The sequence below is a fragment of the Scomber scombrus genome, chromosome 23 (genome assembly GCF_963691925.1).
Source record: "Scomber scombrus chromosome 23, fScoSco1.1, whole genome shotgun sequence".
Taxonomy (NCBI): Eukaryota; Metazoa; Chordata; class Actinopteri; order Scombriformes; family Scombridae; genus Scomber; species Scomber scombrus.
Window position 1 is genome coordinate 7789862 of NC_084992.1, and position 61271 is coordinate 7851132.

The 61271-nt window shown below is 37.3% G+C and overlaps 5 protein-coding genes and 1 long non-coding RNA gene across 7 annotated transcripts in view; 2 read left to right on the forward strand and 4 right to left on the reverse strand.

Annotated features, from left to right (window-relative positions):
• Positions 1–1896, forward strand: part of zgc:92594 (uncharacterized protein LOC436996 homolog) — a 10874-nt gene extending 8978 nt beyond the window's left edge. The window contains exon 8 of the mRNA XM_062445128.1: positions 644–1896. Coding sequence (XP_062301112.1) covers positions 644–951 — 308 coding nt within the window. The 3' untranslated portion in view covers positions 952–1896. The remainder of the gene's footprint in view (positions 1–643) is intronic.
• A 1149-nt stretch (positions 1897–3045) lies between these two features.
• On the forward strand, positions 3046–7627 carry mrpl48 (mitochondrial ribosomal protein L48). Its single transcript, XM_062444704.1, has 8 exons — positions 3046–3185; positions 3955–4010; positions 4178–4209; positions 4948–5036; positions 5397–5572; positions 6469–6571; positions 6723–6812; positions 7335–7627. The coding sequence occupies exons 1-8, from the start codon at positions 3165–3167 to the stop codon at positions 7410–7412; spliced, it is 645 nt and encodes a 214-aa protein (XP_062300688.1). The 5' UTR covers positions 3046–3164; the 3' UTR covers positions 7413–7627.
• A 28525-nt stretch (positions 7628–36152) lies between these two features.
• On the reverse strand, positions 36153–37629 carry LOC134005717 (uncharacterized). The gene is made up of 4 exons (XR_009927885.1): positions 37593–37629; positions 37205–37239; positions 37051–37112; positions 36153–36289 (listed from the first exon to the last, which is right to left on the reverse strand). It is a non-coding gene; the product is annotated as an uncharacterized LOC134005717 (long non-coding RNA).
• A 37-nt stretch (positions 37630–37666) lies between these two features.
• On the reverse strand, positions 37667–40092 carry LOC134006333 (sterile alpha motif domain-containing protein 9-like). Its single transcript, XM_062445418.1, has 2 exons — positions 37931–40092; positions 37667–37718 (listed from the first exon to the last, which is right to left on the reverse strand). Exons 1-2 carry the CDS (start codon positions 40090–40092, stop codon positions 37667–37669), a joined length of 2214 nt encoding a protein of 737 aa, XP_062301402.1.
• Positions 40093–43680: 3588 nt separating this feature from the next.
• Positions 43681–59763, reverse strand: LOC134005714 (NACHT, LRR and PYD domains-containing protein 1 homolog). Of its 2 annotated transcripts, none has more exons than XM_062444703.1 (8): positions 59561–59763; positions 45990–46027; positions 45754–45901; positions 45439–45653; positions 45097–45335; positions 44814–44942; positions 43934–44051; positions 43681–43758 (listed from the first exon to the last, which is right to left on the reverse strand). In XM_062444703.1, exons 3-8 carry the CDS (start codon positions 45759–45761, stop codon positions 43742–43744), a joined length of 726 nt encoding a protein of 241 aa, XP_062300687.1. In that variant the 5' UTR covers positions 45762–45901; positions 45990–46027; positions 59561–59763; the 3' UTR covers positions 43681–43741. The 2 variants fall into 2 exon arrangements, with proteins under 2 accessions (XP_062300687.1, XP_062300686.1); XM_062444702.1 differs by lacking the exon at positions 59561–59763 and adding an exon at positions 46450–46652.
• Positions 46327–48940, reverse strand: LOC134006334 (sterile alpha motif domain-containing protein 9-like). The gene is made up of 2 exons (XM_062445419.1): positions 46450–48940; positions 46327–46346 (listed from the first exon to the last, which is right to left on the reverse strand). The coding sequence occupies exons 1-2, from the start codon at positions 48938–48940 to the stop codon at positions 46327–46329; spliced, it is 2511 nt and encodes an 836-aa protein (XP_062301403.1).
• Positions 59764–61271: the final 1508 nt, after the last annotated feature.

Consider the following 61271-nt stretch of genomic DNA (forward strand, 5'->3'; position numbering starts at 1 on the left):
TACCAACTAGTCGCTAACTGAGCTTTTTTACAATGAGACTGAACCAAATGGTAAATTTAAAGGCCAGAAGACCAGAACAATGAGCTAAAAGATGCAGAGTTGGTGATAAACCTTTGTAGGATCATCACTGCTAGCAATCAATGGCATTTTATTTGTATTGCACTTTTCATACATGGTTAAGTGCTTTACATAGTCCAAAAACTGAGAAAACACTGTCATAACTCTCATGAATCTTTATGGAGGAAACACCAGAGGTAGGATAAAAATGTAAAAGAAAATAATACTCAAATAAAATATAATAGACATACAATAAAATAAAGTCACTATAGAATAAAGTGGGTAAAGCCAGAAATGAGAGGAGGGAGTATTAAAAGGATAAGAGGATAAAAGGAAAATAAAACAATAAAACAACTAAGAGTAAATGTGATGAAGTAAAACCAGACATAAAAGGTGGAAAACAATCATAAAACATATAGTGAACAACAAGTAGTAAAACAGACTAAAACATAAAATAAAAGACAGATTCATGAATGAAATAAAAGTTCAATTGAAAGTCAGATTAAAAATGTTTAGGTCTTAACTTGTTAAATATAAATATTAGTCAATTACAGTCAATTAAATGCTAAAATGTCCCATACATCAGGCCATCTTTCAGATCTCGAGGAGGAAGAGGAGCAGGACGACAACGAGGAAGAGGCCGCGGAGGAAGACGACGATGACGACGACGACCTCGACGACAGCAGCGAGGAAGAAATGAGGAGCGAAGGAGAGGAGGAGGAAGACGAGGAGGAGGAGGAAGGACACGACCGGAGCGAGCTGGCCGACGACCTTTACAGCCCTGGGGAGGAGGAAGAGGAGGAGGAGGAGGAAGAGGTGGAGGAGGAGGAGGAGGATGATGACGATGATGACGAGGATGGAGACGAGGAGGACGATGAAGAGAGAGGGGTTTAATGACAGGATTTGTATGTTTTTTACACCAGTTTAAGCACTTTTTGGATTTGACTGTGGGCGAAGGAACCCATCTTCTTTTTCTTGAATGTCTCATGTACAGAACCGCTGCCACACTTTGCCTCAAACCCTCTTGTGACGACACCGAGGACGACGACGATGCTAAACTAACACGTGCACTGACAATCCGCCGGTGTGTCTCTCTCTCTCTCTCTCTCTCCCTCTCCCTCTCCCTCTCTCTCTCTCCCTCTCTCTCTCTCTCTCTCTCCACTAAAACCTGCGTCGTGTCGCGTACTTGACTTAAACTTGACTTAAGGTGCTTTTACATCGGAGGACTTTTGCTGTAAAACGCATAACGTGAATGTGAATGTACAATTAAAGAAAGAATGTTTGACTGGATGGATTCAAAGACTTAACTTAGAAACAGAAACTTAGAAATCGGCAAACCCTCTTGTTTGTCTCTGATTGCCTGATTTTTTTTTTTCTACAAATTTACTACAAACATTTTACAAAATGTGATGAATTTGCTTGTAAATTTTAGATTTAAAACTACTAGATTTAATCTGGTTTGTTTCACAAAATATGTTCAGACATAGTTTAATTTAGTTTTCCATTACCATACAAAGCCTTTTGACCAGTATCCTTGTGAACAGGCCATATATAAATATATAAATATCTAAATATATAAATATATATTTCCTGAAGGAGATGAACTGAATCAAACACACACACATGGTTCATATAAATCTACTTGAATGAGTCCTGTGTTTTTAAGCTAGAGTTGAACACTGGAAGCCAAAGAGTGAGGATGTGTGTGTGTGATACTTTTTTTTTGCTTTGAGAATAAGTTTGTTTGCTCAGCATGTTTTCCCCTTAGAGTTAAAAAAAGGAAATGCAATGTTCAATAAATACAACAAGTTTACATTAGGCTATGTAAAAAAAAAAAGACTTTTCTTTTTCATTGTTGTGCTTTAAATTTTAACTTTTAATTTAATGCATTGTTTTAAAAAGAAGAAAATGTCTAATGTTCCTATGCACTGTTCATACATTATTCTTAAAGTATAAGTTTCAGGTGATGTTGGATTTTGCACTTTACTACAAAATAAAAATCTATGTTAGGCCTAAAAATATTTGAATGTTCAAGGTTACTCTTTATTTTGATACGAGTGATTTTTGTGAGGGGCCAAACGGAAATAATTAATACATCATAATAATAATAATAAAGCCTGCTGAAATGTGAACGATTGTCTTGTTGTTCTTACAGTCTGTTAAAAAGTGTATTGTCCCCTCTGGGAAATGTGTCTTGGACAAAAACAACACATAGAACATCCACAGATTGCACACACCACACATTGCATATATCCCATATTGCACGTATCCCAGTGGAAAGATAAAAACATAAAAACACCATTGCACAAACCCCCAGCCTCACTTAGCACCATTCATAAGTTGAATTGCGTTTGGCACAAATGAGAATATGAAGCGGTTAAGTTTCCATTAAGGTGGTTTATGCCTTCTGCCCGAGGGAAACAGCTCAAACTCAGCATTAAGAGAAGGTGAGTTGTGTCTGAGAGTATTTTTTTTATTTTTATTAACCTTTATTTTACCTTGAAAGACCATTGAGGAGGAATCCTCATTTACAATGGTGTCGAGATACTCATTTAAAACACAACACAAAACAATATCAGGTATAAGTAAACAAAAGAAAGAAAGAAAAGAAAATATAAGATAAAATAAAACAATTAATAAATACAGTTAAACAGTCAAGATGCGGTGAAGTTAAAAACAATTAATAACCTGTATAACAGGATGAATGATTATGGCAAGAAAAACCCTTATTTCAACTTTGTTTTGGGGTTTTAAGACATACTTTTTTATTAAATTGTCATTATTATTATTATCATTATTATTATTAACCTTTATTTTAACTTAAAAGACCATTGAGGAGAATAGAAAACAAAAGAAAGAAAGAACATAAAATATTAGGAAAAATAAAACAATTAAAAAATACAGTTATTTATTTGGGGTTTTAAGACATACAAAGCGGACCCGGAACCTTTGCACTGACATGTTGAAGCGACGGACGTAAATACAGACGCACCAGTTTCCGGAGCTTGCAGGAATAGCAGCATGTGTGTTTTAGATGTCATTAAATCTGGTTGCATGTAGATAATTCACCAACAATTATAAACACAATACAAATAAGAAGTTGGACCATGAATCCTGTGTTTCGAAAGGTAATGTTAAAATCTTTTATTTGTCTTTATTGTGACTTAATGTGTGTCTTCTTCTCAGAGGTCACACTGTAGTTATCATGTTAAATAATATGTAAATGTTCTGCTATGTTTAATATGAGAGTAAGGTTATTATTATGTGTTATATTATGTCACTGTTTCATAGTAAACCACTTAAATAAACCTCTCTAAAGTCGTTTTCTGTGTCAGTGTGGAGGTAGACAGTCTGCAGGTGTACTTCGGCAGAAAGTAGTTCCCATTAAACTTGTATTTTTCTGCTTGTTTTATGGAAATTATGTTGACTTTTTTAGAGATTTTTACGCCCAAAGTAAGTTAAGTTTAACTGTGCATTTGTTTCATTTTTTGTGAGTGTTTCATGATGTGGCTGCTGATGAGAAAGCTCCCCCTCCCATGTCCAGTACTGAAATATACAATCAGCCTTTTATAACTGAGTGTGCTTTGCTGCTTGAAAATGTGGTTTAAAATATATCCAGCAAGATAAGTATCACATAAATAACAAATAAGCACTGTGAAGCTAATATGAGGCTTCAGCAGTCTGAGTTAGTCATATCAAGTGGATATCTGCCACATTTACAGTCTTTTTAGCATCAAATTCCCTCTTTGTGTTTCCCTGTTGAACTTTAGTGCAAGTATAGTAACACAAATAGGGATTTTGGGCACCTGATTATCATTTTAAGACAGACTCATGAATCCTATCCTATAAGAAATCCATGTTGTTGTATGACAGCTGATGTTTTCCTGTTTTTCACAGTTGCAGGTGTTCGCACAACAGTCGTTTGTGTTGAATCAAACGCTTTCATCATGCCGGTAAGTCTGTGCTTTTTAAGGAAGTAGTGGCAGTACTTCATAACAAAAAACTACCTTGTTCTTTTTTAAATGTAGTTACAGGCATCCAATCAGCGGTCACATACATAAAATATTGTTTGATTAACAGGAGACTTTTGAGTGTAATACTTGTGCTCTTGTATTTAAAGGATCACACCATCTATCCAGCATCCTGTGTTGGGTAAGTATTTAAAGTTTGATATGAATTAAAGATATGTTGTTATCTAGTATGAGTAGATCTAAACAGGACTAAGAGGGGGTCATTTGAAGTGACATTGGCACCATTTTTTAACCAAAAGTAAGACTGAATGCTCCTGAAAATGTCAAATGGTGTAACCACAAAAGAATGATAAATATTAAATCTTTTATCCACCTACAGTGTATTTAAGTGAACTTATACAAATAATTACTTCATTTAAAAATGTTTTTAACATTTTTCTGATTGACATGGTTCCCCAGATTAAATGTAATATTTAGAACAATTGTATTCCATTACCTTTATTTAATATAAAAAGTTAGAATGTAAGATCATGCCAAACTAGTTGATATGGTGTTTTATTGAGAATTTAGTGTTTTTAAGCAAGTTGAATTATTTGGTACAAAGTTTTTATGGTTACACCACTTAGACATTTTTGCTATAATCCTCTAATATATTCTCTCAAAATGGATTAAAAGCAGAAATTTGATGCTGGGTCCAAAAAAAAAAAGAATGTGTGCAAGTTATTCATACGTTTATTTTCACATTTTAACCCTTTTATATTTGACTAAACCACATGGACACAAAAACAAACAAAAAAACCGTCATTGACCCTGAATCAGATAAAGCTGCAAGACAAACTTTACCCAGATGTCATGTGTACAAAGTATATGTGTTGTATATTAGTTTAAGTGTAGTTGACTAGACGTTTGTTCCCTTCAGGAGGGATTTCTGCTGTAAACGAACGACAGTACAGAAGCATGCCGACCCACGGGATTGGGAAGTGGAGGCATCTTCTACTCAAAAATGCGGTAAGACTCTTAAATGAAAAAAACACAATTTTTACAGCAACTTTAAAGAGCTTAATGGTAGAATTTGATTTTTAAGAATAAAACCGATGATAGTTGCTGTTTATTCTGAACATAAGTCAACGTTCAAGCTTCAAGGTTTAGTTTATTAATTCATAAAAACCTGGAAATTGTTGACCACTCAAACTCTTATTTTTAAGATTTGAGACCACAGTATTTTATGTATTATTATTTTTTTGTTGCAAAGCCTGAATATAAAGGACTGTTAAAGGTGTTGGTGGTTATTTAAGGAACATATTTGGTGAGGAAACAAGAATGTCTCATTATTTTGATGATGTTTTTTGTTTGTTTGTGTTTTTTTAGCCAAAGAAAAAGAAAGACAAACGTCAGGTTATTCCGAAAAGGATCTTTAAAGCAACGGATACAGCTTATGGGTCTCTGAATGTGACAGTGTCGGGTTATGACATGACAGTGGTGGAGCATTACTCCCAATACATCCACAACATCTGCAACCGGCTCGGCGTCGCAGTGGCAGACAGGTGAGGATATTTAGAAAGACTGAAAAAGGAAGAAGTGTAACAAAACATCAGTAACCTTCATCACAGCAAGACAAATCCTTAACACACTGGTGAGGCATATCAGAGAATATGTCTGGTGTTTTTTTTATGTTCAACAAAACAAATGTGTTGAACCAAACCAAAAATGACTTGATCCTGCTTACGAGTCATGTGTTTGCATCCAACATCTTAATAATCTGAGCCGTAGACCTCTGAGCCGTAGACCTCTGTTGTCCAAAAACTATTAAAAACATGAACTGGCTGGTATGTTCCTTCAGCTCAAAGATTGTGGTGACAGCAGTTTGTTTTATTATGGCTCCAAAGATTAATACTAAACACATTTTCAGTCTCCTGAGAGTAGTTCTGTGTACGGCAGATAACACTGCGAATGAGCGGTTCTTTATACAGTGCTCTGCTCGCTTTTTGAGCTACATATCATAACCTCTTGACTTTGTGCTCATTTTCTTTGAGAAATGTACAAAGTCAAGAGGTTGTGATATGCACCACAACAAGCTAGTGAACACCTGCGTTCCTGTGTATGCACTGTGGCGTCTGCTGTACAAAGAACTACTCTCCTGAGACTGAAGATGTGATCGCTGTTATTTTGTCTTTGGAGCCGTTTCTAAACAATTAACAACACTCTAATCAGTGGAGTGCAGTGGAGTGGCTCATTGAGGTGTTTTTAATAGTTTTGGACCACAACAAAGCTCTGTGGTATCGTTATAGCTGGCTGTTGCATTTTCCACAGTCACTTGAACGCACCATGGAGGAGTTTAAAACAGTCCCTGCTCTTCACTGCAACACAATATAATTAGACACAAGCACAGTTTTATTTAAAGGCTTTCATCTGACAAAGAAGTGATGTTCTTCTCATGCAGCTATGCTTTGCCAACTAAAACCACAGAGGTCATGCTAATGCAGGAGCAAGGCACCAAGATGTACATTGACGCCACCCTAAAGACTCATAAACGTGTTGTTCAGGTAAAACCAAGTTCTGTTTGTATTTTATCTGATTTGAGCCCGTTTTTACGACAGTTAAACGCTCAGCATGCATACCGGGTTAGTTTTCTTGGAAACTTGGGTGTTTTTGTGTATTTAATTGATCTTTTATTTGTCTTAATTGTATCTAAAGCTGAGCACCTTGAACGCCACATTGTGTCCCGTCTTCATGGAAACTGTCTTAAAGAATCAACCTGAGGGAGTTCAGCTCTCTGTGAATCAGGTGAGTTCGCATGAAGACAGCTCTGCCATATTATACTGAAGCTGAGGGTGCACATAACGATTATTTTCACTTTTAATTAATCCGTCATTTGGTTTATATAATGTCAGAAAATGATGAAAAATGTAAAGCATTGCTTCCCAAAGCCTCATTCTGTCCCAGACAACAGTTAACAATGCAAATATAGTCAGTTTAATATCATAGACGACTGAAAACAACAGATATTATTATCTTATTATATTGACACCAGAAAATGTTGCATTATTTTCTTAAAAAGTGACTAAAAACGATGAATCGATTATCAATATAATTTTCTAATTGTTCTAACTCAAGCATGATCCTGGATGCTTTATTTATTCTTCTCCTTTTCTCAGATGTGTTGTTATTATGTTTTTTTTTAACCCAAGAAATGATGTGGAAAACCTAAATCCCATCATTTTTACTCCCTTTATAAACATCTCATCCCAAAACTGTTAAAATGCTACTATAACAGTCTTTATTTTTCTATTTCTCTTTCCCTCTCAGCACACCGACTCTGAGTTCCAAGCACGTTTCAAGGTGCGTCCAGAGCTGCAGGAGCTTTTGGCTAAGATGAACCACTAGGACCTGTGACATCAAGACATTTCTGATATTCAAAACTGTACACAACACTGATTTTACACTTTGTTAAAAAGGAATACCTGTTTTCTTCATCTGTTATTTATTATCTGGCATTCCTGAGCTTCAAGTAATGGATCATTTGCATTGAAGTAATTGTATACAGTCATTCTTGACACTGTTTTTTTCCCCCTGCAAAAATAAAATCTGTTGTTTTTGTTCCAAACTAAGAAATTGTTGTATTTCATGTTTGGGTAGAATCAGAAATTCTGTTACTTTATAGTAAATGGTTTGCACAAAAACTATACTACTACTATACTATACTTTACTGTTTCAATTTAAACATGTTCATTATACAGTTTATATAACTTGCTGCTTACCTTACTCAAAATTTGAAGAATATGCATTAATATGATTAACTTGCTTAACTTAAAATCTGTAGTACATTTACATCTAAAAATGCTTATTTACATCTCAATCTTTGCAAAGTTATTTGTATATGTGATTACTCTGCTGATCTTAGTAGTTTCCAAATGTACAGAAATCTTGCCATTTGTCTTTGGTATTTTGGATGAATCAGATTTAAGATAAAGTGAAGAAAAAAACCCCAACAGTGACACAGGATTAAAATAATTCTTTTTTATTTCAAAACTTTGTTGACCATGTAAATCTATAGTCATCATCAGAATCAGAAACAGGTTTATCACCAAGTAGGTTTGCACAAAAAGGAATTTGCCTTGCTGTTGTTGTGCATAACAGTCAAAATGTTCACAAAAATGAAGTAATCACAAGTAATATAAGATGCAAAAAAAACTGATAAAATATGTAAATAAGTAAAAAAGATAAAATATGTAAATAAGTAAAAAAGATATAAGTAAAAAAATTATAAAATAAGTAAATAAGTAAAAAAAAAATGATAAAATAAGTAAATAAGTAAAAAAAGATAAAATATGTAAATAAGTAAAAATGATAAAATAAGTAAAAAATGGCTGTGTTGTTTTCGTAAGTTAAAAATAACCTTATTGATTCTTCTGTTATGATAAAAGAGACAGCCTTCTAAAATGCAGTAACTGATTTTGACTGCTAGGGGGCAGCATAAACAAGCTGTGAACTCAACACTGTCATATCATCACCTGTTGAGTTGATACGTTGAACTATTAGCAAACAGTTGCTCTTTAAAATTATTATCATTCATTTGTAGTCAAGTTCAATCTTCACTCTGCTTTAGCTCTTTTTTGATCTCTACCAACTCCTGAGGGAAATATCTGGGTCTTCAGCTGCTAAATGCTCCACTATGTTTACTAGCTCATTGCTAACTGTGTTAGATGTTTGGTGCTGAGCAGATAGTGTATAGTGGGGTTTTCTGAGTGTTTTTTCCCTGAAAAAAGCAGCCTGCTGCGAATGAAAACTACACAGAGCTGTGAGAGTCCCCAAAACAGTAAAGTTGCAGCCGTACAGCTAAACAATGAGCTGAAACTCATTATAAAGCTACATAAAGCAGACAGGTGCTGCATGTCATGTGATACATTGCATATTATGTACCAAAAAGAAGATTAAAAAGACTAAAAATCATTATAACTTTAAAGTTGCATAAATTAGTACATTTCTGGCCACAGAAAAAACAAATCTAGGTGCTTGTTTACCCACAATGTCTTTATAATCCTACAGCGGTTAACTACAGCTCAGTAGGACTACAGATTAAAACTAGCCTCTTGGCTAAATCTGTCATATTTACATTGCAGTGTAAACTACAATGTTGATGATGTGTACTGCCCCTAATCAATGATAAATAATTATCTGTGATTATGGACACTGTTTTGTGTTCCTGTGTAGTTGCACTCACTCTTTAGCTGTAATGTGAAAAAGTTGTATAAAAATAGAAAACGCTTAAAAAAAAAAAAAAATTACATAAGACATGTATATCTGAACTTGAGTTACCCATTCAGAACATATTTACAGTGCAGAATGTCCCATAGCCTTCAGGTGAATATATACAGTAGGTCTCTGCACTTTGTGCCAGAAAATTTCCAGTGAGCCTTTTTTTGGTCAATTTAAGACAAATATCCATTTATAGAAGTCTAAGGCTTCTCCTCAGTTTTGTTGTCTTACTCAGATCCTTCAAGTTCAAAAATGAGAAAGCTCAGATGTTTCATTCCTCTCATGATTTCATAGAGAGCGTCTTTGCCTGCTCTGCCAGCTGAGTTCAGAAACCTGAGAATTTCCCTCATCTGGTCTTGTGTGGTTTTCAAAGCTCTCACAGTGTCATAGTTCTCATTTGAGATGATCCCCCTGTCCTTGAGCTGGTCCAGGATGGTTCCTGTATCCGTTACCCTGTTAATCAGATCTGTCCGATGGCGATCCACGAAATGCTGACCTGAGGCAGTCACGGAAGATAAAGGCATTGGAAACAACACAAAAGGACTTGTTATAAGTTAATGGCAGCATAATTAATATGTACATGTTTGTCAGTTAATGTCGGTATATTACAGATGTAAAAAAATGTTATGTCTGTTTTTAGTAAATTGTATTTAATATCTTACCTTGTTCTTGATAACTGCTTCCTTTTTGGTAGTCATCTGAAATTGCATGTTAGTTAATGGTTATTTCACTTAATTGGTGTCCTAATATGTTAAAGGAAACACAATTTCAGATTTTCTGTAATTTATGTTCTTTCATGATGTCGGATGTCTAAATTAAACATGGTCAAAGCTCCAAAAACTTGAGGTTTACGTATGTAGAAATGCTCCCTGCAGGTCAAAAGCCAGGGCTTCAACCTATCTAGAAACATCACACTGTTGTCTCATCATGCAAGCCCATAAATGGCTGTCTGTACCCTATATTGCTACAGTTTTTCCATGTGATGTTTGTGATGTTCACTCATATTTTGGATTTGGATTGAGGCTCGTACGTGTATTTGAGAAGATGACATTTTAAGTAAAAATGAAAAAACAAACAAACGGCCCATTTCAGACAGAGGCTGAAATGAGTGGCTGCATAACTCTGCGCTTACACTATATCGGGCACTATGGTGGGCTGAGGTGTTGTTTGAAGTATGAGTGAGTCAATGAAATATGATTCAGAAAGTAAAGTTAGAGTTAAAGACTTGTAATATCATCCAGATTAAAATATAGACCTGTAAATGTGTATATGTCCACTTGAATTTCGACAGGACAACGGTGGTATGGGTTAAGATTAAACATGAATTATATGTGAAACTATTTACACGTACCCTTTCGAATCATGCAGGTCCAGACGGTCTCCTTTTCCTTATTTTTCTTTTGTTCACCTTCAAGTTTTAGGTTGAAGTCACTGTTTGCATTTCTTATGAACACTTCAAAGAAATTGGGGTTTTTCCTCTCACATGTGAGCTTCAGTTTCTGTAGAAGAAATATTGGGAAAAGGCTTCAGATTTAAGGCCGAAGATGTTTGTTATACACACATTAATGTTGTAACAGTTTTAACAGTTAATACATACATTGGGGCAGATTTCTGCAGTTTCTGTGTCTGTTGTGAGGAAGAAATGATTCTCCAGCCGAAGGGGCTTGTCGGGGCTCGGCTTTCGAATACTTCTGGATGCATCAGAGTTTTCCTGTCTCTCCACTGCCTGTGAGGGAAATGTTTTCATTTAATTTTTGCTGTAAATGCTTAAATGGACAGTTTCCATGTAGTCTTTTATTTCACTGTAAATCCCAAAATATTTCTGCTATATTTTTCTAATGGTTCCTATTATTACTGTGACAAAAACAAATAACCTGTTGTACGACCGGATCAGGTGGCAGCAGGTAAACATGCAGGGTGAGGGATGCTTTGTTTGTCTTGAATATTAACACGTCATAGAAAACTTTTACTGAGAATCCCAGTTTCATCCTGATCATGACCCCTCTTGGAGAGAAAACTGGCTGGAGTAACTTGACATGGGATGATGTCACTTCAGACACTTTTTCCACGTAATCTCCACTGGTATCCACATGCAGTACTGCAAAATTGTCTGAAATTGTAGGGTTGTCATCTGCAAAAACAAAACAAAAACAAAAAACAAACAAAACAAAAAAAACTTAAGCACAATTTGAGTAATTAAAAAAAGCCATAGATCAATGTATGTATGTGCATTGTTTAAAATAAAAAAAGTTATCTTACCTGTACATATCCAGTGTGGGAGATGCACCTCCTCTATCTTTCCAGTTGTGACTTTGATGTCCAGTAGGGGTCCTGCTGGTATGCAATCCACGCATGAAGGCGTTGTCATGTATTTCTCCCAAGAGGTAAACTGGTATTCGAAGCTGACCGTCTCCTTACAAAACCAGCGCACTGCAGACACACTGCATTCATAGTGACCTGCCTCAGAATGTAGGCTAATTTTGTGAAAGGGAAAAAAATGACGATTAAAGCACTTAACTGAATTAGCCACCATTGCTGTGATGTCTGTGCATTGTAATTGAAGATGTCATCTTTACCTATAGGTTTGGACATCATCCACTCTGTTGACTTCAGGATTAAGTTTCAGCCCTTTTTAAAGCACATTTGTAAACATTAGAGCTGGTTCATCCAAATTACTAATACATTTTTTTCACATTACCATGACAAAGTATTTGCCTCCCTTCTGATTTCTTCTGTTTTAGTATATATCTCCCACTACATTTTTTTAAGCATTTAATCCAAATAACAATTTAATCATTCTTAAATTACCCATCATACCTGTTTCTGCGATCTTTGTCTGGATACCAAAGGCTACAGGACCTCTGATAGTAAATCCCAGGTAGAAGGTAACTTGACATGGTTTCCAGAGGGTGTTTTGCATATTGGCTTCCAACTCGATCTCTTTGCTTCCAAAAATTGCGTACAATCTGTAGTTTCGTACCCGTCCTTCAATTTGGAGAAGGCGTTGTTGGATCATGGGATCTTGGAAAATCTTCTCACTGCCCCAGTAGCTGTTCAAGTCTTGCACATCTTGTATTACATCCTCTTTTTGTGCAGGAAACAAGTCCTCAAGGACCCGTCTGGGAACAATTCTGTTCTGACCTTCTCCAATGAAAAACAGGGGGCGAAGATACCTTGATCGAAAGTGTGTTTTATATGTATGTTCATAAGAACTATACATATACTGAATTGATTGACTGAGGTCAAAGTCACTTTTGTCTTCACTGTCTGTAGGCCAGTTCAAGAGGAGGGCTAACATGTTGAGCTCAGGTGCATTTTGAGGACTTGGGGGTGTTATTTGTCTCAATGCAGTAGAAAACTTGGCATCAGAGGAAAATATTTTTCCCAAATTATTTAACATGATTTGAGCAAGTATGTAGTCGACAAGAGATGTTTCTGTATCTTTTCTGGAATGTATTTCTTTCCACCATGTTGTTATTTTTTGAAGGTCTGATTCAGTGTACTTTCTGTCAAGACATGAGAGGACTCCAGCGGAGGTAACAGACAGTTTTTCTTTTAATTTCTGGATGTGATCATCACATTTTTCTTTCAAGTGTTTGGGAGGTGAGTCTCCAACATAGTTCTTGTAGCACTCTGAGGTGTCCCTTGAAATGTATGGGGCATTGACTTTCCTCATGTCAGGCTTTGAGTAAGTCAGATATTTGTCAAAAAATGCACATTTTTTCTCGACTTCGTCTCTGAGGCTGCTTACTAGACCATTTAATCTGTAGAGTTTGTTGTCTCCCAACAATCCAAGGACCGAGCACATGGACACATTGTTTGTGAGAACTCTTTTCCAGGTTTCGTTCTGAGAAACAAGTCGGTCATATATCAGATTGCAAACCTGCAGGTAACCAAACTGCCCTCTGATGTTAAAACTATTCGAGACTCTGGTATTGCCATCTTCTTTCATGTCTGCACCATATTCATTTTCAGCAAGTCGTTCTTCATCTTTGAAAGCTTCAATGGCCTTTTTGGCTAGTTGCAAAATTTCTCTCTGTTTGAGAGAGATCTCTTTGTTCTTCAGTTTGTTCTTGTAGACTTGGCCCAGTGTATCAGCAACAAATGAATTTTTGGGAGCTCTTTCTTTAGCTTCTTTTGCCCATCTTTCTGCCTTATTGTAGTCTTTTATTTCAATGTAATAAAAACGAGCAAGGGCTTGTGGGAAAAAAGGATTTTGTACAAATATCTTCGATGCCACCTTCAAAACTGATGCACTATCGACTTTGCACTCTTTCTTTTGAATATCAAGAATCAGCCTAGAAAACCTTTCTTGGTCCTCTTTATTCTCATCACCATTGATTCTTTTCTTTGGGTTCTCTTCTAACTTCATCCCTCTTTTGGTCAGCATGTCTTTGACGAAACCAAGCAAATGTGGAGGAATCTCATTTCTACACAGACGGTTCAAGAAGTTTCTTGCTGTGTCGCTTCTGGTCACACCTGCGTCACCCATCAGTTCAGTACAACGTTGTGCAATCATTGGATGAGCCATACAGACTTTTTTTCCAGATCTTGCATCATGTTGGAAAGTGATGATGAGGTGACTAAAGGGTCTCATTCTGTCCTCCAGTGAAAGGTGTCCATGGATGGAGTCTTCATGTTTGAGGAAGTCCAGGCACTGAGACTCAAGGAGATATGAGCCTGGTACATAGGCATTCAGCAGGGACAGGAAGGTAGCAAGCTGGGTCTTCAGTGGTTTATTTGATCTTTGGACTGTACTGAATACTGTGCATGCTTGTTCAACGTATGCTTGAGAGAAATTAGTTTGCATTATGTTAAAGCCATGAAACTGTCTGCATTTATCACTGTACCTTCTGCTCAGCTCTTTCTTTTTCTTATTAAACTTCTGTTTCTCTGTTTCAGAGAGTACTTTTCGTAGGACAACGTGGTCACTCTGTAGAACAGCATCCTTTCTTACACAGGTGAGGAAAATGACCACAGGCATAGTGGTAACTATCTTCTGTTCAGTTATCTTTTCCATAATGCTGTTTTGGAGATTTTCTGGAATATGCTCATCATTCAGTAGCAGCAGCACAGTGTTCTGGTTGCCTTTACTGCCTGCTGTGAAAAGATGGACCACGTCTGTCGCAACATTTGTGATGTTTGAGGTTGAGCGTGTTAAAACAGCGCACCTGAAGGTCTTCCTCAAGTCCCACAACACCTGCATGGCCAGTGTGGTTCCTCCACATCCTGGTTGGTGGAACAGTTCCACAGTTGATATTCTTGGGCTTTTTCTTTTGTTCTGAATGTGCTGTTTAAGTGTATCGTATCCATCTCGTTTAATAAAAGAAGTTCCAGTGCCATCTGACTCGGCCTGTTCACTAATGTGAAAGTTTAACCATTCGGGAGGGGCACCTTTGTAAAAGGTCTCCTCTGTATGCTCAACAACTTCTGGATCTAAAGACTCTCCTTCGAACTGATTTGCGTAGAGAATATCCAACAGTGAGAGAGAATCCCTAACCCTAACCCTTATTTCACTTCCCACGTCAATTTCTCCACCTTTAGCAGTGGACAGAGCCAGGCCACTTGCCATCTTGAACTTTCTCTGTCTTGTTCCTTACTGAACATCAAAAACGAAAGAAAAAAGAAAAATATATTACATGCAATGTTTGTAAATCATGATGCAAATTTGAAAACAACAGTATAAAGAGTAAGTAGCCTCACCTCGACCAGTTCATGACTCATTAATATAACACTGACTGAGACCACTCTGGGAAATGGGAAATATTCAAAGTGGACCAGGCTCTCACTACTCTCTGTACCTACATTAAACAAATGTAGAAGTATGGCAACATGTTTGGATTTCTTTTTGATCTCACAAAATGGACGAGACTGACGTGAAAAGAAGGATGCTCTGAGCACATTAAAATCTCAGGACATATATGCACTGGAACTCTTCCACAAATTGAGGATACTTTGAAAGATAATTTCAAAAGGAACAACTACAGCACTTAAAACACTTTGTGTCCTCAAAATCATTGAGGAAACCCTTTCCAACTGTGAGATTGCAATCAGGATCCTATTGACCATCCCAGTAACTTGGCATTGAGTGAGCAAAACCAAAGTTGAAACTAGTTAATAATCTGCAGTGGCGTGCACAGATAGACACTAGGTGGTGCTAAAGCACCTGCCCTTTGCCCTCTGGATCAAGCAAGTGCCCTTTTGAAAGTTCGTTTTTTTTTTTTTTTTTTTTTTTTAACAGTGTACTGTATGTGGACATATTGACATGATAATCTATAAATGCTCGACGATTAAAAGGGTATGATAATAATGCCCCAATATGCGCCCCCCCCTCCCTCCTCCGCACACACCTCTCTTCCTTTGTCAACGTGAACGCGCAGAGCGGACACAAACGGCGGCGCGTTGCAGCAGCACTGCACACCTGCAGCCCACACACACCTCTTCCTCTGCCCCACCAGCCAAGTAACACATAAATGAATTGAGTCGAGTGTATTGTTTGCCCCCTAAGCCTCAATTGCCAAGCTATAGCGACGCTAGCCCAAATCAATAATAGATATGACGTGATGACCACCGAGGAGGATGCTGCTTTAGAGAATGGTAATGCTCACTCTTCACTCCTCACTTCAAAATGACACTTTATACACTTCTTTTGTTCTGACAGGAAAAAACACATGTTTCTTATTTTGCAACCAGTACACTGATCTATCATTGTAGCTGCCTAACTTGCTAAACAACTCTCCATGTGTGTATATTCCAGAGAAATGAGACAACAGTGGTTGACTGATCAGTGCCACAGTCCAATTGATATTAACATATTGACATAAATAAATATGCAATTACATCCAACATGTGCCTGTAATGTTTTTTTTGTGTCTCACACTGTTATAATAAGGCAACCGGCAGTTCCACATGCCGAACAAAGTGCCCTTATTTTTCACTGAGCACCTGCCCCCCAAAATGTCTGTGCACGCCACTGAATCTGCACACCTCCACATTGCAAACTGGGTTTAGATTAATAGGTATGCCGAAATTTGGCTGGTATCGCGCCTAATTGGATGGCAGGATGAATTTCATTGCCCTTTGTACAGTGACTTGTTGATCACGATAGATATGCATGGGTGTCAGTGAGCAGAGCCTCGCATGTATAAGTGAAGTTGGCCTCGCCCAAGACCAATTTATGTGTCAAATCTTGTGTTTTTCATATAAAAGGGGATTTTGTTAGATGAAAAAAGGAACTAAACAAAATCTCACTCCCTCTCAGTCTCTCCCCTGTTGCCACTTGTGACAAATAGGATCAAGATATGTCTGCAAAAATATTTTATTTTGTCACACAAACTTGAATTGTTCAATAGGCTACTGTACATCTCTTAGAAAGTAGTGATGCGAATCCCGTGAAACTAAAACCCGCATAATCGTTTATTTACTGCTATTTACTATTCTTTCATTATTCATTTTCCTGCAGTAGCCTAAACCAACGATAATAAGACTGCTTTCAGTAAACATATTTGAACAGAAGAGCAGATGGTGAGTAGCTTTTGCAGCGTGAAATGTGCACGCTCACGCGGAGGGAGTCAGAAAAATCTAGAGCATTTGTGTGTTATGTTGCCTCGTAAGTATAGGAATAACCAAAAACTTTTTTTTTTTTAAATTAAAAAAAAATGAAACGCTTACCTTAGGCTACTGTTACAGTTTGGTCTGTTTCTTGGTTGAAGTAGACGAAGTGAAGACGAGTGAAAAAGTCAGCCACACTGATATTCGGGTCTCACAGTGTTCATCGTTTACTCCTAATATTCACACTAACCAAGCCTGGTTTAACAGCTACTATGTATAAGACAGAGACCACACCCGAGAGAGGCAAAAGGCAAAAAGGAAAGTCAGAGTTCGCGCCACTCAACTAAAAAAATACAGGGGCTGTCTAATGACGCTGTTCCTCTCGTCTGTAGTTAACACAGTGTGTCTTAAAGACACATTCAACCATTTGGGCCATCACTCTACCTTAGCATTTTATACTGTATGTCCCGTCTCTCCTCCTCTTAACTCTGAACAGTTTACGTTTCGTTTCAGTAAAAACAATAATGTCATTGTCCCAAGTCTACTCACATCAAACACTGTGGGATCCTAATGAGCTAATCTTAATTAGGACTAATCTGTCACTCATTTGAAAAAAATGTAAGGAACAATTAGCGTCAGAAAAAGATTTTTTTAAAACTCTGCCCTGTGCACTAAAGTATAAAAAGTAGTCATAACACATATAAGTTTGAATTTCATCTGTGATTCAATACAGTATGTCAAATGCCAGAACCCATAGCAATGGGCAATAGGCCTTTGTATCTCAACACCCATATGAAAAAAAATAAAAGCTGTAAAACAAAAAACTGGTTGTGCAGGTTTTCTTACATGATTATGGCCCTTAAAAATAAGTTCTATATTTTGATGAACATTCAATATTTGTTTAAAGGAATAATAATCATGTAAGAAAGGAAATTTGGAACCTAAAATCCACATATACTGCTCTTGTATGTATTTTCATTGCTGTCATTCTGTATTGTGCCATAATATACTACAGTTGTGAACCAAAAAACATTGTTGACATATCTGATGTTTTGTACTCTGAAGTGAGATGAGATGCCAATGAGATGTCATCCTGCTAAATAATATATAGTTTTATTTTTTTGTGTCTAGTCTAGAGCCTTGATAAGAGATTATATGTAGCATGGAGAGAAACATTGCTTTAGTATGGAGTTTATTCCCTATCACAATTCAAGAGCATATTAAATGGATTTGAGAGCACCACTGTTGGAATAAAATATCATTTAATAAATATTATTATAATACAATAGAGCTATTTTAATGAACATCACGGACGCTTGTGTAACACTTAAACCTATGTAGTCTGTCTAAAGTGCAACACCTAGGTTCTGCACTGTATTCTGAACAGCAGTCTCAATAATCATGAACTACTAGTGTTATAACAACATCTACAAGACGGTAATCAGCATACTAGTAGCCTACAAAAGAGTGCAAAAATAACTAATAACAGACTAGTACAAAAGAGGGTAAAAATAACTAGTGGCTCCTCCCTACAACATATTTATTTTAAATGAACATTACTTATTAATTCTTACCAACAGACACACGTTTTGCAGGATATTTACATTCAAAAACAGCATATCCTCTCTCTTAACATGCGTGTCACAGCCCGATTTCCGGAGCTGCCCGATTTGCTGTACGGACCGTCTGCGCATGCGCGAATGAGCCGCGCAGTAATATGATATGCGTGGTCATATCATATTACTGCGGGCAAGCTTCCTGGTGGATTCTGTGGAACCTGAGGTAAATCAGTGATCTGCACAAACGCTAATACTCTTATCTCGCTGAAATCTTGACGGATTTACAAACGGCTTGGTTTCTTACAAACGTTATTAACGTGGTTATAATTCTGGATGCTTAAACATGTTGAAATTGCAGCTTTTCTCTTCGAAAAACAACTTAATCGTGCAGCTTAGTTGTGTATCACGGCTAGGCTACTAGCTACTCATTCATTTTACAGGTTGGTGGCATCATGCCTTCAGTGTGCATATTGTGTCTCCCTCTCTCTCTCTCTCAACTCCCCCTCTTACCTTTTCTCTCTGTCATGCCGTTCAACTCCCTCTTCTCTCCCCCTCTCTGTCAACTCTCCCTCTCTTGCCTTTTCTTTCTATAGTATAACACTATATAGTACCATTGATACACTTATTAATACTAACCATCATGAAACTTATAGCAATACTAACCCACTCTATATCTCTATCTCTCTTCCCCCTTACCTCACCTTGTGAGGTAAACCATTACCAGTCATCAGCCATCCTTGTATTTGGGCCCTCATCGCACCTGAAGTCCCATCCCTATGACTGCCCTTTATTCTTATATTCTTTATATATATATATATATATATATATATATATATATATATATATATATATATATATATATATATATATATATATATATATATATATATACTTTATATGTATTGTTATTGTTAATCCTTATCATTTAATAAATATTTTTATTGATTTCACTTTGTTTTTGGGTAATTTTTTACATAGATGATTGTTTATCTCTGTCCTCCATGTATACCTCCACAGTAGTCTAGTTCTCTCTAGAGGGTGGGGATTTCAACATGCAGCATTTCTTGATGTATATTTGTAAAGGGAAATCTTGCACCTTTTTTTAATTGCAAATAGATGTCACTTTTATAATAGGAATATGACATAATAATAATTTGAATTATTACTTGTTTAAACTAAACATGTAGTAATTTAAATTATGTTATTATATTGGTCATATTCCTATTATAAAAGTATACATATATCTCATGTTGCCATTCTGTATGCTGAGTTTTAGTAGCCCATATATTGATTTAACATAAATAACATAAATACCTTGTGCATGTGTGTATTTATTGCACCTATCTGTTCTGTTTAATGTTAATTTCATATGAAAACCCATGGTTATAATTACATAAATACATCTCTGTACAGGGTGGGGATTTTAACATGCAGCCTTTCTTGATGTATATTTGTAAAGGGAAATCTTGTACCTATTTTAGAACATTATTCTATTTTTTTGAACATAACATAATTATTCATAAGTATGCAGTGTCATAACTACATCCCTGAAGTTTATAACAAACCAAACCGTTTGAAAATCGGTTGAAAATTGAGCAAGTTATGGTTATTTAAAAAGTACATGTATCACTACCAACAATGTTAAGGTGAGAGAGCACCGTAGCAAGATGGCTGCCAGTGCGGATGTTCGACTCCATTAGCCAGCAGCGTGGATGAGACATCTAGTGTTCTACATATATCTATGGGTCATATCACCACAAAACAAGATGTCTTCTGCTTCTGGCTCCCTCCGAGAGAATGACTTGTCCTCACATGGGGTCCTCCCAATTCAGATAGTGCCATCTAGTGGTGTTAGCAAGTAACATGACATTTTCCCACCTGGCTACGTTACATCTAACAGCTATTTCTCTTGCACAGCAATTTGTTAATATGTTTCCTCTGCTGCTCTCAAATGTACAGAAATCCTGCAAATTGTCTTTGGCAGTCAAGTTAAAGTGGAGGACAGAAATTTAGCAAAGAAAAAAACAAACAAACTATTACTACTCCTATTTTATTTCAAAACTTTGTTGACCATGTAAATCTATAATCATCATCAGAATCAGGTTTATCACCAAGTAGGTCTGCACAAACAAGGAATTTGCTTTGGTGTTGTTGTGCATAACAGTCAAAATATACACAAAAATAAAGTAATCACAAGTAATATAAAATGTAGAATAAAATATGTAAGGTAAAAATATGATAAAGTGAAATTTAGTAAAAAATGGCTGTATTGATTCTTCTGTTATCCTATAACAGACATCCACAGCATTAACTGATTTTGACCACTAGGGGGACAGCAGAAACAAGCTGTGAACACAACGATGTCAACAGTTTTTTTTTTAGAGCTCTGTGAGTATGGACACTGTTTTGTGTTCCTGTGCAGTTGCACTCACTCTTTAGCTTAAATGTGAAAAAGGTATATGAAAAAGGGAGGCCGTTCTCATGAACTGCCGAGTGACACTGATCACTCGTGTTACTGCATGTATTTAAATTCGTATGATATTGTACGAAAAGTAGTGCACAAATTTTCGTACGATATTATACGAACAGAGGATGAGAATAAGTTGGAAAAAAGGCATGTTTCAAAAAGACATATTGACGTATGACATATTATACATCTGAGCTTGTTACTCATTCAGAACATATTAACAGGTCAGAATGTCCCATAGACTTCAGGTGAATATATACAGTAGGTCTCTGCACGTTGTGCCAGAAAATTTCCAATGAGCCTTTTTTTGGTCAATTTAATATAAATATCCACTTACAGAAGTCTAAGGCTTCTCCTCAGTTTTGCTGTTTTACTCAGACTCTTCAAGTTCAGAAATGAGAAAGCTCAGATGTGTCATTTCTCTCATGATTTAATAGAGAGCGTCTTTGCCTGCTCTGCCAGCTGAGTTCAGAAACCTGAGAATTTCCCTCATCTGGTTTTGTGTGGTTTTCAAAGCTCTCACAGTGTCATAGTTCTCATTTGAGATGATCCTCCTGTCCTGGAGCTGGTCCAGGATGGTTCCTGTATCCGTTACCCTGTTAATCAGATCTGTCCGATGGCGATCCACGAAATGCTGACCTGAGGCAGTCACGGAAGATAAAGGCATTGGAAACAACACAAAAGGACTTGTTAGAAGTTAATGGCAGCATAATTAATATGTACATGTTTGTCAGTTAATGTCGGTATATTACAGATGTAAAAAAATGTTATGTCTGTTTTTAGTAAATTGTATTTAATATCTTACCTTGTTCTTGATAACTGCTTCCTTTTTGGTAGTCATCTGAAATAAATTGGCGATTAAATTGCATGTTAGTTAATGGTTATTTCAATTAAATGGTGTCCTAATATGTTAAAGGCAACACATTTTCAGATTTTCTGTTATTTATGTTCTTTCATGATGTCAGATGTCTAAGTTAAACATGGTCAAAGCTCCAAAAACTTGAGGTTTACGTATGTAGAAATGCTCCCTGCAGGTCAAAAGCCAGGGCTTCAACCTATCTAGAAACATCACACTGTTGTCTCATCATGCAAGCCCATAAATGGCTGTCTGTACCCTATATTGCTAAGGTTTTTCCATGTGATGTTTGTGATGTTCACTCATATTTTGGATTTGAATTGAGGCTCGTACGTGTATTTGAGAAGATGACATTTTAAGTAAAAATGAAAAAACAAACAAACTGTGAAATCCTACTGAAGGAACGGCCCATTTCAGACAGAGGCTGAAATGAGTGGCTGCATAACTCTGCGCTTACACTATATCTGGCACTATGGTGGGCTGAGGTGTTGTTTGAAGTATGAGTGAGTCAATGAAATATGATTCAGAAAGTAGAGTTAGAGTTAAAGACTTGTAATATCATCCAGATTAAAATATAGACCTGTAAATGTGTATATGTCCACTTGAATTTCGACAGGACAACGGTGGTATGGGTTAAGATTAAACATGAATTATATGTGAAACTATTTACAAGCCGCGTACCCTTTCGAATCATGCAGGTCCAGACCGTTTCCTTTCTCTTATTTCTCTTTTGTTCACCTTCAAGTTTTAGGCTGAAGTCACTGTTTGCATTTCTTATGAACATTTCAAAGAAATTGGGGTTTTTCCTCTCACATGTGAGCTTCAGTTTCTGTAGAGGAAATATTGGTAAAAGGCTTCAGATTTAAGGCCGTAGATGTTTGTTATACACACATTAATGTTGTAACAGTTTTAACAGTTAATACATACATTGGGGCAGATTTCTGAAATGGTTGTGTCTGTTGTGAGGAAGAAATTATTCTCCATCTGAAGGGGCTTGTCGGGGCTCGGCTTTCGAATTCTTCTGGATGCATCAGAGTTTTCCTGTCTCTCCACTGCCTGTGAGGGAAAAATGTTTTCATTTAATTTTTGCTATAAGTGCTTAAATTGACAGTTTCCATGTAGTCTTTTATTTCACAGTAAATCCCAAAATTTTTCTGCTATATTTTTCTAATGGTTCCTATTATTACTGTGACAAAAACAAATAACCTGTTGTACGACCGGATCAGGTGGCAGCAGGTAAACATGCAGGGTGAGGGATGCTTTGTTTTTACTTGAATATTAACACATCATAGAAAACTTTTACTGAGAATCCCAGTTTCTTACTGATCATGACCCCTCTTGGAGAGAAAACTGGCTGGAGTAATTTGACATGGGATGATGTCACTTCAGACACTTTTTCCACGTAATCTCCACTGGTATCTACATGCAGTACTGCAAAATTGTCCGAAATTGTGGGGACGTCATATGCAAAATAAACAAATAAAATAAAAATTGTACAACGATAGATCAATGTATATATTTGCATGTTGTACAATGATAAATAAGGTTATCTTACCTGTACATATCCAGTGTGGGAGATGCACCTCCTCTAACTTCCCGGTTGTGACTGTGATGTCCATTAGGGGTCCTCCTGGTATGTAATCCATGCATGCAGGCCTCTCCCTGTGCTCATCCCAAGAGCAGAACTTGTAGTTGAAGCTGACCTTCTCTTTACAAACCCAGCGCATGGAAGACACACTGCACTCAAAGTGACCTGCGTCACACTGTAGGCTAAGGTTTGAAAAAGAAAAGAAGTTGTTGATTTGCTACTCGATGAAACACAGAGTTTTGCTATATAGTTATTGTAACCTAAAATTAATTTGTCTGGTTTATTTTTACCTATAAGTTTGAAACTCATCCACAGTGTTGACTACAGGTTCATGTTCAGTCCAGTCACTGACGTCCTGTTTTAGAAGGTAGAACATTTTTAATGAGCAGGAGTTCCACCTGTTTTACAGACATACTAATATATTACATATATGTTTTACAATAAAGATTTATATTTAAAAAACAACAAATAACTCACCATAACACTGGCAACAGCTTCAGCCTCCAACTTTTCAGAAGACCCTTTGACATTGATGAATTAATATCATATGGTTGCTGAACAATTGTAAGTACAGTTAACTATTTCAGATATTTAAAACACATGTGGTGGTTTAATGTCATTGGATTGTAAAGATGTCTGAATGTCTAAGAAGAAGAAGAAGAAGAAAAAGAACCTATGCAGATGAGTATTTTGTAAGTATTGAAATTATTAACTTTATTGGGAATGTCTACACAGGACGCACAGACACACATATACACTTACTCTGTCTGAACGTCTCTCCATCATGGTCAACCCTGAGAGAAAATAGTCAGACCAACACATTCTTTAAAATAAAAACAAGCATTGAATATCTATGACTACCGATTAGACATGACCACTAAAGAGCTAAAACAATAATTCTCAAATTATTATTAATAATGTGTGAACTCTTGGCCTTGTTTAAGGAGGTGTCTTGTTACCTAAGGGTTTTCAGTCTCCAGTGAGGATCCTCCAGTCCTTCAGAGAGCAGCTTCACTCCTAAATCTCCCGGGTGATTATAGCTCAGATCCAGCTCTCTCAGATGGGAGGGGTTGGATTTCAGGGCAGAAGCCAAAGCAACACAACCTTCCTCTGTGACCAGACAGCCGGAAAGTCTGGGTGCACACAAAACACTACGTCTTCTAGCAGTTCTGAACAATTTGTTTAGTTAAGGGTTAAAAAAGGTAAAGGAGAAGATTGATAACACATATCTCTACAGTTAAATAAGAGCCAGCAGTTGGTTATCTTAGCTTAGCACTAAGACCATAAATGGAGAAATAGCTAGCCTGGCTCTGTCCAAAGGTAACAAAGTCCACCTATCAGCACCCTTATAGCTTATGAATTAAAATGGTTTATCTTGTTTGTTTACTCGATACATAAAACCTACACCCATAAATAGTCAGGGGCATTGACACAGGAAGTCACCTTAACCTGCTAAGGAATAATAGCACACATAATCCCCAGTAAAATCACAACTTATTTTTCTTTCACTTTGGTTTTTGTACAGATTTAAACAAATGAGACATAATGTGTTTATTAATAGATAAAATAAGTATTGCCGGGTGGTGGATTTTTGCCAGGTAAGTTGTTTCACCCTATTGAGTGGTATTAAATATTATGTCAACAGCGATCCTTACTTTTTGTGCCCAGTGTGGGTGGCTATTCTGAAATTCAAGATATTTGAAAATGTTATATGGCTTCCCAATCAAATTAATACAGTGCACTGTGGCTCAGGAGGTAGACCAGTCATCCACCAATTGGAAGATTGGCGGTTTGATTGCCAGCTCCTCCAGTCCACATATTGATGTGTCCTTGGGCAAGACACCAAATTGCTCCCGATGCCTGGGTCAACGGTGTGTGAATGTGTGTATGAATGGGTGAATGTGACATGTAGTGTGAAAGTGCTTTTAAGTGGTCAAAAAGACTAAAACAAATGCTATATACGTACAGTTCATTTACCATTTACCTGAGAGTTCGTAGGGCACAGTTTGGACTCTCTATTCCAGCAGCAAGCCGCTTCAGTCCTGAATCCTCAAGATTGTTGTAACTCAGATCCAGCTCTCTTATACTACATGACAGAGAACTCAGTGCTGAGGCCAGAGTGTTACAGCTTCCCTCCTTCAGATTACAGTTCTTCAACCTTTAAAGAGATAACATGCGTGTGAAAATAGTTACTAATGTTTAATGTGATTATAACATGTCGTTAAATTTAGGCTCTTCTTTCATTGAAGTCGTTGAGAAATTTTAATTTCTTTATCTAACATAATTAAATATTATAACAGCAAGTTATGGGGCACAGCCAGTGTGGAAACACTGCATCAATTGACAATTTATGAAGTCCGAGCAAAAATTCATGCAGTTATACAAAGGCACTGCTATAAATCCTACCCCTATGAAGATTGCGTTTTTGTTGTATCTGGTTTGAAGAGGCTATCGATTGTGGTGCTAGTGAATTGTAATACTTACATTCACCCTATATATAGTAGCCTATATAAATATATATCGTGAATAAACCTACATTATATAAAGCATTCATAATTCATGCTCAGTTGAACTAAAGTTAGGAGTTGGGAGAAAGACATCCGACTTGTACAAACATTAGATTGCTTGGCATGTAATACAATAGTAAAACAGGCCATACAACTAAAACTGTTAAATGTTTGGGGTCACCCTTTATAGTTATCTTGACCTGAGAGTTTTGAGTCTAGAGTTTGGACTCTCCAGCCCAGCAGAGAGCAGTTCCACTCCTGAATCCCCCAGGTCATTGTTACTCAGGTCAAGCTCTCTCAGGTTACAGGATGGGGAACAGAGAACTGAGGCCAAAACTTCACAGCTTCTCTCTGTCAGCTTGCAGCCATTCAACCTTCAAAAACATGCAAAAACACAAACACACAAATATTTACGGTTCTTTGTAAAAAAAAAAAGGGAAAATTGATGTTGACATAGCCACTTATTTGTTCACTTACAGAGATACATAGGAGGCTTTGACTACTGGCAGCAGCCTCAGCAGACCCTCCTCTGAAGCAGAGTATTTCTTCAGGTCAAAAACATCCAGATCATTTTCTGATGACAGTAAAATGAAGACCAGTGCTGACCACTGAGCAGGAGACAGTTGACCTGTGGGAAGACCTTCTGAACTCAGATAATGTTGAATCTCTTGTACCAGGGAATGGTAATTCATCTCATTTAAGCAGTGAAGCAGATTGATGCTTTTCTCTGGGGAGAGGTTTTCATTCATTTTCTCCTTGATGTACTGCACTGTTTCCTGAATGGTCCTTGAGCTATTTCTCATTGGTTTCAGCAGACCTTGAAGGAGAGCCTGGTTGGTTTTCAGTGAAAGCCCCAGGAGGAAGCGGAGAAACAAGTCCAGGTGTCCAGATGGACTCTCTAGGGCCTTTTTCACAGCACTCTGGTAGACGTCTTTGGCTGCAGGTTTGTATCTGACTGACAAAGGCCACCAAGAGGTTGTTTGTGTGTCTGACAAAAGATTGACACCATAGTTGTTGAATGTCATCTGGACATAAAGAGCAGCTAGAAACTCCTGAATGCTCAAATGGACAAAACTGAACAACTTGAGCCTTGAGTTCTTATGAAAGATCTGTGTAAACACTCCTGAGTACACTGAGGATGTTCTGATATCGATGCCATACTCTCTCAGATCTTTCTCATAGAAAATCAGGTTGCCTTTCAACATCTGCTCAAAAGCCAGTTTTCCCAGGGACAGAACCATCTTCTTTGTCTTTGCGTTCCAGACTGGGTCATCATTTCTGCAATATCTGAAGAGGAGTTTGGATTCAACCAACAAGAACTGGATGTAAAACACAGTCAGGGACTTTGGTAGCTCTTGGCTTTCCTTAGTTGTCAACATATTCCCAAAAACTGTAGCAACGGTCTTGCAGAAGAGTGGGATGTGGCACATGTTGTTAAGCGTTTGTGAGGTCTTGATGGTATCGATCATGTTTGAGGCCATGGCTGTCTGTCTGAATCTCTTCCTGAAGTAATCCTCCCTTTGTGGGTCAGTGAACCCTCTGATCTCTGTCACCTTGTCAACAAGCTCTCGAGGGATCAGAGTGACTGCTGAGGGTCGAGCAGTTATCCAGAGGCGAGCAGAGGGAAGCAGTGTCCCCCTGATCAGGTTTGTCATTAACAAGTCCACTGAAGTCGGCTCTGTTGCATCAGTCACAATCTCACTATTAAGAAAGTCCAAAGAAAGTTGACACTCATCTAGACCGTCAAAGATGAACAGAACCCGGAAATGGTCAAATCTGTCGATTCCTGCTTTCTTGGTTTCACCAAAGAAGTCATGAAGAAGTCTCACTAAGCTGTACTTTTTTTCTCTCAACAAATTCAGCTCATGGAAAGTGAATGGAAATGTAAAGTCTATATCCTGGTTGGAACTGCCTATAACCCAGTCCCAAATGAACTTTTGAGTTGAGATTGATTTCCCAATGCCGGACACTCCGTAAGTCATCACTGTTCGAACAGGTTGATCTCTTCCAGTTGAGGGTTTAAAGATGTCCTCACATCTGATTGTTGTTTCTGGTCTTGATTTTCTCATGGATCCTGTTTCAATCTCTCTATTCCCATCTTCTGTAATGTAGGCCTCTGTGTAGATCTGATCTTGATGGGTTGGGTTACTTTCGTCATCAGTCCACCCAAACAATTGCTGATTTTTTTCCCACAGTCTATATTTGAGATGATGCTTGCACGTGGCGATTCCTAATAAACAGAAAAAAAAAGTTTTCCTCACTCTGAGTAAGTAGTAGATCCCCACAAGAAAGGTTTGCTATACTTTGGCAACGTAAACCGTTTCAATGTTCATTTATTTATATTATGTTGATTAAAAAAGCCACTTACTTTTTTGCAGACCATCAGCTAGATCATCCTGTTTCATATTCCTCAAGATATGCTGCGTGATCCTTAGAAAGGCCTCTTTGTGCTCTTCATTTTCACCATATGCCACATCTTTATCCTCACATTTTGGGTGATCTGTACCCAGTGCCCTATGAAATCTTGCAAGTTGGTCCTTTACAAAACTGCCAATGATCTCCTCAAGCCGCTGAAACAAAAAAAAATATATAAGTAATAGATATAATATTAAAATGATGGGCATAATTAAATTGCCAAATTCATCATACATTCATGACCTTGCTGGGCTCTGTTCTGTGAATAACACTCGTGCATATATGTATTTGTGCAGAATCAAAACCACCCACTTAAATTTTATATTGCCAAGTCAAGTTTCCTAAATGAAGATATATTTATAAATTATGGAGACAAGTTGTTATTCTTATAAGTCCATGTTCAAAAAGATCTTTGGGTTCTTTACAGTTTATTTTGGCAGAAATGCTGGAATTTCTAAATTGAGTGCAATCGCTAGCATACCTAGCTAACTAGCTTACTACCTTCATAAGTAACTACTACTAGTAGTGCTACTTCCAAGGCTAAGCAGCATGTAACCAACTATATTGCTTTGTAGACCTACAGATTAAGTTAAACTATGTAGTATTTTCCCACTGTGTGGAAGCTCTGTTTCCTTAACTTTCCCCTCACCTTGACCTGAAATCAACCTTATCCCCAAACTCAAACAGTTGTTTTCTGTGATGCTTACCCTAACTTGAGCCCAATTTTATCCTAATCCATCCACCATTTATCTCTGTTACAGCCTATATAAATCCTAACCCTTAATGTGGAGAAGGGTGCTACAGAAAGAAGCATTTTAACGGGAGGGAAATGCTACTAGAAGGGGTAAAAGATTGGCACAGACTGGCTCTAACGGGAAGCCTGCTTTTCTTTTACCTCTGTTCAGACAACCATTGCTTAAAAAAAAGTCAGTGGTGTATGCAGTCCAGGCGGGGAGTTCCGGTCCTCTGAAATGATGCAAACGCGGAAGTAATTTAAAACTGCATTCTATAAAAAGGCCACCAGGGGGCGACCGTTGGTGTCAAAAGGACTTCCGTGTCTATACAAGTCAATGGATAATTCACCAACTTCTCACTTGATTTCTAACCTCAGTAAACGTTTTCAAAATGTGTTTATGGTCTCAATCGCTAGTTTAAAGCCTTCTTCAATGCAGTATGATGTTCATTTGTGACATTTTGGCCTCCCTGATTTTATATTTGACGATAAAGCAGGGTATGCAATGCATTAGGGCGTGGCTACGTCGTGATTGACAGGTTGATTGGTTCACAAGTTCAGGAGGGCGCCTCATGCCCCTCCTGATGCCCATATAAGTAGAATCCGTGTTTTTATTTTTCCCGGCATGCACCTGCAATGTTCAAGATGGCGCTGCTCAGATCCGATACTATTGGCTTAGATAGATAGATGATAGATGAAAACTTTATTGATCCCCTTGGGGAAATTTAGGGTCCAGCAGCTTAATACACAAAGACATCAAAGAACAATATACTACAACATTAAATACAAAATACAAAATACTATACTAAATACTAAATACTAAATAAGAATAAAAACTAAATACTAAATACTAAATACTAAATACTAAATACTAAAAACTAAATACTAAAAACTAAAATACTAAAATAAGAACAACAAGGTCTGAGGATGAGGCTGTATGATAAAGTGCAGAAATAAAATAAAAGTAAAAATAAAAAAATAAATAAAGAGATAAAGAGATAAATAATCAATAAAATTTGGTGAATATACTTTTTACAATTTAAATTTACAATTTTTAGTGAATTTAGTCCAGGCTGTGGCTGTGAGGGTCCTTTTATTGCCAGATTGTACAGTTGTACGGCCCTGGGGACAAATCAGTTACTCAGTCTGTCAGTTTTGCATGACAGTGAGCGTAGTCTCCAGCTGATCATGCTCTTTTACTGGATGATGGTGTTGTGAAGTGGATGACCTTCATTGTCCATGATGGTGAGCAGTTTGTTCAGGGTCCTTTTGTCTGTTACTGAAGTGAAGCTCTCCAGTTCAGCTCCCACAGGAGAGCTTCATTTCAGTAACAGACAAAAGGACCTGCTTCCGAGCAGCAGTCCACAAACCAATGGGTGACGTCACGGATGTTACGTCCATTTCTTATATACAGTCTATGATGCACTCACAGGTGCTGATGTTGCCTTTATTTCTAGATAAAGATTACCTTACTGTTGTGCAAGTTCACTGCATCTTTAATCATGAATGGGACCTGCATAGCAACATCTACAGGCAATAATGTTTTCAGATTGAAAGCTGAAGTCAAATATTGATACAAACATTTACATACCGTAAATATGGAGTCCAGGTCAGTTTTTTGAACCAAGGCAGACTGCCAACTGGGTACCTTTGAATTTATTGGTGGGCCCCTGTGGAAAACACAAGATTAATTTATGTGCCACATATACATCAACATCTTAATGTGATGATAATATATGTATTCTTAAGTAAGTTTTTTTCCCACTAAAAATCAAAAACGAGTTTTATACGTTTGCTCAACCGATTGGGTTCTTTATTTGTATTGACAATGTTTATATATACCCTTGGATGACCCTTTCCTGAAAAAATACAAGTTTTTGTACTGTATTTTACTACTAAAATGAGAATTCCTAAATGCAACAACAAAACTGCTAAGTTAACAGACTGTTAGTTTTTATTTTCATTTTACCTTGTAGTTTTCACAGCTGACTTGAATGACGGCTCCATATTCTTCTTAGATTAATTTATAGAAGAGCAAGTACCTTGAAACAAATTCAACATTTTGTGTGAGTTGATATTGTATTTTTTTATGATTACTCTTAGTAAAGTCAGTAAAAGCTATACACACACACACACACACACACACACACACACACACACACACACACACACACACACACACACACACACACACACACACACACACACACACACACACACACACACACACACACACACACACACACACACAAAATATAATATCTTTGCAGATGCTTACCTGGTGAACCCACATCATCTACATCAAGAGACTATATTCATCTGTAGAGAAAAACATGAGAAATAAATATACCAACAGCTACTGGAGAGCAATTTTCACTTTCAGCCACTAGGAGGAGCTCTTTAGTAAGTAAACCACTTCCACATTGTGTTGAAATCAAGGCCTACACAGTGAATTTTTACTTCTGCCTGTCATTATGCACAAGTCAAGTTTGGGGGAAAAAAAGGATAATCTTGTCAGGTGTGAAATATGTGGAGCAGAGTAGATGTATCGTGATTTCACATCAACAATGTTGACTCATCTGAGTGCATCTTTGAATTTTAACACCTGGATGATTTAGCTACAGATCCAGGATTGCACCAAGCCCTTTAAATAATTACAAAAAAGAAAAGAAAAGACAAGAAAAGAACTCAATCAAACAAAACAAAATTAATTTAAAACAATAAAACAAAAAAAATTGGAAACAAAGGCCTGTAATCCAACCAAACTCTTAAAGTGGGAAAAACAGTCACAGACAATATTGCACTTGGAGATAGTCCCATAACAATATATAAGATATATAATCAGGTATATTTAAATAAGAACAGTAACTTTAATACAATTATCAAACCAATATGCTGTACCTCTACTTCATATTAGCACCCAAACCAGCAGCATGCTTAATGTCGTGACCACATAACGAAAAATAAAAATAAACATGAAACATCACTATGCAATTAATATATTAAGAATATAACTCCACAAAATCCTTAAACCACTAGAGGCTTGTAGTTTTATCTGCAAGCTGTTCGCTGGAAACATTCATTACTGTGTGCATATATGGCAACCAATCTCTCCTCACCACTATTAAAAACATTTCTCACTTTAGCAGGCATGTTGTCTCACATAATATGTTTAATCTGTTAATAAACTGCCTACCCGAGCAAATGTTAGGTGTCCTCTTGCTGCAACTTCCGCATTGTCACGTCCTACGAGTAGCTAATATGCCTCAATGTCAAATAATATGAGAAAATACTTTGAGCTCAAACCAATGCTTGACAAAGTATTTTGGGTAAACTTTCCCACTTCCAATAAAAAGTAGCATGAATCTGTACTATAATAGGAATTATTAAGGATTGCCTCACATACAGTACAGTGGATGAGCCAGTAGTCCCAAATGTGGCAAGAATGTCTCGCACTATTTTCTTTAGCTTTTTAAAGAGTCATAGAGTTAAAGTACCTAAAGCTAAAATTTAAAAATACCAAACTAAAAAGCTAAACCTAACAAAAAAATATAAATGTATAAATAACCAGACCTTAATCTTTGGTCGGACATCTACTTCTCCCAAGAGTTGCGTGACTTCCTCAAACTCAAACTTTCACAGTCTCCTTTCTGTAATCTTAGTCAGAGGGACTTTGCCCTGAACTGCCCTGTCAGGGTCCACTTCCTCAATATATGACAGTTAGCAATGCTTTTTCTAGACCAGAACGAGAAGTAAGTCAAAAGGCAGAAGCACAATTTGTAATTGCAGTAATTAAACTAGAATAGCTGTTATAATAAACACTTTCTTTCTGACTTAATTGAATGCTTTAATTAAGATGACTATAACTCATGGAACACAATATGAACACAAATATTTGTATTTAACTCTGTGGAAAGGTCATGTTTCCATAAAGATGACTGTTCACTGTGTCAGAAAAGCAACAGGAGTTGATAGACCCTTAAATGACTGTCTACCTGAATAAAAAATTACTTAAATTCTGATATCTGTGGTTTTGTGTCAACTGGTCAATGACACAAAGAGGCTGAACACCTCATATAAGCAGATATATTATCATGAAATATTTGTACTTTGTATTATTCCAGGAGTAGGTTGCTCAAATAAAATGCCAAATATTACTGTGAGATTAGTCTGTGCATTTTATATTTCCATCCATGTATAATGTATAGACTTTTCATATTATATATTTCATCAAATTCACCTAAAATTCTGAATGATTGTCAACATGCAAATACAACCAATGCAATACCACATTTGTCTTTAAAAGGAGTAGATTTATTTTTGCAGAAATACATGGTGGATGTCAAGAGTCATCATATCATCATACATTTATATACAGACCATACTTATTTTGACACATACTTATTTTGAGACAAGAAAAAAAGGACACATGGGACATGGAAAAAAACACATGACACATGATTAATATAATTGACCTATTTCATAATAAATGTTTGTACTTGGATAACTTCTTAGTCTTTAGTCAAGGACATTTCAGCAACACGTTTTCTTATGAACTGTCCCACACAATATAAACACATTTAAACAACATAATCTGTGCCTTTAAAAATGCACCAAAGTATTTCCTTCACCATTAAATTGGGGTTAAGTTGACACATCTTGCAAAATAATTAATATTTACTTAGAAAAAAGGAAAGATAACATTGTAAAGTTAAGATAAGATAAGAGATAAGATCGCCTTTATTGTCATTGTACAGTCACCTGTACAACGAAATTGGGAGTGCCGCAACTGACAGTGCATTACAGATCAAAAATAAGAATAAAATATAATACTTTATAACAGAGCACGAGCAGGTAATAAATAATAAATAAAATGAGTACAGTAACTAATAAGAAAAAGTAGTCATTTCTTTGTTTGAATGTTACTTCTTATAGTTTCATTAATCCCTTAAATTCCCAAAAGGAAGTGCTTAACTATGTAACCTCATATATAAAATAAATTGCAGAATAGATTTTTGCAAACGTCTTAAAGATTTTAAATCAGAATATACAGATGTAATATCATTTTGTGACTTTTTAGACTCTTCAGACAATTTCACAGTAATGTAATTCTCCAGAATGCTCCTCCTCCTTTTGTTACCTCTGCACAGTGTTTCTCTCCACTGTTTTAATTTCGGTACTCATCTGAAAAAAAAAGTAGACTTAAATGGTCATTTGGTTATTTGTGTTTCTAAATGTTTTGCTTGAAATATATTCAGATTACACAAGATTTCTGCTTCACTAAAAATGTATATTGTCTTTAATACATTTTAGGTAGATGTGTAGTAAATCTTCTAAATAATGTAATAACCACTAACCTTTTGAAATCTCACAGGTCCACACAGTGTGATTCTCTCCATCTCCTAGTGTTAGCTTGAAGTCACTGTCTGCATTTTCAATGACCACCTTAAAGAAATTTGGTGTACCGTTTCCCAACTGAAGAAAAATATTAAGAGAAAGGTAGAACTTTAAGACTCTTTAGCTAAAGTTTATGATTCCTTTTTGTTGACATGACTTTGACTAATTTAGTACGTTATGTGTTTGCAAATTTTACATATTTCCGTCCAGAAAGGATGTCTGTAAATACTGATGTTTTCTTCATTAGAAATAAGAGTAGACATGCAGACATGCTGCTCACATAGAACAGACCAGCTTTAACTAAGACTTGAATTTGTGCCACATACATGTTCTTCAACAAGGCTAACTTCAAGGCAAATAACCATCTTTTGCCTGAAACAAAGTGTTACTTTGTTTATATACGACTAAATTGCAACAGCAAATACATTTTGTCAAACTCAAATGACAAAAATGTAAAAGGTGACATATACATTTGAAGGTCTACTGAAATATCTTTGCATTATTTACAGGTTAAAAAAATTCCATATTTATCTTATTCCGGCCCTTTATGCAGACACTTGCCCTGGATATGACATGAAAATGTCTACATATATTAAATTCAAGTTTTGAAACTTTGACAGTATTTGACATAGACATATGACAACATGTCCCCTTTAATGTGTTTGGCAAGATGCAAAAATACTGATACTGTTGTATAAGTAAAATGCGTAGAGACAACTTTTTCATCAAATATCTGCAATATACTTCTCTAAACCTGACAACATGCAGGACTCAGGATGCGAACTCAGATCTCTGGTGTCAATGCATTGTGTCTTCTAGGTCTAAAGTGCAGTACATAAATGTAGTGGTTCATTCATTAGAAAAAAACATTACCTGTAAACATAATACTGGCAACAATTATGTTTGTTAAAGCAATATGATACCAGTAATATACAGAACAGTCTTCTGATCATTGATCTGTTTTATTTTATCTTTAGCAGCTCGTGAGAGTAAAGCAATATGTTTTATATCTTGTAACTCAAAACAGGTTATGGTGTGATACTTTAGTAATCCATGGCATGTAGTAGCTATTAAACTCAATAGACCCGTGTATTAGTTTTAAAAAAAAAAGTCTAACCGAGATTTCTGCAGCGTCTGCATCAGTTGTGAGGATGAATGAATCCAGCGTTGTAAGGGACTTCTCTGGGTTTGGCTTCTGGATCATTTGGGATTTTCTGGCCTTTTCCATTTGCTCCACTTCCTGTTTAAGAAACATTCTTAAATGTGCTTGCAACTTAAAGAGCAAATTTATCTTTTGCTAATTATGCATTACACAGTATTTACTGATTATTAGGACAACTGAATTGACCTGTAGTCGATCAGGATCACGAATGATCACATAAATGTGCAATGTGAGTTGCCTCCGGTTGGCCTGATAAATCAAGACGTTACAGTGGGCCTTCACTGGAAATCCATCAGCTATCATGACTCCATTTGTAGGGAAGCTGGGCTGGAATAATCTGACATGTGACGATGTGACCTCTGACACTTCTTCTAGGAAGTGTCCAGATTGGCCTTTGTGTAGAACTGCAAACATGTCTGAAACTTGAGGGAAGCCATCTGAGGATGATACAAGAAGGAAATACATTTAGCAGGAAAAAGAGCAGCATCATAATAATCATACACATGCTGAAGAACTTGAGTAAATTCTCTAGTTTTTATCTTCATGTTCACTCACCTATACAGATCCAGTGTGGGAAATGCACTTCGTCAAGCTCTCCAACTATGACTCTAATATTCATCAGGGGACCTCCTGGTTTGCAATGCACCAAGTTCAGCTTCTGTCGGTGTTCCTCCCAAGATTTAAACTGGTATGTGAAGATGACTTTTTTCTTACAAACCCAGCGTAGTCCAGATACACTGCATTTGAACTGTCCTGCTTCAGACTGCAACCTAAGGTTGTGACAAGAAAAACATATTCTTCTGTTACATGAAATGTAACAATATCAAATACAGCATTGACAGAAGGATATGTGGGGGATCCCAGTTTTACTCCTGGAGCCTGTACTATGAAGTAAAATTTGGGGTTAGCAAGGTCATTTTAAGTTTAATTCTGGGTTTTAAGTCATACAATGGTGGACTTCTTACTGGGGTACATACCATGGTAACTAATGCTGAACATTCAACCTGCTCTGGAGCAGGATCACATCAACATGTGTCTGCACCCTGACCACTGACCAATCAAATCACTGCATAAAAGGAGTCACCATTCCCACAGGATCCTGACATGGACAATGCCATGAAGTCTTAGCCTATATTTAATATATGGAAATGATTTGTAGTGTTTCTACATGTTCTTACATCTATATGATTACAGGCTGCCGTTTACATTTAACTTTCAGAATATGACGTGTTGCTGCCCCCGAAAGAGATGTTTGCAGCATATAGCTCACAGTCTCATTTCATATTATATGTAGTCCTACTTCATTTATAGTTCTGAGGTCGCTTGTAATTAATGATCTGGATAGCTGGATAGGAAAACCTGGAGTTGACTTCATAGTACAAGTTATATCCATGGTCAGGTTCTGAGAAGCCAGATAATGAAAAGATATCCAGGGTATACTGAACTTGCTTCGTAGTACAGGCCCTGCAGTTAAAAATGTTATTAAGCCTTCGCAGCCTTGACTTTGTTTTTTCTTTATCCATGTTCTTACCTGTAGGTTGGGAGAGCACGCTCTGTCCTGCATTCAGGTGTGGTTACAGTCCAGTTGGAGTCCTGTTTAAGGAGACCACAATTGTGAGGTTTTTTGTTGTTGTTGAAACAACCATTTTTGATTTAAAAAACAACAATTAGAAAAATATTCTTACCGTGACACCACCACAAGAGGCACAGCTTCTTGGCCCTTATCATAACACATATGAAGATACAAACACATAATAACATTACAATCATTGTGAAATATTCATTTTTCCACTTTATCATTGGTATTTTTCCTGATACAGTATAAAGCATTAACACTTAGTCACTAAGTTTCCTGATTCTTTCCTGGTATCTAATATTTTACTGATGATTTATAGAAAGAACAACCAGTTCACTGGTGGAAATGGTGAAATATATAATCAAGAGAGCGTTATTTTGACCTATTGTAATGTCAACAGCTGCTGTAAAACAAAATTAAAATTGATTATCATCCGGTGTGGATGTAAGTTGAACATATGGAAACTATATTAATTACAGCAAATAGAGGTTTCCTACCCTGTTTGGTGTAGTTTGTCTGGATACCAAAGGCTACCGGACCTCTGATGGTAAATCCAAGGTAGAAGGAAACCTCACGTTGAATCCAGAGGCTGTCTCGTATGTTGGCATTGATCGTCATGCCCCCTAAGTTTGCAAAAAGTTTGTAGTTGTGGACTATTCCATGAAATTTAAAGAGTTTTTTGTGGACCCTCAGATCTTTAAAAATCTTATCGTTGTTTGTCATGTAATTGATGAATTCGGGGTCCTCATTCTCAAGCAAAAACTGACTGCTGTTTGTTGGGGCAATTCTGCTCAAAGCCTCATCTTTGCCAAGGTAAAATAAAGGACGGAGGTACCTTGATCGAAGGTACTTTGCATATGTACACTCATAGGAGTGGTTAATTTTTTGAGTGACTAGCATTAGGTCAGAGGAATTGTTCTTGTTGTCCTCTGCCCACTCTTTGAGGAGGGCAATGATGTGAGATTCAGGGGAGTCTTCATCACTTGGTGACATGTTCTCTTCCACATTATCTTCACATTTGTCCATGATATCTGAAATCAGGTCAGGTAGTGGATGCTCAGCATACTTCAAGTAGCATGATGACACGTCCCTCTGAATGTATGATGGATCATCTTTTTGCATGCCAGGCTTTGAGAAAGTAAGATAGGCATTTAAAAAGTTGCATTTTTTCTCAACCTCATCTCTGAGGCTGCTTATGAGATGGTTAAATCTGTAGAGTTTGTTGTCTCCTAATGATCCAAGGACTGAGCCCATGGACACATTGTTTGTGAGAACTCTTTTCCAGATTTCGTTCTGTGCAACAAGTCGGTCATATATCAGATTGCAAACCTGCAGGTAACCAAACTGCCCTCTGGTGTTAAAAATATGGAAGACTTTGGTATTGCCATCTTCTGCCATGTCTGCACCATATTCATTTTCAGCAAGCTGTTCCTCATCTTTGAAGGCTCGAATAGCCTTTGTGGCAAGTTTCAAAATTTCTCTCGGTTTGGTAGAAAACTCTTTGTTCTTCAGTTGGTTCTTGTAGACTTGACCCAGAGTATCAGCAACAAATGATTTTTTGGGATCTCTTTCTTTAGCTTCTTTTGCCCAGCTTTCTGCCTTATTGAAGTCTTTTAGTTCGATGTAATAAAAACGAGCAAGTGCTTGTGGGAAAAAAGGATTTTGTAAAAATATCATTGACGCCATCTTCAAAACTGATGCAGTATGGACTTCACACTCCTTACTTTGAATATCGAGAATGAGTCTTGAAAACCTTTCTCGCTCTTCTTTAACCTCCTTACCTTTGACTGGGTTCTCTTCTACTTTCATCTCTCTCTTGGTCAGCATGTCTTTGACGAAACCAAGCAACCATGGAGAAACTTCGTCTCTACACAGACAGTTCAAGAAGTTTCTTGCTGTGTCGCTTCTGGTCACACCTGCGTCACCCATCAGTTCAGTACAACATTGTGCAATCATTGGATGAGCCATACAGACTTTTTTTCCAGATCTTGCATCATGTTGGAAAGTGATGATGAGGTGACTAAAGGGTCTCATTCTGTCCTCCAGTGAAAGGTGTCCATTGATGGAGTCTTCATGTTGGAGGAAGTCCAGGCACTGAGACTCAAGGAGATATGAACCTGGTACATAGGCATTCAGCAGGGACAGGAAGGTAGCAAGCTGGGTCTTCAGTGATTTCTTTGATCTTTGGACTGTACTGAATACTGTGCATGCTTGTTCAACGTACGCTTGAGAGAAATTAGTTTGCATTATGTTAAAGCCATGAAACTGTCCGCATCTATCCCTATACTTTTTGATCAGCTCTTCCTTTTTCTCATTAAACTTCTGTTTCTCTGTGTCAGAGAGTACTTTTTGAAGGACGACATGGTCATTTTGTAGAACAGCATTCTTTCTTACACAGGTGAGGAAGATTACCACAGGCATAGTGGTAAATGTCTTCTGTTCAGCCATCTTTTCCATAATGCTGTCTTGGAGATTTTCCAGATTATGCTCATCATTCAGTAGCAGCAGCACAGTGTTCTGGTTGCGTCGACTGCCTGCTGTGAAAAGATGGACCACCTCTGTCGCAACATTTGTGATGTCTGAGGTTGAACCTGTCAAAACAGCGCACCTGAAGGTCTTCCTCAAGTCCCACAGCACCTGCATGGCCAGTGTGGTTCCTCCACATCCTGGTTGGTGGAACAGTTTCACAGTTGATATTCCATGAAGCCTTCTTTTGTTCTGAATTTGTTGTCTAAGTCTATCGTATCCATCACGTTTAATAAAAGAAGTTCCAGTGCTATCTGACTCGGCCTGTTCACTAATGTGAAAGTTTAACCATTTGGGAGGGGCACCTCTGTAAAAGGTCTCCTCTGTCTGCTCAACAACTTCTGGATCTAAAGACTCTCCTTCGAACTGATTTGCGTAGAGAACATCTAACAGTGAGAGGGAATCCCTTATTTCACTTCCCACAAAAATGTTCCCACTTTTAGCAGTGGACAGAGCCAGGCCACTTGCCATCTTGGACTTTAAGCGTCTTGTCCCTTAATGAACTGTCAAAAAGAAGAAGAGAAAGTTTATAGTTTATAGAAGTTTATAAAACAGAGTGCACAATTTAAAATATCCAACAGTATTGTATATATCCTCATATAGCCTCTGTCTTTCTTTTATTAATTCAATTACTTCATGTAACAATGTCAGGTACTGTATACCCATCTTGTATGTAGGTTTTTTCTATTTTTTGTCAAAAAAAAAAAAAAAGTTAAAATAATATATATATATATATATATATATATATATATATAAAAAATCCAACAGTATACAGCAGGTAAAAGTAGCTTCATCTTGACCATTTCATGACTCATTAATTCAATAACATAACACTGACATGGATCGCTCTGCATAATGAGTAACACATAAAAAAATGAAAAATGTTGAGAGATAATAAAACTTTAAACGTTTGAAAACTATAGACTTTAGATAATTTCTCATCATGGATAAACCAGATACATATATTTTTAAATCGTTTTTAAGCAATTATTTGCCTTAGAAAATCATTCTGTGTCTGGTAGGTTAGTTTCCCCTTAAGGTATGCGCGCTTCCGTGAGGTGCATGCAATAGTTAGCGGGCAGGAAGAAGTCGGCATAACACAGGAACAGTTCCTCTTATAGCATCTAGACTTTATGTATGTATCTAGACTCATACACCCCAAGTGTAAGAAGGAGCGCTTCCGCAGGACTTTCATTCCCACTGCAGCCAGACTGTACAATGCTGCACTATAATTGCACTTTAAGGTCCTTTTTTTGGTTTTTAATTTTATTGTTGTATATGTTTTTAAAAAAATTGTTTTTCTCATATCCCTATCTTTTTGAGCTGCTGTAGCGGTGAACTTTCCCCACTGTGGGATCAATAAAAGTTTATCTTATCTTTTCTTAACTCGGCATCAGACGCCCTGGGAATTAAGACGGGCAAGTTATATTTCCCTCTACTGAGCAGACTGAGAGGCGCAGCAGAGGGTGTGGCGATGCCAGTAACCGCTTTTATGTCATGTTAAACCTGTCTTTTAACTTTTTTTATCCTTTCTGGCATTGCATAAACCCCAGAAAGACGGGTGATTCTTCCCAGCATCTACCGTCTATACTTCTATATACTAACCTTTACTTTACTGTGGTGACTCTCTGTAAAGCCATCTGACTGCAGCAGGCATCTGTGTCAGCTGCAGCCTCAAATTAAAATGATTGTGCACATTATCAAGGTGCAATTACACCCGTCAGATCCGCTGGTTAAACTTTGTGCAACCAACCAGCATCAAAATGTAAATAACCACAGAAACCCTCGTGCTTAAGTGTTACTACAAAAATCAAAATCATCTCTTTCAAATGCTTAAAAATCGTGATTTTAAGATTTTTTTTGCCAAACAGGAAAACTAATCAGCGTCATAATTTGTACGTTATGTTACCTCATAATCTTAGCAGCAACCAACGAAGAGCTTTAAGGTAAACAAACAAACAAACAAACAAACAAACAAACAAATAAACAAACAAACAAACAAACAAACCAATATGAAAATCAGCTTACCTCAGTGCACTTTACTCTCATCCTCTCACGTGTGGTCTGTCTATCGCTTCCCGTCTCTCCCCCTTTTTCTATTAACTCACAGCAGTTTCAGTTTCGTTTCTGTCAAAACAGTCCTATATTTTACTGGCATCCATCAAATACGGTGGTGTCCTTAAAAGGTACTAAACTGTCACTCAGGAAACGAAACAAAAATCTCTCCTCATGTGCACTGAAGTATGAACAGTATAACAGTTTCTATTGCACCCTGTCGTGTGATTTCATACAGGATGTCTGATACTTGAACTCATAGCAGCGGGATCATGTTTCAAGTGCTGTGAGTCAACACACCCATACAACAAAAGAACAAAAGAATGACATATACTGTAAAGTGTACACATGATCATGCCCCTCAAAAGTAAGTTGTATTTTTTGATGAATATACAGTATTTGTCTATGAAGGGAATAATAATAATCATGTAAGAAAGAAATTAAGATCAACGTTTAACCACTTATTGAAATTAAAATATCATTATAATATGAATATAACGTAACACAAATTAAATTAAACTTAAATGTATTTATTTATTTATTAAAACCCTTAGAGACCCACCTTAGACCCATTTTACTTTATTATTTTTTTCGGGGGGGGGGGGGGGGGGGGGCATGGGATCTTTATTGGAAGAGATTGCAGATCAACAGTATCTGCCACATAGAAGTGGTATACATTTTCTGACATGTGGGAACCTGTAGATTAATTTGAGATACAGCTCAGCACTGTGTGTAAACATTGTGTTTTGGTTAGGTATCTATTCACATTTTGAAAGTTTAGAGTATATAAGGGCGAGGAACATTATGATGGAATGATGGGCATTCCCATGCTCAATTATGTCTCATATAAGTTGTTGCATAAGTTGTGAGGATATCTGGTTATCTTTATGTCATGCACATTTACAGCTTCATATTTATATTACGGGGCTCTACTGGAATATCTTTGAATGTTTTACAGTTCAAAAAAGTCCTTATCTATCTTTTACTGGCTCTTCATGCAGCTCAGTTAAGCCTCTGTCCCAAACAGGCTGATTTAGTTACTGTCTCTTTAAGGCCCCCCTAACCCACTTTGTTCTTAATGTCTGGACTTTTCATACTGTATATTTAATCAGGGTCACCTGAAAATCTTAATGAGCGTGAATGTGCAAATACAACCACAATAACACAGATTTTTCTTTAAAAGTGGTTATTTATTTTTGCAGAACTAAAACTTTAATAAGTCGGAACATGTCTTATTTGTAGATGTTTACAATCGATTTTTTTTTTTTTTTGCTCATGAAAAAATGAAATTAAAATCAAGATGACTATACTTATTTTGTTACAAAGACAAGAAGGCAGGTAACAGAAAAATAATAAAAAAATAATGACAAAGGACTAAAATAAGTCACCCATTTAAAGATTTTGTGCTTGGATGTCTCCAGGATACAAAATTAACTTTTGTGTCCACCAGCAAAATAGCTCACAAATGTTCAAATTTTAGCTGCCACTCAATAGACTGCCATTGTTTTTGGGCTGGTGAGTGAAACAACTCTATTACCCACTTGCATATTTTACCAGCATTTGACTGGTGCCTGTTCTGCTTTAACCATTTAGCTGATGACACATCTTCAATCTCTTCATTAATCACACTAATCTAGTTATCAAGTTATTCTTTGCATACAAACTCTCATAAAAACTATCACACACAATATAAAAAAGCATTTAAACATAATCAGTGACTTACAGTGAATACACCAAAGATTAATTGGATTCGATTGGGTTTTCTTGACCCATCATGCAAAACAATGAATATTTACATTGAAGAAAGGAAAGATTACATTGAAAAGTACAGTACTGCAATGATCTTATAGTGAGTTTTTTTCTTTGTTTGCATGTTGCTTCTTACAGTTTCATAAATCCCATAAATCCCCAAAAGTAAGTGCTAAAATCTGTAACCCCATATATAATGTAAATCATATAACAGATTAGTCATATGGACTCTTCAGACCCTCTTACAATTTCATAGCAATGTAATTCTCCAGAATCCTCCTTTTGTTACCTCCTCATGGTGTTTCTCTCCACTGTTTTAGTTTTGGTACTCATCTGGAACAAAATGCATAATTAAATGGTCATTTAATAGTCTGTGCTTCTATGTTTTGCTTGAAATATATTCAGAAAACACAACATTTGGCCTTCACAAATACTCGTCTTTAATACATTTAAAGTTGTGTAGATAGATGTTTCGGAATTTTTTCAAAATTATTCAACAAAAACTAACCTTTTGAAATCGCACAGGTCCATACAGTGTGATTTTCTTTATCTCCTAGTGTGAGCCTGAAGTCACTGCTTGCATTTTCAATGACCACCTTAAAGAAATGTGGTATACTGTGTACCACCTGTGAAAAAGTGAAAAGAGAAAAGTAGGGCTTTAAGACTCTTTAGCTTAACGCATATAACAATTTTAATGATATATTTTTGTTCCATATGAGGCTGTGACATGGCCGTGAATTATTACATGTATTTAAATGTAGTACACCTTATGGCTTTTCTTTTATTCATGGAGATTGAACAGACCTCCTGAGAGACCATTTCTGAACAATAACTAAATTGGGGCCTGAACTAAAAGCATAAATGACCTTTTGTATCATTTGAACTGAGAGAAAAGACTGATACTAACAACACACATGAACAGAAAACTCCCCTCTTTTGGGCCTTTCATAGACATTCATAGAGTCTCTCTCTACAAATCTGAATTTCATGCAAATCAAATGTCTGATCAAGTTGTTTGTTATAGGAATATATACTGCTTATACTCACTGTACTGCATATGTTGACTGAAAAAATACTACTACTATTACTACTACATAAATGTGATGTTTCATTCATTAAGAAAACAATTTAGTAGCATATAAGCATCATTTCTGGGAGACAGGGTTGACCCTGTAGGCCAACTATCTATGACAACCATAATAAACAATAATAAACAGAACAGTCTTCTCATCACTGATCTGTTTTAATTTGATCCTTAGTAGCTATATGCAGTAATAGTGAGTATAACAATAAATAATGTTAATATCTTGTAAAACAAGACATTAAAGTTATAGAAGATCATAAACTCGGTAGACTAGTGTATAAGCTTAAAAAAGGTCAAACCATACAGCAGGGGAAATTTCTGCAGGCTCTGCATCAGTTGTGAGGGTGAATGAATCCAGTATTTGTAGTGACTTCTCTGGGTTTGGTTTTTGGATGATTCTGGATTGGCTGGCCCTTTCCATTTGCTCCACTTTCTGTAAAAGAAATATTCAATTTTTAAATATGCTTCAGGGTCACAGTAGACAATGTTTTTGCCTGTGTTTTGATGTATAATAGCTTCAACAACAAAACGTACTTTTCCTGATCATGCTAACAGAATTGAGTGATAATTAGGACAATTGAACTGACCTGCTGTTGATCAGGATCACAAAGGATCAGATGAATGTGCAATGTGAGTTGCTTCCTGTTGGTCTGATAAATCAAGACATTACAGTGGGCCTTCACTGGATAACCATCTGTTATCATGACTCCATTTGTAGGGAAGCTGGGTTGGAATAATCTGACATGTGATGATGTGACCTCTGACACTACTACAGATTGGCCTTTGTGTAGAACTGCAAACTTGTCTGAAACTTGAGGGAAGCCATCTGAGCAAGATACAAGAAGGAAACACATTTAGCAGGACAATAATCATACACATGCTGAAGAACTTGAGTCAATTCTCTAGTGTTTATCTTCATTTTCACTCACCTATACAGATCCAGTGTGGGAGATGCACTTCGTCAAGCTCTCCATCTATGACTGTAATATCCATCAGGGGACCTCCTGGTTTGCAATGCACCAAGTTCAGCTTCTGTCGGTGTTCCTCCCAAGATTTAAACTGGTATGTGAAGATGACTTTTTTCTTACAAACCCAGCGTAGTCCAGATACACTGCATTTGAACTGTCCTGCTTCAGACTGCAACCTAAGGTTGTGACAAGAAAAACATATTCTTCTGTTACATGAAATGTAACAATATCAAATACAGCATTGATGGAAGGATATGTGGTGGATCCCAGTTTTACCTCTGCATTAAAAAAATGTCACGATTCACAGCCCTGACTTTTTTTTATTTCCCTTGTGCTGACACATTGAAAGGTGTTATTCTTACATGTAGGTCAGGATACCGTGCTCTGTTCTCCAGTCAGGTGTGGTTGCAGTCCAGCTGGAGTCCTGTGAAGACCACAGTTTTGAGATTGTTTTAGTTGTTGTTCGAATCACCCTTTTTTTGATTTAAAAAAACTGCAAAAAAAGTTCCTACCATGACACCGCTACAAGAAGCACAGCTTTTCAGAGGCCCTTATTATGACACATAGGTAGATACAAACAAATAACATTACATTACATGACATAATCATTGTAAGATCTAATTTTTTTCACTGTATTGTTGTATTGATATAGTATAAAGCACTTAGTTTCCTCATTATTTCCTGGTATCTTATATTCTACTGAAAGCTTTATGGAAAGAAAATTTACAAGCAACCAGTTCACTGCCTTTGTTGATACTGCTGGTAAATGGTGAAATATATAATCAAAAGAGCGTTATGTTGATCTGTTGTAATGTCAACAGTTGTCAACGTGTGAAACAAAATATTTTGTCATTTGGTGTGGATGTAAACTGTACATGCAGTAAGCATACAATTCAACAAATAGAGGATAATATTTAATTGAACTACTGAAGTCATCAACTCTAATTTTTTTAGTTCTAATAAGTTTCCTACCCTGTTCGATGTTCTTGGTCCGGATACCAAAGGCTACCAGACCTCTGATGGTGAATCCAAGGTAAAAAGAAACTTGACATTCAATCCAGAGGCTGTCTCGTTTGTTGGCATTCACCATGATCTCCTTTCCTCCTAAGGTTGCAAACAGTTTGTAGTTGCGGACAACTCCTTCAAATGCCAGGAGGTTCTTTTGGACACTCATATCTTTACACATCTTATGGTTGTTCATCATGTAGTTGATGAATGCGTCCTCATTCTCAAGCAAAAACTCACTAACACTTGTAGGAGCAATTCTGCTCAGAGCCTCATCTTTACCAAGGTAAAATAAGGGACGGAGGTACCTTGATCGAAGGCACTTTGCATATGTACACTCATAGGAATGGTAAATCTTTCGAATTAATAACATTAAGTCAGGGGAACTATTGTTGTCTTCGGGCCACTTTTTGAGGAGGGCAATGATGTGAGATTCAGGGGTGTCATCATCACTTGCTGACATGTTCTCTTCCACATTATCTTCACATTTGTGCATGATATCTGAAATCAGGTCAGGTAGTGGATGCTCAGCATACTTCAAGTAGCATGATGACACGTCCCTCTGAATGTATGATGGATCATCTTTTTGCATGCCAGGCTTTGAGAAAGTAAGATAACCATTTAAAAAGTTGCATTTTTTCTCAACTTCATCTCTGAGGCTGCTTATGAGATGGTTAAATCTGTAGAGTTCATTGTCTCCAATGACTGAGCGCATGGACACATTGTTTGTGAGAACTCTTTTCCAGGTTTCGTTCTGTGCAACAAGTCGGTCATATATCAGATTGCAAACCTGCAGGCAACCAAACTGCCCTCTGGTGTTAAAAATATGCAAGACTTTGGTCTTGCCATCTTTTTTCATGTCTGCAAGATATTCATTTTCAGCAAGTCGTTCTTCATCTTTGAAAGCTTCAATGGCCTTTTTGGCTAGTTTCAAACTTTCTCTCGGTTTGGTAGAAAACTCTTTGTTCTTCAGTTTGTTCTTGTAGACTTGGCCCAGAGTATCAGCAATAAATGAATTTTTGGGATCTCTTTTCTTAGCTTCTTTTGCCCATATTTCTGCCTGGTTGTAGTTTTTTAGTTCGATGTAATAAAAACGAGCAAGTGCTTGTGGGAAAAAAGAATTTTTTACAAATATCTTTGTCGCCATCTTCAAAACGGATGAACTGTCGCCTTTGCACTCTTTCCTTTGAATATTGAGAATCAGTCTAGAAAACCTTTCTCGCTCTTCTTTAACCTCATTACCTTTGACTGGGTTCTCTTCTACTTTCATCTCTCTCTTGGTCAGCATGTCTTTGACGAAACCAAGCAACCATGGAGAAACTTCGTCTCTACACAGACAGTCCAAGAAGTTTCTTGCTGTGTCGCTTCTGGTCACACCTGCGTCACCCATCAGTTCAGTACAACATTGTGCAATCATTGGATGAGCCATACAGACTTTTTTTCCAGATCTTACATTGTGTCGGAAAGTGATGATGAGGTGACTAAAGGGTGTCATTTTGTCCTCCAGTGAAAGGTGTCCATGGATGGAGTCTTCATGTTGGAGGAAGTCCAGGCACTGAGACTCAAGGAGATATGATCCTGGTACATAGGCATTCAGCAGGGACAGGAAGGTAGCAAGCTGGGTCTTCAGTGGTTTATTTGATCTTTGTACTGTACTGAATACTGTGCAGGCTTGTTCAACGTACGCTTGAGAGAAATTAGTTTGCATTATGTTAAAGCCATGAAACTGTCCGCATCTATCCTTGTACCTTCTGCTCAGCTCTTCCTTTTTCTCATTAAACTTTTGTTTCTCTGTGTCAGAGAGTACTTTTCGTAGGAAAACGTGGTCACTCTGTAGAACTGCATCTTTTCTCACACAGGTGAGGAAAATGACCACAGGCATAGTGGTAACTATCTTCTGCTCAGCCATCTTTTCCATAATGCTGTCTTGGAGATTTTCCAGATTATGCTCATCATTCAGTAGCAGCAGCACAGTGTTCTGGTTGCGTCGACTGCCTGCTGTGAAAAGATGGACCACGTCTGTCGCAACATTTGTGATGTCTGAGGTTGAGCCTGTTAAAACAGCGCACCTGAAGGTCTTCCTCAAGTCCCACAGCACCTGCATGGCCAGTGTGGTTCCTCCACATCCTGGTTGGTGGAACAGTTTCACAGTTGATATTCCTGGGAGTTTTCTTTTGTTCTGAATTTGTTGTCTAAGTGTATCGTATCCATCTCGTTTAATAAAAGAAGTTCCAGTGCCATCTGACTTTGCCTGTTCACTAATGTGAAAGTTTAACCATTCAGGAGGGGCACCTCTGTAAAAAGTCTCCTCCATATGCTCAACATCTTCTGGATCTAAAGAGTGTCCTTCGAACTGATTTGCATTGAGAATATCCAACAGTGAAAGAGAATCCCTTATTTCACTTCCCACGTAAATGTGTTCACCTCTAGCAGTGGACAGAGCCAGGCCACTTGCCATCTTGAACTTTCACTGTCTTGTTCCTTACTGAACATCAAAAAGAGAGAGAGAGAAAAAAAAATTACATGCAATGTTTGTAAATCATGATGCAAATTTGAAAACAACAGTATAAAGAGTAGGTAACCTCACCTCGACCAGTTCATGACTCATTATTATAACACTGACTGAGACCACTCTGTATAATGAGCAAATTCGCTTTTGATACTGTGTGCATTTTGTTGCTAACACAAGTGATATTTTACATGAATCTTACTTAAGGGTCCTATTTTTGCTCAGGCGCAGGGTACGAAGCGCAGTGGTGGACTGTTACTTTTCTTGACTGTGCCGGTTTGGTGTATGGTGACTTGGTGTGCCACAGTTGGGATGCCAATCCAGCAATGTGAGTCTCAAGAATAAGTTTCATTATAACTATGCCTCTCCTCCAACTGTGGTGGCTGGTGTCGGGTACATGGACACTGAGGATGACGAAGTGCAAGGTGAAAGACTAGGATAATAAGCGTCCACAGATGACAAATATTTATCATTAGGTTTGTAATATTTTGAACAGGGTCATATCCAATATAAGTTGGACCATACAATCAATTCCCTTCTTTTTGTACTAGAGTTTATTAAGGACTGGGCTGGAAGATGAGGTCTCCCCAATGCCTACCGATGAAGAGCATGACTCCAACACTGAGAGAAACCTCAGACTAGCCTGAAGACCTTAACGAACCCAGTAATTGGCATTTAAATGCCAAGATAGTGGATTTACTTGTGGAAAAAGGCCCTGTCAAGGTGTCCAACATTTGACACTATTCCAATGATTTCTATGTAACAAAGCTGTCCAGTGGTAAGGAGATTCATAGATATCGATTTGTCTACTTTTAGAAAACAGATTCTGTATTTTGCTTTTATTGTTAACTGATAAACAACTGTACAAGTCAGCTTAAACATGCTAATGAGGCAAATAATGATTGGACACATTTGCCTCTGCTGAAACAACACAAAACATCCCGTGACACAAAATGAATGGAGACTAAATGGAAAGGGACTATCAAATGCACTCTTGGCTGAACTAAAGGACTAAATGACTGTCCGGGCCAAGAATATGATGACGAGGCGAACATAAAAGGACACAATCATTCCAAGCCCATATTCTGTGACTAAATCTCCTGGTTTAACACTAGGAGATAAGGCAAAATGGCGTTCATTTGCATTGTACGACTTGATGCAATACTCTCAAGCTCTCCTAAACAGTGGGACATATTCAAAGTGGAACAGGCTCTCACTGCTCTCTGTACCAACATTAAACAAATGCAGAAGTATGGCAGCATGTTTGGATTTCATTTTGATCTGACAAAAAAGACGAGACTGACACATGAGCACATTAAAATCTCAGGATACATATGCACTGGACCTCTTCCACAAGTTGAGGATACTTTGAAAGATAATTTCAAAAGTAACAACTACAGTGCTTAAAACACTTTGGGCCTGATTTACTAAAGGTCTGCCTGTGTAAAAACGCGTGCAAACTTGACATCACCCGCAAAAATATGCAAGCTGATGTACTAACTGAGCGCACTGAGGTTTGCGTCTTACAACTGTGCAAGATAATACACGCTGTCCATTTGGTACGTTTGCCCTAATGAATATGTAATATGCGGCGTTTCAACCCCAGTTCGCAAAATGTTGAAAAAATGACTGCTGTCTCCACCCTGTTGCACCTGTTTTCATTTACGCAGTTATTCTTAGTAGATCACACGCAAAACGCACGCAAACAAAACGCGCAATCTATTGCACTGTACACGCAATTTAGTACCCACTATTTGGGATCTTAGTAAATCAGGCCCTTTGTGTCCTAAACATCATTGAGGAAACCCTTTCCAACTGTGAGATTGCACTCAGGATCCTATTGACCATCCCAGTAACTTTGGCATTGGGTGAGCAAAGCCAAAGTTGAAACTAGTTAATAATTTGCACACCTCCACATTGCAAACTGCGTTTAGATGAATAGGTATGCCGGCTTTTGGCTGGCATCACGCCTAATTGGCCGGCAGGATGAATTTCATATTTCATTGCCCTTTGTACAGTGACTTATTGATCACGATAGATATGCGTGGGTGTCAGTGAGCAGAGCCTCTCATGTATAAGTGAAGTTGGCCTCACCCAAGACCAATTTATACGTGTCAATTCTTTTTTGTTAGATGAAAAAAGGAACTAAACTAAATCTGACTCCTTCTCAGTCTCTACCCTGTTGCCACTTGTGATAAATAGGATCAAGATATGTCTGAAAAAATATTTTATATTGTGTCACACAAACTTGAATTGTTCAATACAGCCTAAGAAAGTACTCATGCCAGTAATCTTGCATAATCGTTTATTTACTACTATTTACTATTCTTTCATTATTCATTTCCCTGCAGTAGCCTAAACCAACGATAATAAGACTGCTTTCAGTAAACATATTTTAACAGAAGAGCAGATGGCGAGTAGCTTTTGCAGCGTGAAATGTGCACGCTCACGCAGAGGGAGTCATCATTTGTTTGTTATGCTGCCTCGTAAGTATAGGAAAAACCAAAAAAGTGCTTCAAATAAATAAAAAATAAAACCCCCAATATGAAACACTTACCTTAGGCTACTGTTACAGTTTGCTCTGTTTCTTGGTTGAAGTAGACGAAGTGAAGACGAGTGAAAAAGTCAGCCACACTGATATTCGGGTCTCCACAGTGCTCATCGTTTACTCCTAATATTCACACTAACCAAGCCTGGTTTAACAGCTACTATTTATAAGACAGAGGCCACACCCGAGAGAGGCAAAGGGCAAAAAGAAAAGAAATAGTTCGCGCCACTCAACTAAAAAATACAGGGGCTGTCTAATGACGCTGTTCCTCTTGTCTGTAGTTAAGACAGTGTGTCTTAAAGACACATTCAACAATCTGGACCATCACACTACCTTAGCATTTGATTCTCTATGTCCCGTCTCTCCTCCTCTTAACTCTGAACAGTTTAAGTTTTGATTCAGTAAAACAATCCTTTCATTGTCCCAAGTCTACTCACATCAAACACGGGTTTGTGAGTTTTCTTAATCTGTCACTCATTTGAAAAAAAGTAAGGAACAATAATTAGCGTCAGAAAAAGAATAAAAACTCTTCCCTGTGCACTGAAGTATAAAAAGTAGTCATAACACATATAAGTTTGAATTACATCCGTGATTCAATACAGTATGTCAAATACCAGAACCCATAGCAATGGCCAATACGCCTTTGTATCTCAACACCCATACGAAAAAAATGAAAAGCTGTAAAACATACATTGGTTGTGCAGGTTTGATTATGGCCCTTAAAAATAAGTTGTATATTTTGATGAACATTCAATATTTATCTAAAGGAATAATAATTATGTAAGAAAGGAAATATGGAACCTAAAATCCACATATACTGCTCTTGTATGTATTGTAATTGCTGCCATTCTGTATTCTGCAATAATATACTACAGTTGTGAACCAAAAAACATTGTTGACATATCTGATGTTTTGTTCTCTGAAGTGAGATGAGATGCTTAGTCTAGATCCTTGATAAGAGATTATATGTAGCATGGAGAGAAACATTGCTCTAGCTGTTACCCTGGTGTACCTCAGGAGGAAACAGCTCTGCTCTGCCCATTGTCTGTGGGTGCATCCTATTCTTCCAGAAGTGGCATGGGGAATTCCACCGGTCAAGAAATTGAGGCTGGACAATGATCGTTTCAAGAGATACTTTCTACTGTGTGTTATCACATATGATGATGATGATGCTGTTGCCTGCATGCCCGACATAAAAAGCCTATGTCATCACTTGTGTGAGAGGTGGATATTGAACTTGAAGCAGAAAGGCAAACTCTGGTGTAGGAAAATTATGACGTACCCATCCTTCAATTTGGAGAAGGCGTTTTTGGATCATGGGATCTTGAAAAATCTTCTCACTGTCCCAGTAGCTGTTCAAGTCAGCAGGAAACAAGTTCTCAAGAACCCGTCTGTGAACAATTCTGTCCAGATTCTGACCTTTTCCGATGAAAAACAGGGGGCGAAGATACCTTGATCGAAAGTGTGTTTTATATGTATGCTCATAAGAACTATACATATGCTGAATTGATTGACTGAGGTCAAAGACACATTCGTCTTCACTGACTATAGGCCACTTCAAGAGGAGGGCTAACATGTTGAGCTCAGGTGCATTTTGAGGACTTGGGGGTGTTATTTGTCTAAATGCAGTAGGAGACTTGGCATCAGAGGAATATATATTTTTAAGCATGATGTGAGCATAGATGTAGTCGGTAAGAGATGTTTCTGTATCTTTGATGGAATAGATTTCTTTCCACCATGTAGTTATTTCTTGAAGGTCTGCTTCAGTGTACTTTCTGTCAAGACATGAGAGGACTCCAGCGGAGGTAACCGACAGTTTTTCTTTTAGTTTCTGGAGGACATCATCACATTTTTCTTTCAAGTGTTTGGGAGGTGAGTCTCCAACATACTTCTTGTAGCATTCTGAGACTTCCCTTGAAATGTATGGGGCATCGTCTTTCCTCAAGTCAGGCTTTGAGTAAGTCAGATATTTGTCAAAAAATGCACATTTTTTCTCGACTTCGTCTCTGAGCCTGCTTATCAGATAATTAAATCTGTAGAGTTTGTTGTCTCCTACTGATTCAAGAACTGAGCCCATGGACACATTGTTTGTGAGAACTCTTTTCCAGGTTTCGTTCTGTGCAACAAGTCAGTCATATATCAGATTGCAAACCTGCAGGTAACCAAACTGCCCTCTGATGTTAAAAATATTCGAGACTTTGGTCTTGCCATCTTCTGCCATGTCTGCACCATATTCATTTTCAGCAAGTCGTTCTTCATCTTTGAAGGATTGAATAGCCTTTGTGGCGAGTTGCAAAATGTCTCTCGGTTTGAGAGAGATCTCTTTGTTCTTCAGTTGGTTCTTGTAGACTTGGCCCAGAGTATCAGCAACAAATGAATTTTTTTTCTTTGCTTCTTTTGCCCATCTTTCTGCCTTATTGTAGTCTTTTATTTCAATGTAATAAAAGCGAGCAAGGGCTTGTGGGAAAAAAAGCATTTTGTACAAATATCTTCGATGCCATCTTTAAAATTGATGCACTATGGACTTTCAGTCTTCCTTTTGAATATCAAGAATCAGTCTAGAAAACCTTTTTTGGTCCTCTTTAACCTCATTACCTTTGACTGGGTTCTGTTCTACTTTCATCCCTCTCTTGGTCAGCATGTCTTTGACGAAACCAAGCAACCATGGAGAAACTTCGTCTGTACACAGACAGTTCAAGACGTTTCTTGCTGTGTCGCTTCTGGTCACACCTGCGTCACCCATCAGTTCAGTACAACATTGTGCAATCATTGGATGAGCCATACAGACCTTTTTTCCAGATCTTGCATCATGTTGGAAAGTGATGATGAGGTGACTAAAGGGTGTCATTCTGTCCTCCAGTGAACGGTGTCCATGGATGGAGTCTTCGTGTTGGAGGAAATCCAGGCACTGAGACTCAAGGAGATATGGACCGCAGGTCCTTCATTCCCACTGCAGTCAGACTGTACAATGCTGCACTATAATTGCACTTTAAGGTCCTTTTTTTGGTTTTTAATTTTATTGTTGTATATGTTTAAAAAAAATGTTTTTCTCATATCCCTATCTTTTTGAGCTGCTGTAGCGGTGAATTTCCCCCACTGTGGGATCAATACAAGTTTATCTTATCTTATCTTAACTCGGCATCATACGCCCTGGGAATTAAGACGGGCCAGTTATATTTCCCTCTACTGAGCAGACTGAGAGGCGCAGCAGAGGGTGTGGCGATGCCAGTAACCGCTTTTTTTCCATGTTAAACCTGTCTTTTAACTTTTTTTTCCTTTCTGGCATTGCATAAACCCCAGAAAGACGGGTGATTCTTCCCAGCATCTACCGTCTATACTTCTATATACTAACCTTTACTTTACTGTGGTGACTCTCTGTAAAGCCATCTGACTGCAGCAGGCATCTGTGTCAGCTGCAACCTCAAATTAAAATGATTTTGCACATTATCAAGGTGCAATTACACCCGTCAGATCCGCTGGTTAAACTTTGTGCAACCAACCAGCATCAAAATGTAAATAACCACAGAAACCCTCGTGCTTAAGTGTTACTACAAAAATCAAAATGATCTCTTTCAAATGCTTAAAAATCGTGATTTTAAGATTTTTTTTGCCAAACAGGAAAACTAATCAGCGTCATAATTTGTGCGTTATGTTACCTCATAATCTTAGCAGCAACCAACGAAGAGCTTTAAGGTAAACAAACAAACAAACAAACAAACAAATAAACAAACAAACAAACAAACAAACAAACCAATATGAAAATCAGCTTATGGGATCTTTGTTGGAAGAGATTGCAGATCAACAGTATCTGCCATATAGAAGTGGTATACATGATCTGACATGTGGGAACCTGTAGATTAATTTGAGATACAGCTCAGCACTGTGTGTAAACATTGTGTTTTGTTTAGGTATTTATTCACATTTTGAAAGTTTAGAGTATATAAGGGCGAGGAACATTATGATGGAATGATGGGCATTCCCATGCTCAATTATGTCTCATATAAATTGTTGCATAAGTTGTGAGGATATCTGGTTATCTTTATGTCATGCACATTTACAGCTTCATATTTATATTACGGGGCTCAGTTAAGCTTTTGTCCCAAACAGGCTGATTTAGTTACTGTCCCTTTAAGGCCCCCCTAACCCACTTTGTTCTTAATGTCTGGACTTTTCATACTGTATATTTAATAAGGTTCACCTGAAAATCTTAATGAGCGTGAACGTGCAAATACAACCACAATAACACAGATTTGTCCTTAAAAGTGGTCATTTATTTTTGCAGAACTAAAACTTTAATAAGTAAGAAAATGTCTCATTTGTAGATGTTTACAATCGATAGATTTTTTTTTTTGCTCATGAAAAAATGAAAAAAAATCAAGATGACTATACTTATTTTGTTACAAAGACAAGAAGGCAGGTAACAGAAAAATAATTAAAAAAAATAATGACAAAGGACTAAAATAAGTCACCCATTTTATATTAAAGATGTTGTGCTTGGATGTCTCCAGGGTACAACATTCACTTTTGTGTCCACCAGCAAAATAGCTCACAAATGTTCAAATTTTAGCAGCCACTCAATAGACTGCCATTGTTTTTGGGCTGGTGAGTGAAGCAACTCTATTACCCACTTGCATATTTCACCAGCATTTGACTGGTGTCTGGTGTTAATATTGTGCCCTGTTCTGGTTTAACCATTTAGCTGATGACACATCTTGAATCTCTTCATTAATCACACTAATCTAGTTATTATTTTCTTTGTCTTTAGTCAAGCACATTTCAGCAAAACCCCAAGAGTCAAGTTATTTTTTGCATACAAACTCTCATAAAACTATCACACAAAATGTAAAAAGCATTTAAACATAATCTGTGATTTATAAAATACATCAAAAATTAATTGGATTAGATTGTGTTTTGTTTACCCATCTTACAAAACAATGAATATTTACATTGAAGAAAGGAAAGGAAAGGAAAGATAACATTGAAAAGCAAAGTACTGCAATTATCTTATAGTGAGATTTTTTCTTTGTTTGCATGTTGCTTCTTGTAGTTTCATAAATAAAATAAATTCAGAAACGGAAGTGCTAAAATCTGGAACCACATAGAGAAATTAAATCACATAACAGATTATTTGGCTTCAGACCCTCTTACAATTTCACAGCATTGTAATTCTCCAGAATGATCGTCCTCCTTTTGTTACCTCCTCATGATGTTTATCTTCACTGTTTCAATTTTTGGTACTCATCTGGAACAAAATGCAGAATTAAATGATCATTTGGTAGTTGCTGCTTCTATATGTTCTGCTTGAAATATATTCAGAAAAAAAGATTTCTGCTTCACGAAAACAAATACTCTAATCTTCAATATGTTTACAGTCGTGTAGATAGTTGGTTAGTAAATCTTTTAAATAATTTAATAACCACTAACCTTTTGAAATGTCACAGGTCCACACAACGTGATTCTCTTCATCCCCTAGTGTTAGCTTGAAGTCACTGTTTGCGTTTTTAAGGAACACCTTGAAGAACTTTGGTGGACCGTGTACCAACTGTGGAACAAGTATCAAGAGAAAAGCAGACCTTTAAGACTTCTTAGCTCTAATTTATAACAATTTTGATGATTCATTTTTGTTCTAAGACTGTGACATGACCTTGACTTATTTAATGTGTTATATATTTGCAAATTTAGCTTATTACCATCCAGACAGGATGTCTGTAAATACTGGTGTTTTCAACATTGGAAATAAGAGTAGACATGCAGACATGCTGCTCACATAGAATAAACTAGTTCAAATGTGTTCCACATACATTTTCTTCAACAAGGCTAACTTCAAGGCAAATTACAATCTTTTACCTCAAACACAGAGTGTGATGTTTATATAAGACTAAATGGAAACAGCAAATTTATATTCCAGCTTCCAGCCACTCAAGAGGCTATATTAACAAATTCTGAAACAAACTAAAGTTGTAGGATTTCACTTCTCTTTTTCATTCTTTATTTGAAATGGAAGCTTAACAAATACATCTGTACATGTTTGAGACCAAATTTAACCTGAAATATAAGGATAAGTGGACAAAGCCAACAACACATGGATAAACCTTAGCAACAACCTTAGCCTTGCCAAGGCTACAGAATGGATGGGTATTTATCAGCATGTGCTTCGAGCTGATGTCAGCTTGTCAACAAAGCAGAAAAAGTACTGTAAATGAAGTACTTGGAGCAGATTGAAGCCCTAGATTTTGACTTGCAGGGAACATTTCGACACACATTAACCTGAAGTATAACAATGTTTAACTTTTATATCTTGTAGTTCAAAACAGGTTATGGTGTGATACTGTAGTAATCCATAGCATGTAGTAGCTAGTAAACTCATTAGACCCGTGTATTAGTTTAAAAAAAAAGTCTAACCGAGATTTCTGCAGCATCTGCATCAGTTGTGAGGATGAATGAAGCCTCCGTGTCAAGGGACTTCTGTGGGTTTGGCTTCTGGATCATTTTGGATTTTCTGGCCTTTTCCATTTGCTCCACCTCCTGTTAAAGAAACGTTCTTAAATGTGCTTGCAACTTAAAGCAAATTTATCTTTTGCAGATAATGCATCGCACAGTATTTTATGATTATTAAGACAACTGAATTGACCTGCCGTCGCTGAGGATCCCAAAGGATCACATAAATGTGCAATGTGAGTTGCTTCTGATTGGTCCGATAAATCAAGACGTTACAGTGGGCCTTCACTGGAAATCCATCAGCTATCATGACTCCATTTGTAGGGAAGCTGGGCTGGAATAATCTGACATGTGATGATGCCAAATCTGACACTATTAATCTACACATTAAATTTCCAGATTGGCCTTTGTGTAGAACTGCAAACTTGTCTGAAACTTGAGGGAAGCCATCTGAGCATGATACAAGAAGGAAAGACATTTAGCAGGAAAAAGAGCAGCATCATAATAATCATACACATGTTGAAGAACTTGAGTCAATTCTCTAGTTTTTATCTTCATGTTCACTCACCTATACAGATCCAGTGTGGGAGATAAACTTCGTCAAGCTCTCCATCTATGACTGTAATATCCATCAGCGGACCTCCTGGTTTGCAATGCACCAAGTTCAGCTTCTGTCGGTGTTCCTCCCAAGATCTAAACTGGTATGTGAAGATGACTTTTTTCTTACAAACCCAGCGTAGTCCAGATACACTGCATTTAAACTGTCCTGCTTCAGACTGCAACCTAAGGGTGTGACAAGAAAAACATGTTCTTCTGTTACATGAAATGTAACAATATCAAATACAGCATTGATGGAAGGATATGTGGTGGATCCCAGTTTTACCTCTGCATTAAAAAAATGTCACGATTCACAGCCCTGACTTTTTTTTATTTCCCTTGTGCTGACACATTGTAAGGTGTTATTCTTACATGTAGGTCAGGATACCGTGCTCTGTTCTCCAGTCAGGTGTGGTTGCAGTCCAGCTGGAGTCCTGTGAAGACCACAGTTTTGAGATTGTTTTAGTTGTTGTTCGAATCACCCTTTTTTTTATTTAAAAAAACTGCAAAAAAAGTTCCTACCATGACACCGCCACAAGAAGCACAGCTTTCCAGAGGCCCTTATTATGACACATAGGTAGATACAAACAAATAACATTACATTACATGACATAATCATTGTAAGATCTTAATTTTTTCACTGTATTGTTGAATTGATATAGTATAAAGCACTTAGTTTCCTCATTATTTCCTGGTATCTAATATTCTACTGAAAGCTTTATGGAAAGAAAATTTACAAGCAACCAGTTCACAGCCTTTGTTGATACTGCTGGTAAATGGTGAAATATATAATCAAAAGAGCGTTATGTTGATCTGTTGTAATGTCAACAGTTGTCAACGTGTGAAACAAAATATTTCGTCATTTGGTGTGGATGTAAACTGTACATGCAGTAAGCATACAATTCAACAAATAGAGGAAAAATCATATTTAATTGAACTACTGTAGTCATCAACTCTAATGTTTTTAGTTCTAATAAGTTTCCTACCCTGTTTGGTGTTCTTGGTCCGGATATTAAAGGCTACCAGACCTCTAATGGTGAATCCAAGGTAAAAGGACACGTTACGTGGAATCCAGAGGTTGCCTCGTTTGTTGGCATTCACCATGATCTCCTTTCCTCCTAAGGTTGCAAACAGATTGCAGTTGCGGACAACTCCTTCAAATCCCAGGAGGTTCTTTTGGACCCTCAGATCTTTACAAATCTTTTCGTTGTTCATCATGTCGTTGATGAATTCTGTTGTTGCGTCCTCATTCTCCAGCAAAAACTCACGTACTCTTATAGGAGCAATTCTGCTCAGAGCCTCATCTTTACCAAGGTAAAATAAGGGACGGAGGAACCTTGATTGAAAGTACTTTGCACATGCATGCACATAGGAGTGGTTAATATTTTGAATTAATAACATTAAGTCATGGGAACTATTTTTGTCTTCAGGCCACTTTTTGAAGAGGGCAACGATGTGAGATTCGGGGGGGTCTTCATCACTTGGTGACATGTTCTCTTCCACATTATCTTCACATTTGTCCATGATATCTGAAATCAGGTCAGGTAGTGGACGCTTAGCATACTTCAAGTAGCATGATGACACGTCCCTCTGAATGTATGATGGATCATCTTTTTGCATGCCAGGCTTTGAGAAAGTTAGATAGGCATTTAAAAAGTTGCATTTTTTCTCAACCTCATCTCTGAGGCTGCTTATGAGATGGTTAAATCTGTAGAGTTTGTTGTCTCCTAATGATCCAAGAACTGAGCCCATGGACACATTGTTTGTGAGAACTCTTTTCCAGGTTTTGTTCTGTTCAACAAGTCGGTCATATATCAGATTGCAAACCTGCAGGTAACCAAACTGCCCTCTGGTGTTAAAAATATGAGAGACTCTGGTAATGCCATCTTCTGCCATGTCTGCACCATATTCATTTTCAGCAAGTCGTTCTTCATCTTTGAAGGCTTCAATAGCCTTTGTGGCGAGTTGCAAAATTTCTCTCGGTTTGGTAGAAAACTCTTTGGTCATCAGTTGGTTCTTGTAGACTTGGCCCAGTGTATCAGCAACAAATGAATTTTGTGGAGCTCTTTTCTTTGCTTCTATTGCCCATCTTTCTGCCTTATTGTAGTCTTTCATTTCAATGTAATAAAAGCGAGCAAGGGCTTGTGGGAAAAAAGCATTTTGTACAAATATCGTCGATGCCAGCTTCAAAACTGATGCACTGTAGCCTTTGCCCTCCTTCCTTTGAATATCGAGAATCAGTCTAGAAAACCTTTCTTGGTCCTCTTTATTCTCATCACCATTGATTCTTTTTATTGTGTACTTTTCTACTTTCATCTCTCTCTTGGTCAGCATGTCTTTGATGAAACCCTGCAAACATTGAGAAACTTCGTCTCTACACAGACGGTTCAAGAAGTTTCTTGCTGTGTCGCTTCTGGTCACACCTGCGTCACCCATCAGTTCAGTACAACATTGTGCAATCATTGGATGAGCCATACAGACTTTTTTTTCAGATCTTGCATCATGTTGGAAAGTGATGATGAGGTGATTGTCTTCCAGTGAACGGTGTCCATGTTGGGAGTCTTCATGTTTGAGGAAATCCAGGCACTGAGACTCAAGGAGATATGAGCCTGGTACATAGGCATTCAGCAGGGTCAGGAAGTTAGCAAGCTGGGTCTTCAGTGATTTATTTGATCTTTGGACTGTACTGAATACTGT

Bases quoted from the DNA above. Each gene is read 5' to 3' on its own strand.
- mrpl48 (XM_062444704.1), top strand. From the start codon at position 3,165: ATGAATCCTGTGTTTCGAAAG. The intron at 3,186-3,954 runs GTAATGTTAAAA...TGTTTTTCACAG, and splicing joins TGAATCCTGTGTTTCGAAAG to TTGCAGGTGTTCGCACAACA. The intron at 5,573-6,468 runs GTGAGGATATTT...CTTCTCATGCAG, and splicing joins GGCGTCGCAGTGGCAGACAG to CTATGCTTTGCCAACTAAAA.
- LOC134006333 (XM_062445418.1), bottom strand. From the start codon at position 40,092: ATGGCAAGTGGCCTGGCTCTGTCCACTGCTAAAAGTGGGAACATTTTT. The intron at 37,719-37,930 runs GTACCTCCGTCC...TTGCAAACTTAG, and splicing joins GCAAAGTACCTTCGATCAAG to GGGGCATGACGATCAATGCC.
- LOC134005714 (XM_062444703.1), bottom strand. The intron at 45,336-45,438 runs GTGAGTGAAAAT...TATCTTGCTCAG, and splicing joins CCCACACTGGATCTGTATAG to ATGGCTTCCCTCAAGTTTCA. The intron at 44,052-44,813 runs GTATGGTTTGAC...ACTTTTTCACAG, and splicing joins CTGCAGAAATTTCCCCTGCT to GTGGTACACAGTATACCACA.
- LOC134006334 (XM_062445419.1), bottom strand. From the start codon at position 48,940: ATGGCAAGTGGCCTGGCTCTGTCCACTGCTAGAGGTGAACACATTTAC. The intron at 46,347-46,449 runs GTAGGAAACTTA...CTGCATGTACAG, and splicing joins GACCAAGAACATCGAACAGG to TTTACATCCACACCAAATGA.